The sequence below is a fragment of the Ambystoma mexicanum genome, chromosome 6q (assembly GCF_040938575.1).
Source record: "Ambystoma mexicanum isolate Mex_15411 chromosome 6q, UKY_AmexF1_1, whole genome shotgun sequence".
Taxonomy (NCBI): domain Eukaryota; kingdom Metazoa; phylum Chordata; class Amphibia; order Caudata; family Ambystomatidae; genus Ambystoma; species Ambystoma mexicanum.
The window spans coordinates 1,586,926,876-1,586,998,964 of NC_090937.1; positions in this window are offsets into that span (position 1 = coordinate 1,586,926,876).

Consider the following 72,089-nt stretch of genomic DNA (forward strand, 5'->3'; position numbering starts at 1 on the left):
GCAGGCCCGTTTCTTGGGCCGGGCGAGGTGGGCAGCTGCCCGGGGCGCAATTGCCCCGGTCCCTGGCTGGAGGGGTTCACATTTCTGGGTTTGTCAGGAGGCACGATTGCCACGGGCAGATAGCGCGGCAGCTCCGTAGCTGGTGCTGGCGCTGCCTCTTCTGACTGTAATGTCATGTAGTACGCAAGTACTACGTGACATTACGGAAGTCAGAGCAGGCTCCCTCTGAGCACATGACTTTCGCGCCACTTGGGGTGGGGGTGGGCTGGGCACCTTTCCTGATGGCTACCCACCTTTGCTGTATCCTGTGCTCGAGACGGCTGCTTTCCTTTCTGCGTTCCTGGCTTCCCGGTGTTGGACCCTGCGATTTGAAGAAGGAAGACTTCACTGCTTTCCTTTCAGCGTTCCTGGCAGAAAGAAGATTTCTTTGCATCTCGGACTCGTTTGTGTGCACAGTCACTGCTTCATCAGAAAGAAGGTCGGTGCCATGTCTGTTTTATTATGCTTTTTTCTAAGTGGCTCAGTCCTTACCAAGCCCTTGACGCCTTTGTTTGTGTTTTCCCTGTCGGAGCCGTACTATGCATGATTGCTCTCGTGTGCGTGTACTGAGTGTGTGTTCGTGTCAGCGCAAAAGTATGAGTGTGTGTTTTCACTGGTCCCCTTTTCCCACTGTTGTGCCCCGACTGGTCCCTGTGTCCCACTATTGTGTCCCCACGGGTCCCTTTGTGCCCCCACTGTGTCCCCGTGTCCCACTGTGTGCCCTCACTGGACCCTGTGTCCCACTGTGGTGCCCCCACTGGTCCCCGTGTCCCACTGTTGTGCCCCCATTGGTCCCCATGTCCCACGGTGTCCCTGTGGCCCACTGTGTGCCCCCACTGGTACCCGGTTCACACTGTGTGCCCCCACTGTGTCCCACTGTGTGCCCCCACTGGTCCCCATGTCCCAATGTGTGCTCCCACTGTGTCCCTGTGTCCCAATGTGGTGCCCCCACTGGTCCCCGTGTCCCACTGTGGTGCCCCCACTGGTCCCCGTGTCCCACTGTTGTGCCCCCATTGGTCACCATGTCCCACGGTGTCCTTGTGTACCACTGCGTGCCCCCACTGATACCCGGTTCCCACTGTGTGCCCCCACTGTGTCCCTGTGTCCCACTGTGTGCCCCCACCTGTAAGAAAGTAACTGTATTCTCCCATGAACCCTCCCTCCTTGATGCACTTTGAAACACATTGTGTATAGGCGCTATACAAATAAACAATCCAATCAATCAAAATTATTTATTCAAAGGAGCAGCATAGTGATGATTAGCCCGCTCCAAATGATGATCGTTTTCTTGTTGGGGGGGGGGGGGCAGCGCAGACACAGGTTCTTCTCGACATCTGTGCAACACCAGCGTAAGTGACTTCGCAGATGTGGCCGTTTGTGTAAACTGCATCCTGCTAGCATGCGAGCAACACATCCCGCACTCGCAGCTCAGTGCCCCGGAAGTGGCCTCTGTAAGCCAGGCTTGGGACTGCAATGCACTGCTGTAACATGACCTTGTGTGCAGGTGTCAGCACCTGTCGGCGCAGCCCCGTGCAACCTCTCCCACACGCACACTTTCAAATATCCGGCTCACATCGCCATGCGTGTCCGTAATTCTTTCAAAAGACACCATACAGTGAATGGTAAAACGTGTACACGAGCATCTCAGAACCAGGCACGAGCAGCTGCTGCACTGGAACACCTTTCTTGCCCAGGTGCAAAGCACTGCGACAATTCCCCAGATACACAACAGCACACGTTCACACTGCTCATCAAGCAAGTTGGCAAAAGTCAAGCCAACCACCTTGCTTGGAAATCGATGCATCATTTAAACTGAAAACCCTTTTTAAAAAACGTTTTTGCAGAGATTGGATTATTCCTTGCATGAATATTGCAACATGTTATAATTGGGCCATATTTTCTGGCTATTTCTTTTACTTCAGGCATTTGAACGTACTGGTAATGTCGAAGCCAATAAGACCTTCAGGAGCACAGAACCGACAGCGAAAAAAACAAGAATGCCAAAGTACTGTCTTCCTTTTTCAGGAGGGAAGAGAAGACTTCAAAAGAAGTAGATACGGGCCCTCCCCGGGGCCAGGCAACAGGCATTCCTGAGGAAACGGTACTGCCTGTGGTCATGCCACAAGCTTCAAGAGATGAGGCAAGAACCCAAGCACTAGCAGGCAACATTGACCAACAGGAACAAGGCACTAAAACATGTTGGTTTGAAGACATTTCCTTATAGCCTAAATCAATGCCTGGACATGTGCGTGGCAAAATCGTAATGGAAGGGCTACAGGCTTTGCCACCTCCTAGTTATGCGTACCCAAAGGATGACAAAAATAGGCACTTTTCTAATTCATATGTTCTCAGGGTGTTACCTAACAAAGAAACAGTCTCCAGGCTATGGTTTCAATATTCTATTTTGACTGATCGAGTCTACTGTTTTTGCAGTATGCTTTTTGACCCAATGCCGAAATCAAAACTTGGTGGTGATGGCATTAATAACTGGAAGCACATTGGTGACTATTTGAAAATGCACGGGTCTCCTGAACATGTCAAATCCAGTGGCAAGTGGGTGGATGCTGAAAGGTGCCTCACCGGACGTGTTGGTATCGATTCTCGCATGCAAGATCAAATACAGGCAGAGACAAAGCGTTGGCGGGCTGTGCTTGAAAGAATTATGTTCGTTATGGTCTTTCTGTCCAAAAATAATTTGGCATTTCGTGGCTCTTGAAACAAGTTACTTACTCCAAACAATGGACATTTCTTAGGCTTTGTTGAACTACTAGGGAAATTTGATCCGATCATGATGGATCATTTGCATCGAGTGACCTCCCAAGAGATTCACAGTCGGTATCACTACATATTATCCCCACCAAAAATATCGCTGTATATATGGTCGTCTGGAATGGCCATAGGTGATATTTTTGGGGGGGATAATTATATTGGGTTTTTGGGAGCAGGGGTTGCACCGGTGTCCCCCACTCCTTTAAAAACAATTCTGGAGTTGCGGGGGTGTCCCCCGCAGGTTCCATGCCTTAATATTGCCACAAAAATATGGCGATATTTTTGTATGGCAATATTTTTGCAGGCATATTAACACATGGAACCCCACAGTCACTATTGCGGAAATGTAATTCAGAATGAACGTATTAGTTTAATGGGGTCGCAAGTAAAGAACGCAATTTTACAAAGGGTGATGGCTGCAAAATATTTCTCTGTTATTTTGGATTGTATTCCAGATATCAGCCACACAGAGCAACTGTTGTACACTGTAAGAATTGTGGATATTACCGGCACAGACATTTCTGTGAAAGAATATTTTATAGGGTATCACCCCGCACAAGACGCATCTGGTGAAGGACTTGCAAACCTTCTGTATTCTGAAATGTCAGAATGCGGTCTAGAGCGGGACAACTGCCGTGGTCAGGGGTATGATAATGGTGCAAACATGATTGGGGTAAACAAAGGAGTCCAAGCATGAGTTCTTGAGCAGTACCCCTGTGCATTGTTTAACCCATGTGGCTACCACAGTTTAAATGTGGTGGTTGGCGATGCTTCCAAATCCTCTGGGAAATCTGTTTCTCTTTTTGGTGTTCTTCAGAGACTCTATAATTTGTTTGCAGCTTCAACCAAACGCTGGAGCATTCTCAGTGAGCATGTAAAAAATCTTTCCTTGAAAAAGGTCTGTGAAACACGATGGGAATGTAGAATCGATAGCTTGAGAGCTGTGCGGTATCAATTTGTTGAGATACACACAGCACTCATGAGCATTGAGGAAAAAGTCAGTGACCCAACATTGTCCTTGGAGACTAACAGGCCGATTCATGGAATAATTAGCGTGGCGCAAGTGGCCAAAAACGTGCGATTCGCAGTGGAATAGCGAAAATCGCAGTGGAATAGCGAAAATCGCACGAAAAGCAGCGCACATCGATTCATGGAAGGCCGTGCGCGAGAAAACTATCGGACGTGCGATAAGAAAGTGCGCGGCGCACGTTGGCGCACAGGCCATCTAACGGCATGCGCCAGGTCACAGCGAAAATCGCACAGTCCACAGCGAAAATCGCACATAGCGCGGTGCACGCAACAAAAGTAGGCGGAACACGGGGCGTAACACTCGGAATGGGGAACAACTTGCCAAAATGTGGGCGTCACGGGGGAAGCACAGGGTAAAAGTGCGCAGAACGCCCACACGCTCGCCTACAACACGTATTCATGGAATAGAATAGGTCAAAAAAGCGCACGCTCAAACCAGCGCACAGGCACAAACACGACCGCCACAAGAAAGCAGGCGGTAGCGTCTCAGCGGCTGTAAGAAATGTGCGCCAAAAGGTGCGCCAACAAATAGCACCCATATACTGCCATGATGAATGTCCTATACTGTGGCCCTCCAGGACAAATGACGTGCAAAGGGGTACCCACAAACACGGACACGCTGACAAAAAATACGTGTGCGCGGGAAGTCTCACACGCGATTTGGCCGGGTACGTGGATTTCAGGGGTGCGCGGGAAGGTCCACACGCGAATAGGCTGGGCGCGTGTATTTCAGGGGTGCGCGGGAAGTTCCACACGCGAATAGCCTGGGCGCGTGTATTTCAGGGGTGCGCGGGAATTTCCACACGCGAATAGGCTGGGCGCGTGTATTACAGGGGTGCGCGGGAAGTCCCACACGCGATTACAGCAGGGTACGTGTATTTCAGGGGTGCGCGGGAATTTCCACACGCGAATAGCCTGGGCGCGTGTATTTCAGGGGTGCGCGGGAAGTTCCACACGCGATTACAGCAGGGTACGTGTATTTCAGGGGTGCGCGGGAAGTTCCACACGCGAATAGCCTGGGCGCGTGTATTTCAGGGGTGCGCGGGAAGGTCCACACGCGAATAGGCTGGGCGCGTGTATTTCAGGGGTGCGCGGGAAGTTCCACACGCGAATAGCCTGGGCGCGTGTATTTCAGGGGTGCGCGGGAATTTCCACACGCGATTACAGCAGGGTACGTGTATTTCAGGGGTGCGCGGGAAGTTCCACACGCGAATAGCCTGGGCGCGTGTATTTCAGGGGTGCGCGGGAAGTTCCACACGCGAATAGGCTGGGCGCGTGTATTTCAGGGGTGCGCGGGAAGTTCCACACGCGAATAGCCTGGGCGCGTGTATTTCAGGGGTGCGCGGGAATTTCCACACGCGAATAGGCTGGGCGCGTGTATTACAGGGGTGCGCGGGTAGTCCCACACGCGATTACAGCAGGGTACGTGTATTTCAGGGGTGCACGGGAATTTCCACACGCGAATAGCCTGGGCGCGTGTATTTCAGGGGTGCGCGGGAATTATCAAAACAGGGGACTACCCTGCACACCTGCTCATGTCTCCCACCACCCCCACCCCCCCAGTCACCAGGGGCACCCTCCACCAGGCCCCCACTCATGTCACCCACCACCCCCACCCCCCAGCAGTGCAGGGGCAGGCTCCACCAGGCCCACACTCATGCCTCCCACCACCCCCACCCCCCCAGTCACCAGGGGCACCCTCCACCAGGCCCCCAACCATGTCTCCCACCACCCCCACCCCCCACCATCCAGGGGCACCCTCCACCAGGCCCACACTCATGCCTCCCACCACCCCCACCCCCCCAGTCACCAGGGGCACCCTCCACCAGGCCCCCAACCATGTCTCCCACCACCCCCACCCCCCACCATCCAGGGGCACCCTCCACCAGGCCCCCACTCATGTCACCCACCACCCCCACCCCCCAGCAGTGCAGGGGCAGCCTCCACCAGGCCCACACTCATGTCTCCCACCACCCCCACCCCCCAGTCACCAGGGGCACCCTCCACCAGGCCCCCAACCATGTCTCCCACCACCCCCACCCCCCACCATCCAGGGGCACCCTCCACCAGGCCCCCACTCATGTCACCCACCACCCCCACCCCCCAGCAGTGCAGGGGCAGGCTCCACCAGGCCCCCAACCATGTCTCCCACCACCCCCACCCCCCACCATCCAGGGGCACCCTCCACCAGGCCCCCACTCATGTCACCCACCACCCCCACCCCCCCAGTCACCAGGGGCACCCTCCACCAGGCCCCCACTCATGTCACCCACCACCCCCACCCCCCAGCAGTGCAGGGGCACCCTCCACCAGGCCCCCAACCATGTCTCCCACCACCCCCACCCCCCACCATCCAGGGGCACCCTCCACCAGGCCCACACTCATGCCTCCCACCACCTCCACCCCCCCAGTCACCAGGGGCACCCTCCACCAGGCCCCCACTCATGTCTCCCACCACCCCCACCCCCCAGCAGTGCAGGGGCAGCCTCCACCAGGCCCACACTCATGTCTCCCACCACCCCCCAGCACTGTGGGGAACCTGCCAGCAGGCCCCCACACATGTCCCCCTGGCCCCAGGTCCTGACGATACACAATCATGGCAGTAATGGCCAGCATACCCAGCACAAACACCCAGGCAAGGATTGCATCCACCCACATAGTGAATGCAATCACATGACACAACCCCAATGCCAAGTATGCAAAAGAACACATGTCCGTCACACACACATACACAATGGGTGCAAGTGAATGTCAAAACCCATATCATGACATGTAACAAACCAATGAGAAAATAACACAAGTGTAAGAAAATATAAAAAATGTATTAAATACCAAAAATAAGTGAACTTTTCAAACATACAACTATGTGGCTAAGTAAATAAATGGTCCATGTCCGAGAACAAAAGTGATAAACAAAAAAACAAAGGAAAAAAAAATTAAAATGAATTTGTCCAAAGCAATATCATGTAATAGGAAATTAATGAAAAACCATTACGTCATGGTGAAAACAATAAGAAATTAAAAAAATGTATCTCCCAAAAAAACAAACTATATACAGGAATGTTCCAGGGTCCATGAGCCCAACACCAAAAATGAAACCTACCACTAACTAATGAAAAATATATGTACAAAAAAGTGGCCATTGTCCGAGCGGTCCAAAATAATAAAAATAAATAAAGGAAACCTAGCACTAACTAACTAAATAACTATATACAAAGGCAGCGGGCAAGTCCTGCGGCTCACTTGGTGATGTTGCTGGCCAGGGCATCATCGAACTCCATGTCGATGTCCTGGAGGCGGGACTCTGTCCTGGCCCCGAGGTCTCGCAGGGACAACCCCATGTCCACCTCAAACTCCCTGCGAGCTTCCTCGAGGCACTCAGCCCGCCTCAATGCCCGACGCATGGAGAACTCCGCCCTGACCATGGCGAGCCGCTCCTCTTCCGCCCGCTGCCGCTCCGCACCTATCCGCTGGCCAAACTCCTCCCACACGGAACACACCACCATCCCAGGGTTGCCCTGCCCTCCGGCCGATGCCTGCCCCTCTGATCTTGATGGCCCCGAGCCATGATGCCTCCCACGTCGAGCCCGCTGCTGCCTCCGACGCCACTGCCTCTGCCAGCACGACGGCATCCAGGCTGATGGAAACCACCGACGCCGTCGTGCACGTGCCCTGCCCGATGATGCCGTCACATCTTCCATCTGCTGGGGTCCACTTGCTGTGTTGTCCACCCCTGCTGGACCTCCGACTCCCAACTGTGGCAGGGATGGGATCCCCACCGAGCTGGCTGCATTGGTCGGGGCAGGTCCACAGGGGGCCCTGGTGGCATCTGGGCCGGAAGACGGCAAGGAGAACGACCGGTGGATAGCCTGCACAGAGGAGGAGAGGGCCGTCAGATTGGCCAACACATGCAGGAAACCCCCGAACATGGCCGATCCCAATTGGGCCACGTCGGCACGGTGCACTTCGTGATGACGTGCGTGCTCCTCCCGGGAAGCACGCACGTCATCACGAATCACAGCCGTGCGCATCGCGACCCCAATCAGGACCTTCTCCACGCGGCCAGGGGTTACCACGTCCGCAGGTGGAGGGGAGTCAGGTGACATGGACATCCCCTCTACCTGCGGACGGGCCTGGGACGGGGCATCCCTGCTGGTGCATGGTGGTGCACTCACAGGGTCAGGGACAGTGACATGCACAGGCCCCTCCACGGTGACCTGTGCTGCCTCCTGCCCCTGGCCCTGGACTGCACCACTTGCACCAGCAGGGATGCTCCCACCAGGCCCCATGTGTGCACCAGTGTCGGCCTCCTCCTCCTCTGTGCAAACCACCAACCTGGATGGCTCCTCACCGTCTCCCGCCGTAGCAGGCCCCTGTGGGGGCTCACCCACCCCTTCCGCTGCAGCCGTGGGGGCATCCCCGCCGCCTTGCTCCACAGCGCCGTCTCCGCCCTCTTCTTCACTAGCCGCTGCGTAGAGGGAGACAAAGGACACAAGCATCAGGCTACTGTACAATGGTCCCCTAGACAGGAAGCAATAGCAGATGAGCACCACTGTCAAAGTACACTTCCATCATGTCCCTCCACAACACATGGGTCAGTCCAGGCAAAACACACACAGTAACAGGCATGGTGCATGCCATGGACATTTCCATGCATGTCCAATGGACTCTAGAAACATTCAATGATATGTAACTCACATGCATCATGGCTCATGCATATCACATGCACACACTTCACCTCAGTCACATCCATCTGGCCCCAAACACACCGAACACAGGCGAAACAAGGGTAAGTTGGGTGCGTCACTGAATCTGTGCATTGTCACACACATGTGTCATGCATCCATGGCATGCACAAGTCACAGACACGCAGGTCAGGCACACAGACATGGCTACCATATATGTACCTGGCATCAGCACCCATCCTTCACCCCCATCCATGTCCAGGTACAGAGACTGGCATGCTCTCATGTCCAAAATCTGCATAGGGCTCCCCATGCCGCATTTCAACACATGCAACAACCATGTGGGTCACACATCACTGGTCGCACATGCATTACCATGATGTCCCTGCACACATACATGCATACATGGCCCATGGCACACATACAGGCAAGTATCATAGAACCAGCACACCGCAACATGCCCTGTCTCACACAGTAATGCTTGGACACATACCGCTCAACTCCAGACGGGCCTCCCTCTCAAGGACCTGGGCGTGGAGCGCTGGGCGTACGCGTTCCAGGACCCTCTTCTGGATGGAACTCATGCGGCCCCGGCCCCCCTCCACGAGGCGCCGGGCCTTCACAAGGGTCCTGGACCTCAAGTCCTCCCAGCGCTTCTTGATCTTCTGGACGTTGCGGGTTGCCACCCCCTCCGCGTTGATGGCAACCACACAGTCGGCCCAGATCCTCTCCCGTCCTTCCTTGCTGGCGCGGGACGATCCAAAGAGGGCATCATACTGCCCCAGGACATGCTCCACCAGGACACCAACTTCGGTGGCAGTGAAGCTGGTGCCCCTCTGCCCCTCTGGCCTGGGGTTGCCACTGGTGCCAGATGTGGAAGTGCCCGACATGGCAACCCCAGAGGCAGGTGTGGGTGGGCAACTGGGTCCTGGGGCTGGGCTGTGGAGCGATGTAATCCCAGTTGGGAGTCTTCAGTTCCAGCAGGGGGGGACACAGCAACTGGACCCCTGCAGATGGCTGATGTGCAGGCACCAAATGGCAGGGCACGGTGGCAGCAGGCAGGCAGGCAGGCAGCAGCAGATAGCACGTGGGAGGCTGCTCGGGGCACTGGGGGGCAGTAACTCGGCCTTCTGGGCAGGAGCGTGGTGTTCCGTGTGTTTTCGGGTGGCCAGCTTGATACGGAGTGATTTGGCACGTGAAAATCCTGCACGTCAGCGTGAAATCCGAGGAAAGGCCCTTAGCGCGTAAGCGCGTCAGCACGCATACGCAATTCTATTGGACCAGAGTCCCTCAGCGCGTAAGCGCGTCTGACGTGACCCGCACGGGCGTTCCCCACTCAGCACGTGATGACGGAACACACGTGGAAATACTGCACGTCAGAGTGTCATCGCGTGATTGGCCTATGTACGTGTATTTCATTGCGTGTAATTGGACAAAAGTGCGCGTACACGCGATTGGCCTATGTACGTGTATTTAATGGGTGCGCGGCCACTTACACACGCAAGTACGTCAGCGAACCTGTATCCCGTGGTGCGTGTGAATTCCCACACGCTATTGGACTGGGAACTGGATTCCAGGGGTGCGCGGGTCACACGCTGTATCCCGTGGTGCGTGTGAATTTCCACACGCTATTGGACTGGGAACTGGATTCCAGGGGTGCGCGGGTCACACGCTGTATCCCGTGGTGCGTGTGAATTTCCACACGCTATTGGACTGGGAACTGGATTCCAGGGGTGCGCGGGTCACACGCTGTATCCCGTGGTGCGTGTGAATTTCCACACGCTATTGGACTGGGAACTGGATTCCAGGGGTGCGCGGGTCACACGCTCGCCTAGAACACGCGCAAAGCATAAAATTGCGGACTTTAACAATAACAAGCTCAGACGCCAGGATGAACATACCGTTCCTAGCAGCAGTGGCAGTGGGCTACCAAAGGAGGAGGAGGAGGATAGTCAGGGCCAGAATATTCACACCCAGAACCAGCCTTTTCGGGATGCCTGATGACCAGGTGTATGGGAGGTACAGGTTTCCACCACACATCATACTGGACCTGGTGACTGAGTGGGAGGATGACCTCACATCACCCACCCTGTGCTCCCAAGCACTCAGCCCCCTGGAGAAGGTCCTCAATGTACTGCACTTCTTAGCCACTGGATCATTTCAGCGGACAAGTGCCATAGTGGGTGGGGTGTCACAGGCCACCCAGTCACGCTGCCTACACCAGGTCTTGAACATCATGACTGCACGCCCATCAGTCCGCAGGCACATATACCTGCCCAGAACACCTGCAGAAAGGCATGCTGCCGCCCTGGATTTTTACGGAGTGGCACGATTCCCCAAAGTGCTAGGTGCCATCGACTGCACCCATGTGGCTCTACGTCCCCCCAGGGCATCAGAGCACATCTATAGGAACCGCAAGCACTGGCATTCCATCAACGTGCAGGTAGTATGTAATGCCAAGGGAATCATCACCTCAGTATATGCCAACTATCCCGGGTCCACCCACGACAGCTTCATTTACCGAATGTCCACCCTATGCCGGGACATAGATGCTGGGCGGCATGGCGATACATGGCTGCTTGGTGAGTATGTATGCCACTGCACATGCATGCATGTTGGATACTGAGCAAGGTCACAACCCCACCAATGATACCAATCACCACCTCCACAGGGGACAGTGCCTACCCTCTCAGCCCCCACATGATGACGCCAATTCGGAACCCCACCACGCCACCCCAGGTAAGATATAACACAGCCCACATTACAACCAGGGGCATAGTGGAGCGCACATTCGGAGTGCTAAAGTCACGCTTTCGCTCCCTTGACCGTTCTGGCGGGCAGCTGTTATACGCTCCCCCAGTAGTGTGCAGGATCATAGTGGCAGCATGTGTCCTGCACAACGTTGCAACACGCCGGGGCCTGGCCGTGGACATGGTGGTGGCCCCACATCCCCAACCACATGCACAGCCGCTGCGCATGGGAGGGGAAAGGGCACGGGGGGAGGCAGCCCGTACACAGCTAGTGGCTAATTACTTCACATAGAAATCACACCCCTGTGGAGTGCACACTGCCCTGGCACATTCCATCTGACAATCAATGATGACTCAACCTGACACTGATCCTGAATGTCTGGAGAATGAACCGGGAATACCATGTCAGCCTGAGATTGTTCACCTGGAAGTGTCACAATGTGTGCATCCCTACCCACACAGACACCACCAATGCAGTTTTGTGAAGTTACACATTGAAGCAGCTAAAATGAATACCCACTTGCAAAATGCAACAAGAGGACAGTGCCATGTCAGCCAACCCAACCCCAGCACCGCCACACGACACACCGTGCCATGTCATGCTAATTGCAGGGAAACAAAGTAATCCCCACAACATGACATCAGTCTCACTATGTACAGTGGCACTATTAGAAACCTGCAACACCTGAAATGCTCACAGCAATGCCGGACCAACAACATACTTGAGCACGTAGTACCATTAACATGACATCACAAATGTTACATATTAGTAGTCTCACCACCTGGAAATGCCTGCACTCCCACCACTACCAACTGTGCAGTGTTGTCGCCATGTAGAGTTGTAGGTGCACTGCTGCCAACATGGTCCCCATCTCCAGACTAGAGGTCCTTGTGTGGACATGAGGAAGGGACCTGCAAATTGGGAGGTAGACACAGAAGAAGAGTTACACATCAATGCAACATGCAGTGTACAACACAACAGCAATATGCACTATGAATGTATACACAGTATTGACTACAGACTGGCCACACAGCTCATGGGAGTCCAACGTCACTGTGTAATTCACTGTCACTTGGGCACACCCTTTGCAAGCCCATGGAAACGGGAAGCAGGAGGGGTGTGTGTGACTCAAACCCAAGAATCTGAACCAAATACATTACAAGCCTGCATGTGCCCAGCCACAATGCAGCGTATGCCCACAGGAACCACGGAAGCCAACAGATCGAAGCCAACAGATCGAAGCCAACAGATCGAAGCCAACAGATCGAAGCCAACAGATCGAAGCCAACAGATCGTCCCAAAAAAATTGGGAATAAAAGAAATCAAAATAAAAATAAAAATAAGAAACAATCAAAATGGCCATTGATGGGCCCGGGGGGGGTTGGGGAGGCCACCCAGGAGGTCCGAGGACAGGATGCACACCAGAACCCACCTGCGTGGATCCTGGGAAGATAAAACACCTCCATGGGCTCATGGCCCACACGGCTACCCTATTGTGGGAGTATCACTGCTGTCGCTATTATCACCCTGTGCAGCTGCATCCGGAGGTGGTTGCACTATGGGAGGCAGCCCACGCAAGGCCCTAGTCTGCTCCTCCATGGCTGCAAGCATGCGGGTGTGGTAGGTCTGGTTCTGGAGGATGAGTGTGCGGAGGTCCCCATGCAACAACTCACGGGATGCCCGGACCTCCGCCCTCGTTGCCTGCATCTCAGCTGAGAGCGTACGGGTGAGACGCTCCAGCTGCTGTTCTGTCCTTTGGTGTGTTGAAGCCTCAAGCTCAACAAGAGTCGTCCTGAGGTGTAGGAGCTCCTGCCTCAGGGCTTCCCTGTGGCCCTGGGACTCAATGGAGATGGCCTCCTGCAGAGTCGCCAGTGCCGCCCGCCTGTCCCTGTTGGACCCCAACATGTCCTCCCTGTGTGACTGGCAGATGGAGTCGGTTGCCTGCTCTAGTCGCTCCATCAGCCTTTCTGGGGGGACAATGGAAGTGGCCACCCTATCCATGGCCTGAGCCTTCATCTCGGATGATGCAGCCTGTTGGGTAGCCATACCGTAAATGGATTGCTCCCATGCGGTATTGCCGGGTGGCGTACGGCCACCACGTCGGCGGGCACCACACCTGTCTGGGGCAAGGCGAACTGCGCCTTGCTGTGCCGGCACTGCCTGAGGCTGCAGGACTGCATTCCCCCTCTGATCTGCTGGCCCAGGAACAGGATCAGATGTCGCGGAGTGTGACCCTGCATCCGTAACCACCGAAGGCGTAGCTGCCAACACTGACATCCCCATGGAGGGTACTGACCCTGGTGCAGGTGGGTGAGACAGAACAGAATCCCTCCCTGGAACACTCACCTGCGACGGCACGTAGGTCTCATCCGAATCAACACCTGAGTACAGCTCGGGGGAGGTGCAGCCAGAGACACCCCTTGAGAGCACGACCTGCAGCACTTGTGGGTTCTCCCCCACCACCACACCACGTCCCTCACTGGTGGTTGGTCGGCCCTGGGACACCTCCTGGGTCTGCACCATCTCCACAACCCCAGCAGTATCAGGTGCGTCTTCCCCTGCAAAGACATGAAAACAAAGAAATGGAAACAGGCATTAGCACCATGGCACACATTGAGGGCTGAGAAGCAAGAGAACCAGTACTTGATTGACACATGTCCCACATGACTAAAACCCTCCCATGCATGCACCCTCACTGCGTATGAAGTGCAGGCAAATGGCACACACTGATGACACCAAGATGGAAGATGAACAAATTTTCTGCATGCTGCCTGGCAGTGGCATCACACATTGGCCTGTGATTGGCAGGTGAAACACACATGCCATCACACAGATGGCATGTACCATTGCTATTGAGTGAAGATGGAGAGGAGGGCAGCACCTATTCATTCAGTCCAGTTCCCACATGTAATAGCTTTTCTAATTCTAACAGGTCAGATTTTTCACCTGGAGCTGCCAGTCTGAAATGGTCAAATTGCACAGGGACATGTGTGTACAAATGATATCCAGGTAACAAAGTCACTCCACTTTACCATACCCATGTCAGACATGTGACTAGTGGACAGTGACATGCCTAGTGAAAGTGGTGGAATGCAAACAAACTGACTGAATGAACAGTGAAAAAGAAGCAAATATGTTGTGTCAAGGTGACACTTCAAGGGCAACTGGCGTGCAGTTGTGCTAGATGTCTACTGTTGGCAGAAGGGATACTGCTATGGCCAAATGCAGCTGCGCAGGAAGGATTGCATGAAGCACATGGCTGACCCATACGACTCAGGCGCACACACTCTCACCTGGCACCCGAACAGAAGCCCTCACACACACACCATGCACATGGATGACACACACATGCATGTGCACTCACCCAACAATGCCTCGTAATCAGCCAGATCTCCCACGCCTTGGATCTGTTCCTCCGTGACGTAGGTCCCAGCGACTGACTCATGTGGAGTGAGTTCCATGTCTACTACTGGAGACCCACCTCCTGTCACTAGAGTTGCGGCATGACTTGAGGCCAGCTTACTCTTTGCCCTGCGCTTTAGGTCATTCCAGCGCTTATAGCAATCATTGGCTGTGCGCCTCACGATTCCAAGGGCACTTACGATGTCCGCAACGGTCTGCCAGTGTGCCTGGCGTGGTGCAGGTGTGGTCTTGGATCCTGCAACAATGACCATCTCGTTGTCATGTCCGGACACATACTCGACAAGTGCATTCAGTTCGTCATCCGTGAAGCTGGGCTTCCTGGACGGGCCGGACTGTGTAGCCGTGTCTGGGGCATCAGCCTGTGCCGGACGAGCACTCTTCCTCTTCCGCTTGGAAGGTGGTGGTGATCCTGAGTGTCCTGCGCCGCTCTGGACACTAGGGGCAGGAGCCCTGGTGGACTCTGTATCAGGAGTGTGGGATTGCACACTCAGCATGGGAGTTGGTGCAGGCATTGGCTCTAGTGTGATGGTGTCAGGGGGAATGTCAGCAGCATGGACTAGGACCGACACTGTCCTGGCTGGGTGTGTGAGGGCTGGGGTGGATAGAGCCGCAGCTGCCCCTGCAGCCTCTCCGCCCTGCCTCCTTGGTGCAGCAGATGACCTTGCTGCCCCAGATCCACGTGGCATGATGGCATCAACGTGCACCAGCGCACGTGTCGTAGCCCTGCTGACCTGGAAGTCAGCCATGGAGTCAGCCAGGTCTGGTGCCACAATGGGCTGGTCCAACAAGGGCTGAGCATGGATGGTGTCAGCCACTTCAGCCTCAACGGGAGGGGGGGAGGGGGGGAGGGGGGGATGATGGGTGCCCTTGACTGGTCCTCCACACATGGGGGGACAGGCTCACCCTGCAAGTTACGACCACGTCCCCTACCGGATCCACCACGGCCACCACTTGTGGCTCTTCCACCTTTGCCACCCTTACGGAATCCTCGCCTCCCAGCCATGGCACTGATATTAATGTGCGTATGGGAGTGGCTGTAGACAATTGTCCTGGGCAATTGGGGGTCAAAGGGGTTGGGTACCAGATGGTAATTGTACCCTAGTGCTCTACCACGGCTGATTGTAACCCCTGGGGAAAGATGACGGGTCACGCAACGCACAGGAGGCCCAAAAAAGGGAGATGACGTGCACGCAACCCCTCCTAGACCACGTGTGCAGAAAGAAAAACCTGCACTACGCTGTGGCACCCAGTAACACAAGAATGATGCCAAAAAGAAGATGTGTACGCTGTCTGAGAAGACAGGACAACAGTAGAAGGGGACACTATTTGAGGGAACAGGCCCAGGTAAACCAGTAAAAGAGAAAAAAGAGAAAAAGCTGTCAGAGGTAACAGGGAATACGAACTGGAAACGCCGTGAAGTAAATCGCGTGTGAAACGACAAGAAGTACAGAATTCACCCACTCGCTCTCCACGAAAAGCACGTACAAGGAAATGGTGTTCTACATGTACCTTATATACAGGCCCACACGTACAGCGTCACTTACGCGGCGTGTACGTTCACCAATCACACGCTTTGTCACTCCTGCGTGTAGATCCATTTTCACCAATCACACGCTTTGTCACTTCTGCGTGTAGATCCATTTTCACCAATCACACGCTTTGTCACTTCTGCGTGTAGATCCATTTTCACCAATCACACGCTTTGTCACTTCTACGTGTAGATCCATTTTCACCAATCACACGCTTTGACACTGGGACGTGTCACGCAACAATTTCCTGCACGTGCAGGTGACTATAGGCGCGCATATGCTGTTGACGGGTTTACGCGCTAAGGGCCTTTGCTGACGTGTGGGATTTCACTCCCTATCAGGCTGTCCACGCGTTCACACACGAGAGACCACGCTCCTGGCCAGGAGGCCAAATTACTGCCCCCCAGAGCCCTGAGCACGCTCCCACCTGCCATCTGCTGCTGCCTGACTGCCTGCTGGCCACGTGCCCCACAGTGCTGGTGGGTGGGGGTGTTGGGAGACATGGGTGGGGGCCTGGTAGAGGGTGCCCCTGCACTGGTGGGGGTGGTGGGAGACATGGGTGGGGGCCTGGTGGAGAGTGCCCCTGGTGGCGGGGGGGTGGGGGTGGTGGGAGACATGGGTGGGGGCCTGGTGGAGGCTGCCCCTGCACTGCTGGGGGTTGGGGGTGGTGGGAGGCATGGGTGGGGGCCTGGTGGAGGCTGCCCCTGCACTGCTGGGGGTTGGGGGTGGTGGGAGGCATGGGTGGGGGCCTGGTGGAGGCTGCCCCTGGTGGCGGGGGGGTGGGGGTGGTGGGAGACATGGGTGGGGGCCTGGTGGAGGCTGCCCCTGCACTGCTGGGGGTTGGGGGTGGTGGGAGGCATGGGTGGGGGCCTGGTGGAGGCTGCCCCTGCACTGCTGGGGGTTGGGGGTGGTGGGAGGCATGGGTGGGGGCCTGGTGGAGGCTGCCCCTGGTGGCGGGAGGGTGGGGGTGGTGGGAGACATGGGTGGGGGCCTGGTGGAGGCTGCCCCTGGTGGCGGGGGGGTGGGGGTGGTGGGAGACATGGGTGGGGGCCTGGTGGAGGCTGCCCCTGCACTGCTGGGGGTTGGGGGTGGTGGGAGGCATGGGTGGGGGCCTGGTGGAGGCTGCCCCTGGTGGCGGGGGGGTGGGGGTGGTGGGAGACATGGGTGGGGGCCTGGTGGAGGCTGCCCCTGCACTGCTGGGGGTTGGGGGTGGTGGGAGGCATGGGTGGGGGCCTGGTGGAGGCTGCCCCTGGTGGCGGGAGGGTGGGGGTGGTGGGAGACATGGGTGGGGGCCTGGTGGAGGCTGCCCCTGGTGGCGGGAGGGTGGGGGTGGTGGGAGACATGAGTGGGGGCCTGGTGGAGGCTGCCCCTGCACTGCTGGGGGGTGGGGGTGCAGGGGGACATGAGCAGGTGTGCAGGGTAGTCCCCTGTTTTGTAGGCTGCCTGCAGGGGCCGTGGAGGGTGTACAGGGAACACCTGTGAGGACCCACCCAGCCTAATCGCGTGTGACTTCCCACGCACCCCTGTAATACACGTACCCAGCCAAATCGCGTGTGATGATTCCCACGCACCCCTGTAATACACGTACCCAGCCAAATCGCGTGTGATAATTCCTGCGCACCCCTGTAATACACGTACCTGGCCAAATCGCATCCCTGTAATACACGTACCCAGCCGAATCGCGTGTAAAACTTCCCGTGTACCCCTGTAACACACGTACACAGCCAAATCGCATGTGATAATTCCCGCGTACCCCTGTGATACACGTGCCCTGGCTAATCGCGTGTGAAACTTCCCGCATACCCCTGTAATACACGTACCCTGGCCAATCGCGTGTTAAACTTCCCGCGTACCCCTGTAATACACGTACCCTGGCTAATCGCGTGTTAAACTTCCCGCGTACCCCTGTAATAGACGTACCCTGGCCAATCGCGTGTTAAACTTCCCGCGTACCCCTGTAATACACGTACCCTGGCTAATCGCGTGTATAACTTCACGCGTACCCCTGATATGCACGTTACCCGCTTTGCGTTCCTTGTTTGGCAGCCCTGTAAACTGGTCCAGGGTTAGCGCAGCCCTTTGCGATGATTTAGCGATTTTGATGGCTTTTCCTTGCGCGAGGGCGTTCTTGGGGGCGTTACTGGCGCTGCTGCAGGGTCGCTGCGATACTCTGCGCCACGGCTGGTTTGGGAGCCTAAAATCCATGAATACGCTGTGCGCGGAAATCGGTTTTAGCGCACGTGCCTGGCGCAGTCAATCGCACGCGGACACTCTGCGCCAGCCGCTTGCGACACTTTTCTGCGAAATTCTATGAATTACCCTGTCAGTCCCTTGCTTTACACTTGGGAGATTTCAGTTTTATTTGTACTTTAGTTGTGTGGTATGACCTTCAGGTGAACATTGCAAGCAAATCCATGCAATCCAAACAAATTGATTTGTCGGCATGCAATGGCCTGCTTAAGAACTGCATTGCCTTTGTCAAAGGTTATAGGAGTGATGGTTTTGAGCCTCCCGTAACAACAACAAAAGAGATACCCTTACTTTTAGATGTTGACCCTACTTCTAAGGCAACTAAACGGCATAGGGAAAAAAAGAAAATGTTTGCATATGAGACTCGGGACGAGACCCCTGAGAATGAAGAAGAACTTTTTTAAGTAACTGTATTTTATACCCTAATTGACGCATTAGTACTTTTCTTGAAAGGCACTTTTCCCAGTTGTCTGCGCACAATACAAGATGGGATTTCATGTACAACATAAAGCTCTTGCCTGGAAAAGAAGAAGTGATACAACTGTGCAAGCACCTGGAGCAATTGTTGGCAAAGGGTGGCGATAATGCAGCAGAATCTGATATAGATGGTTTCCAGTTGGCTGAGGAACGGAGACATATCCAGCCATCGCTTCAGAAGAGTTCTGTTACGCCCCTTGAAGTTTTTCAGCACATTCATTGTTCAAAAACACATTGGTTGTTTCCAAATGTGTGGGTTGTCATAAGGATCTTACTGACAATTCCAATTACAGTGGCAAGTGGTGAGAGGAGCTTTAGTACATTGAAACTGATAAAGACATACTTACGCTCCACAATGGCCGAGGAAAGGCTATCGGCTCTTGCAATGCTTTCAATTGAGAGTGAACTTGTTGAAAACATTGAATATGCAGCAGCAATAAATGCTTTCGCAGCAGCAAAGTCGAGGAGATTGCCCTTAACATAGAGTAAAAATGGACACAAAACTTTAAAAGTAGTATATACTGTTTGTGTACCCTGCTTTGTCCAAGGAGTTACTTCAAAGTTATTGAATCATGATGTAATAAAACAGATTTCATTTGTTTAGCAGTGTTATATGAGTTTGGGAGTGGCGCGCGGGGTGCAGTGGGAGTGGGGTGTGGTGGGAGTGGGAGTGGGGTGGGGGGTGGCAAGGGCGCATTACAAGTGTTTCGCCCTGGGCACTAAATGGGCTAGAAACTGCCCTGGGTGGGGGTTTATGGCGTCCTAGGGGCGTGGTGCTCCGTGCGGTCGCCCGGCTCGCCCCCCCTGAGGCCGGCTCTAACCCAGGCAGGCAAGGATCGTGTGAGGGCATAGACGATCTGGATCTTTGTTTAGGATGTCAAGAGTGCCAGCCATTGCAGTGCAGGTGATGCAGTGCTGGCAGTTCAGGCTGCTGAGCCAATCAAATAGAACCCCCATATTGAGAGCTATGAACTGGTTGAGGACAGGTAGGGCGATCAGGGGAAAAGGATATAAGAAATGGTGATAATAAGGGGCGTGGCATTGGAGAGCAGGAGAACTAGCACTTCAGATATGAAGGATTTTCTCACAGCGCCATCTAGTGGTGGACAGTAGAAAGGCAGTTAGTGATGGGAGAGCACAGCTCCATGTTGAAAGAGAAGGTGAGCATATCTACTGCAAAGAGACAATATGACAATACAAAGGAGGAGATGATTTTGCAGTGAGTGGATGTGTAGTATGTGGAGAGGAGAGGGGGATCGAGAACAGTGGAGGGACCACTCCCAGGAGAGCGGTAGCAAAGGAGGTCCCTTTGTCCCAGTAATCACCCATGCAAGAGTCCATCCAAGTGGAAAAGGCTCTTGAAAGCCGAGATGTGATAGAGTCTGAGAGAGGTAGGATGGGCAGCTAGGTCCTCTGCATCCGGGAGATTAAGAGGAATGAAGATAGAGGGCGCTGGTGAGCTGTAGTGAGAGTTGGCAATATAGACAAGTGCTGGTTCTGTGGAGTGTCTGCTGTGGAACTCAGAGTGGAGGAGGGCAGCAAGTCCAATGCTTCGAGCACATTGGATGGTGGAACAGTGCACATTTCAGAACCTTGGGAAAGTGAGCAAGGGAAGAGCTGTGCCTACAGTTGGCCGAGCTGTTGGGCTAATTTGCAAGATTGCTCAAAATGGGTAAGACATTTACCACCTTGACACAGATTGTCAAGATACCAGGCCAAAGTGCACAGTTCAAGAAAGATAGGAGGCAGGAGCAGGTCAAGGGTGCCTGCTGTTGACTGCTAGTGGGACCCGCAGGAGAACAAGTGGGGTTGGTATCCTAAAGGATATGTGTCGGCCGAGAGTGGTTGGTGGTAAGTCTGATAGTAAAGAGATGGTGAGGGTAGGGGGAAGAGAGACAGAAAGACGAGGAGCATGGAGAGATGGAAATGCTGAGAGTGAGGTGAAAGGGTGGGATAAATGAGGGTTATAACTAGCTGGCCAGAACGATAACCTGGATGATGGCAATGCGCTACTCACCGGCCTCCCCGCCTTAGCACCGATGACAAACCTCCTCCATTTTCTGATCCACCTTATGAAAGACCTGCACACATGTGAGCACAGGACTCCCATACCCATAAACCTATGTTGGTGCCCCTAAAATTACTCATCCCCTTATCGATAAGCTGCATCTTACCTAGCCGAGGAGGTCAACATCTCTGGCAACCAGCACTCCACAAGACGCTAGGACCTTGCCAGATTAGTGATACAAAATCATTATCAAAAAATAATTGTCTATTAACGCCCCGAGGCATGGAATCAACACTAGAGTTGCAGACACCCTCATATAATTCATAAAGCAGCTGAAGACCCTCCTCTCTTACTATAGCGTAAATCCACTATTGCAAGGGCTGAAACAGGGAGTAATGGCCTGGCAGCCCAATTATCAGCCCGCGCGAAGTGGGGGCCTATAACGAGGGCACTGTGCCATTACCCCTGCCCCCCGTTCCAGACCTTGGAGCGGGGGTTAACGCTATTAACACCCCGCTCCCAGGTTTCCAAAGCAGTAACCCGGGAATGAATGAAATTACTTAACCAAAATGCCCGCCATTGTTATAGAAGGCGGGCCCCTCTTCTATGACCATGGTGGCCAGAAAAGGGACGCTGCGGCAGTGGGCAGCACTGCCTCCACTGCAATCAGGTAAGTGGGTACGGGAAGGGGGATTGTGATATGGGAGGTGGGGTTGGGGGAGATATCGAGTCACGGCGGGCGAGGCAGCCTGAGGGTTTTGTGGAACACAGGCTGAGATTACAGGTATCAGTTCGCGATCCGTCAAAACTGTGCCCCCCCCCAGGTGCTAAATGAACTATAATACCTTCGATCAAACCTGCGGGCTGTACCAACCGCATCCTTAATGACTGCTCCTGTTGCATATTTGTCTGTATTACAAACCTACTGTAACCACTTCCCCTTTACCTATATTCCTATTAACACATTGTTGTACAGAACTCTGCTGCTTCTTGAAGCTACCTCAGCTCTCAATAAATACTTAAAAAATGTTTTTAAAAGAGTCCATCTAGTCTAGTCCAGAAGAGTTATGAGAGCAGGGATCCCTTGTTTGTCGAAACCAAGGAGAGATGGAGAGTGGGTTTTGCAGCAGCGGCACAAGTTGAGGTGTCTGCTTGGCCTCAGCTTTTGGGGGGCAGGGGATATCCATGGTTAAGGCCGTGAGTGAGAGGAAGTGAAGAAGTGAGGTGGGTACACATACGTGTGCAGAACTGATTTTGGTTGAATGTGAACAGGGATTGGGGTTGTTTCTTCATCTGGCAATTCTTCAAACGCCAGCAGGTTTATTTAGAACAGATCCCCGCGAACAATTACCAAACCAACAAACAACCCCAAACCATGGTGATGGGTCAGCAGAACAGAAGAATTGATTGAGCAGGAATGGAAGGGGAGACTGAGTGAGCTGCCACAATTGTGAGGTGGTAGGTTATGAAAAGTGACTAGATAACAGCCAGAGAGAGTAGAGTCTAGCCGAAAAGGCGGTTCTTGGTCATCTTGGGGAGGATGAAGTCCCCCATGAGTACAACGGGTACGCAAGTGAGGAGGCATTCAAAGTCACGGAAGAGGTTGAGGGTGTGGAGGGAGTGGCAGATCAGCACGATAGTAAGAGGGGTCAGTGCTTGAAACTGAAATGTGATGTATTTTAAAGCAGAGGGTTTTGGTAATGGAATGTAATATGGTATTTTTAGCTGAACGCCCTCACTCAGTGGACCGAGGTCCGTGGAATGGGAGATCGTCAGAGGAGTGCAGAGGACGTGTGCGCATTTTAGCCAATGCAAAGGCAGGTGGGGGTGGCCAAGTCCCTGCTAGCCATCCATATCCAGCTGGCTTGTGGATGGGTGTTGTGATGTTATAGGGAGAGTATGCAAGTCCAGGAGCCATGAAGCCAATCCCATGATATGATATGATAGGTTATTTATAACGCGCTTAATGCCCAGAGGTTTCTTAGTGCGGACCCGGGGATCGAACCAGGGTCTGCGTCGTATGTCCAGGTTGGTGTCATCTTGCTTCCAAGGGGTCGGGGAGCACTTTTCTTAGGTGGGGACAGGCCTGAGAACATGCAGCCTACCTCCAGGTCACACCACCAACATAGCCTCATATATTATATCATGGAGAGATGATGCAACACAACCCGGCCATGTCACATGACCAGTGTACCCAGGTCAGGGCTGGCCTTAACCTTTCAAGTGCCAAGGGATTACCTCCCCAGTAACAAGGACGAGATAGCTCGTCCTTGGCACTTAAGGGGTTAAGGGCAGCAGCGCCCTGGGCGAATTGGCGCCCCCCCCCCCTTTCTGTATCTAGGCGTTCTGTATCTGTAACATCAGTCTTTACCAAACATTGCGGTAGCGCGCATGGGGAAATCATGTCACTGTTGTCACTGCAGCTCAAGGGCCTAATACAGACCAGGCGTGGCCCATCTTTGGGTCAGGACCCAGCAGATGAGAGCAGTGAATTACATGTGCAAAGGATCGCTAGTTTTTACTAGAAGTTGCCATGGTGACGCATATGATACATTTGTCACCTGTGCGACTATGGAAAGAACTCCAAAGACAGTGACAATTCCAAAGCTAAGGAAAGACACATCCCACTGCAACAAGAGCAGTGACTAAAAGGCACTCATAACATCGGAAATGCCACTAAGCAGACAACAAGAAGTGGTGTTACTTTGCTAATTCAATTTAAAGCATTTTATTCGACGTTCATAATGATGAAAGTTGCGGTTCACTCTGCTGGCCTTCAATCCTGTTAGACTGAGCCGGTGCACAACCCACTAAGCTAACTCCCAAGCTGCAGCAAAAAGCAGAATAGTAACAAATCTTGACCCCTCTGTCGGAAAACATTTTTAAATAGCTTCACTCCTTCATTATGGCATCGGTAGGATATTTTCTTGGAAAAATACCCCCAATGTTACATTTACAATAATATTATTATCTAAAGACCCCAACACTCTAAACATTGATTATTTAAGTTGCTGGTGGGCCATTTAAGGGGTAAATACTATCAAAGAGTTTCAACATTCAAAGACAAATCCCTTTCTCTGTGAGACTCTTTGATGTATAAATAATGGCAGTGTTTTGTTTTGTTTCATTTGTATGTTCACAATGGAGAAAACATATACTATAATGACAACTAAAAAGTAACTTTCTTGAGCATCTGACCATGCAGCCCCCAAGAGTGGGTTTTCATCAAGACGCTGGGTCGGTATGCACATTTGCACTGCTGTAAACCTACTTTTAACTTCAATAATTCAAGGCAAACGCTCAGATTAATTGAATAATCTAAATTTGGTTAGAGAGTAACGTATCTGATTACAAAGATTGAGTGAAAGAAGAAGTCACAAATGTTGAAAACAAGTGTTGCCGTATTACACAATTTGTCCACAAGAGGGCAGGCACTAGCCATGCTTTGACATCTTACCATTCACACTGAAGAAAATAAACATCCGGACAGGCTCCTTCAAATATATGCCAAAGCTAAATGAGGTGCCGATGCATCACGAAATGGTCGAACTTCGCCATTAACGATCTAGCAATCTTCTTAGAGACCTCTCCAGACACTGGATTACTGAACATGACACTAGGGTTAGCTGCTGGCTCTGTAGTACACAGCAGAGCCGTTGGTATTATTAGGGTGACCATACCGGACAGATAGCACAGGGAGTAGAGCGCTCGCTTTGACATCAGTGCAGAGCCTACCAATGCAGGCTCGAATCCCGGCAGTCCAAACTCAGCGTTTCATCCTACCAATGTCGATAAATGACTACCACACACCGGGTAATAATAAGCAGCGCTCAGATGCCTAAGGGTTCGTAGTGCTATATTAAATGCAAAATTATAATTACTGAGCACAGACCTAGCTACGACAAGAAACAGGGCACTTTACAGGTCAAAGAGGGCCTGTGTGTCTAGGCAATGTCTAGGCAATGTGATCACAAGGGGGAGGACTGACAATTTGGCAGCAAAGGATCTACAAACAACCAGAGGAGGACGCGGGCTAGCAGATCACTCAGACCTTATGTGTCTGTCCGACGCACATGACGAACTACAACAGAACAATGTCAAGAATAATGTACCCTGTGTCTCCTGCAACCACTATGAAGACCAACTGCTTCATCTAACTAAAAAAAAAACAGAATAAATGGCAGTTTAAAATAAGCGGTAAACAATTTGGATGCTTAGGAATGCTATTAAATGCGTAGATGCTTCTCAAACACGCCATATTCATTCAAGCCTTCTAACCTATGGACGGAACCTCAGGTCACGAGCTCAGCTGTGAAGCTATGGGTGGGAATAGTCCTCTTTTGGGAAATGCATGGGGTTCTGCCCCGAGGGTGCCCAAAACCTACTGAGCCACCCATCGAGGGGCCTGTCCGACGTGTTTTGGTGGCCCTCTCCCCCCACACCCCAAATGGATGGGGGGGCACCTCATGCAGGCCTCCCTGGGGCTCCTACGAACGGCTGCATGAGGTGCAGCCCCTCCATTAGGGGTGGGGGAGGAGAGGGCCACCAGAAAACGTGTCAATGGCCCCCCAGTGGGTGGGGCAGTAGGGTTTGGACACCCTGGGGGCAGATTGGCACACTAATGAGCCCATCTGCACCAAGGGAAGTTGGGTAAACAAAGAAAAAAAATTGAAAATGGTTGACAGCATTTTAGGGGGGGGCTGTGGGGCACACTAAACCGCTGGGGAATTTTGTAGTAAAGGGGGGGTGGCCCTCTCCTCCCACCACAAATGGAGGGGGGGCATCTTATGCAGCCCTCCCTGGGTGCAGATAAGGGGGGCTTCTCATGCAGTCCTCCCTAGGGTCAGGTCCCGGTCGTCGGCGGCACAGCGTCAAGTGGTCCCAGCGTCTGGGCAACACAACTCCGACGGGCCTCCAGCGGTTACACAAACCTGCGAACCCTGGTCAACGGCAATGGACTTTGACGGCGGCGATGTCCGTGTGCTTCACTTCGGTCTCCTCGGCGGTCCCCTTTTCCGGTCGGCAGCCTTTCGAAGGTCTGGCGCCCAGGGAGCTTCGGCGAAGGTTAGCAGTGCTCAATGGTCCTTCGGAGTATGGCAAGAGGGCGCCTCACCAGGTCCTCTCTCGGATCAGCCCTCGGCAGCTTTCGGATTGGGTTGAAGCAAATGCAGCAGTTCTTCTTCCAGCTGGGCGTCGAGGATAAGCAGTTCCAGTTACTCTTCAAGGGTAGACTCAGCTTCTGAACAATTTCCAGTGGTGAGAGGTCCCAAGATATTCTATTCTGTCTCTCATCCAAACTGCTGGGTCACACTCAGCAGCCAATCATACAGAAGGGCATTCATGCAGTCAGTCAGCCAATCAGGCATACAGTGAATTCAGGCCACACTCCTGCCTCTCATACACTCACAACAAGGAATGTGGATTGGGAGAAGTACCCGGCCATTCAACACTACACACTGCATTCAGGCTAGTTTCGGGTAGGGCTGTCTCAGTCTTTGTCTCTCATACCAGAAACCAGACAGCCACAACAAGAAGTGCATATTGGTCGCACACTCCATTCACCCAGGTCCCAGCCACAGGATGTACCCACAACATACAGTCACTGGGAAGGCTCCAGCCAGTCCGGCCTGGGCTTCACAACAACACCATATATTGAACTTCCACCAAACAGCCAGTCAGGGGGAAGGGATAGAGTCAGGGCTTCCCAGGACTTTGGGAAAACAAGGTAACAGGCAATAGAAAGCAAGAGGCCACAGGGGCCATCTTGTTTCCTATCAGGAATCCACTGATTCCTATGGCAGGGCCTGGGCATCCCAAAATGGAGGCTACTCAGAGCACCTGTCAAATTCAGCATGGATCTGCCACCAGCCTATACCCTGCTCTGTGGGCCACACACAGGTGCCCAAAAACATACACTGGGGGCACAGGGTCGCACCCCCATCCATGGGTGCCATAAGGGTATCCCATGGGTCTGTACACCAAACCAAAACCAGGAAGAGCTGCACTGCCAGGAGTCCCACATGGACTCCTAGGCAGAAAACAATACAGAACACAAATGAAAAAGAACTACAGGACAAGGACAGGGAGGCCCTGTCCCTCCAATGCATTTCCAGCATCACAGTACGTGACTGAGATCTGCTGTGTGCGTCACACTCACTGTGCATTTATACTGCTAACTTGCCGATCCACGGCTTTCTGGTTTCACCTTTCCTGCTTTATACCACCATTAGCAAGGGGCAGTGCTTTGTGCATCTTTAAGTATATATATAGCATTCAAGACTTCAAAGGCTTCCCAGCGTACACCCGCAGAGGTCTCGTCCACCCCGTTGCACGTGAAATATGTTTCAAAATCTGATTGGATCCCTGCCTTGAATACTATGTCTCTGAGTGCTTCGGACTTAAAACGCCAAGCATTGCTCAATCTGGGTGGTCTATCTGTGTTCAAAGTCAGTACTACTGGGAAGTGATCAGAGATAGTACGATCTAGTATTACAACATCCCCGATGCTACCCATCAGGAATCCAGATGTCAGAAATGTGTCAATGTGTGATGAACTCTCATGCACACAGGAATAGAACATGTATTGTCACTCTTGTGGGGTGAAGTAAGCGCCATGAATCGCCAGTTCCAGGTGTTCCCTGTGTACCAAGAGCTGCAGAGCTGCCTGTGACTTAGCTCTGGGTGTCACACCAGTCCTATTCAAGGTCTGATCCAGGAACAAATCATGTCCCTCCCAAATGATTGGCACCCCAATGTAACCAGCAAGGATTGACGCTATTTCATCACAGAATTCCGGGGAGTCGATATTGGGTTTGTAGGTGTTAGCAAGCAGTAGTTTTATGCCGTCAATGAGGCAGTGGAGGGTGACATAGTGCCCCTCAGGATCTAGATAGTTCTTTTTCATGACAAATTTCAAAGTCTTGTGAATTAGCATAATGACCCCCCTTAGATTGGGTTGAGTATGAGGTGAAGAATCTGTTTGACCCGCACGTTGGTGCTATGCCCCTAGATGTCACCTCTTTCACATGTGTCTCTTGTAGGAGAAGGATATTTATCCTATGTCTATTAACATAGGCCATTATTTTACGTGATTTTGTAAGGTTCCCCACATTCCAGCTCATCACCTCAAGCATCCTTGCAAAGGGTAATGGTGATAATTGGATGCTTCATAAACTTTGCAGTGTCCCTCCCACTTTTATGCATGTAGACATGTTCAACCTTGTGCTCTGCTGCCAATTTGTTTCCCTGTTTTCGTCCTCTGTACACCCAAGAAGCACAACAGGTGCTTGAGCATTCAAGGAGATCTACTGTTAGTGCAGGACTCAACTCCCACCCATCCACCCTCACTGCCCTACCCCAACTAGCAGTGTAACACCCATCCCCGGCCATGCCCCCCACCCTCAAACCAGCACAACAAGGCCCAAGGTTACAACCGTAACTCAACATAGTTCAAGCAGCTGCTAAGGAGCTAACTGCTGCCACTTCGGCACCGTGAAGAAGTACAATTTACCCTGGAACAGAAATTTCAGGTGAGCCGGGAATAGCATTGCATACTGTATGTTCCAGGCCTGCAGCATTTTCTTGACACCGACAAATAGGTTCCATCTCATTCTGGACTGAAAGTGAGAAGTCCGGGAAGATGTGTATTGTCTGGGAGCCCAGGCGTCGTTCCTTTTTTTCACCTGGCCAGGCGCAAAAGATGGCCTCTGTCTCGGAAGCTCAGGATTTTTGCGATGATATGACTAGGAAAGTTTCCTGGTTTGGGTTTCAGGGCGAGAGCTCGGTGTGCTCGCTCGACTGCAAAAAAGGGGGATGGTACTGGCGTCCCAAGCAGATTCCTGCGGAGGTTCTCCACTGCTTACTCCATGCCACCAGACAGCGCATCCTCCGGCACCCCTACTATGCAAATATTATTCCTCCTGGAGTGCAAGTCTAGGTCGTCGCATTTGTTTCGCACGTTTTTCATTTCCTAAGCTAGGGATGTTACAGTGCTCTGCAGACACTGAATGGTCTCCTCCGTTTGCCAATTCTCGTCTCTGCTTCGTTTATGCGCCCGGAATCCTTGGTCAGTTGTGATCGCATGGATGACACATTTGCTGTAATTTATCAATTTTTTCGTGGACAGCCGCAACGCCTTTTGGGTTAGCATGTGTGTGTGATCCGGGGGTGATGGCATAATGGGCTGGATATGAAGATGGTGGGAGCTGGTCGAGGGTTCAGGGCCCTCACGAGTGCCCACTTCAGCAAACTTGTCCATGGCTCCTGTTTTTTTCCGCTTCCAGTGCCTCTAGTGATGGCAACTGGGTGGAGGGAGCTTATGTTGCGGAGGGTTCCGGGGGATCACTGGAGGGAGTCAGTCCCAGCCGTCCACGTTATTCCAGCTTGGTCAATTGTCTCAGAAGCACTGAGGATGTTATGTAGGGTCGACCAAGGGAGTACGTGATCACAAGACAGCTGAGCTACTTTTCAAAGGTCCAGCAATTAGGTGTGGGGCGCCTGGCCTGCTCCAGCAACCGGTTTCATGTATCCGGCCTTGTTTTGGGTCTTCCATGTGCTGCGTGTCCCAATGTTAAATGGTAGGGCCTGAGGGTTGGTCAGTAGTTCAATGTGATGCTGGAGAGGAACCAGCGGTTTCCCCCCTCAGAGACTTATGCAGGAGGTTTTAGTAGGTCAGTAACAGTTCAAGCTGGAGGGACGCTGTTGTAGAGGGTGCGCCAGATCACTGGGGCAGGGGGTATGATGATGCAGCAACACCGATCTGCTAGTGCTCCATCTCTCTCTTCAGAGCCAATGTGCGGGAATGGGGGCATGATCAATACTGCTGATCCGGGCACTGTTTCGGGATGATTCTCTCCCCGCCCTTTGTGTCGTGAGCATGGGGGGGTCTCACCACTGTCCTCAGATGTGCCGGGCCTGGGAAGTATGCATGTCCCCAGAGCAGGCTTTAGTGCAGGCAGAGCTGCGCGGAAAGTTGCTCTGGCAGCAAGGCGGCGGTGGCTCCTCCCCGTCCTCCCGGCAGCTATGGCTCATCTTCTGCCGTTCCGATTCTGGTCACCACTAGAGTTTGTAGTTCCCCTGAGTTAGGGGTACAAGCACACTTATTTGTGGGCTGGTGCTGCCACCAACCTGCTAGCTGAACATCGGCCGGAGAGCAGAGCTCTATTTTAAGCAGCCTTCTTGATGGCTGCTCAGCAGTACCCCCTTGAATCAAAACATTTTAATTGTCAATATAAAGCAGGGACAGTAGTGGAGAGAAATCTTAAACATGTCATGTTATTTCCATTTGAAAACGCGCACGTTCACACCAAAGGGCATCTTGGCGCGAGGATTCCGGGATCCCAACTCAGAATAGCAGGCTAAAACAGAAACGTTTTCAGAGTCCGCCCAAAGAAGAGATGATTACCACAATTTAGCGTCCGCAAATGAAAAGGCACAGCCTCCCACACAGGAGGGACAAATTCTTGGAATGACCAGAAGGTTGGACTTGCTGGAGCGAAGTGACCTAACCGGGGTATAGCAGTGGAATTCTTCCCTAAGGTATTTCACCCCCTGATAATGCAGGGCCCGGTGAACCAGGCAAAGGGATTTAAATTGTATTCTTTGATCTATCGGGTGCCAGTGCAAGGCCCGAAGCACAGGGCTAATGTGGGCTCTGTACGGAGATTCAGTAGCGACTCTAGCTGCTAAATTCTGCAGTAGCTGTAAGCTATGAATAGTGCCCAAGGGTTGAGCCAGGTACAGGGCATAACAGTAGTCTATACAACTAGTTACTAATGAAACCACTACCATCGGCCACAGACGGGGAGGAAGGAAGGGGAGCACCTTCCGCAGAACTCTCAACAGAAAGTGACCCACCGTACATACTGCACCCACCTGCGGAGACATGGAAAGTGAAGATGACAGCTGCACCGAACGTGGGAGGCCAGAGTGAAGGAATTCAAAGAAGAGATCCAGAAGGAGAACCCACCACCAGGACTTCCGCCCCGTCCCCGTTCAGTTTAAGCCAGTTCGCATTCATCCACTCTCCCACTGCAGAAAGGCACTCACACAGCCCCACCGACCGTTCAGCCCGATCCTGTCGGACCAATACCTGAGTGTCGTCAGCGCGTAAGAGTAACACCTGAACCCGTGGGAGAGGATGACGCGAACTAGCGACTGAACATAGATGTTGAAAAGCATAGGGGACAAGGCAGAACCCAGCCAAACAACACAAGTGAGGACACGTGCCGGCGATAGAAAAGGTGAGAGCACCAGAGACTGGCTCCTCTCAGACAGAAAAGAAGTGAACCACGCCAGGACAGACCCGGAGAAGCCAACCGCGACCAGCCGGGAGACCGGGATGGAGTGGTCGACGGTGTCGAAGGCCGCTGACAGATCTAACGGAATCAGGGCCCCCACTCTACCCTGATCCACCAGCATAGTCAGATTGTCAACTACGGACACCATGACAATCTCAGTGCCCCGCCCAGGGCGAAATCCAGACTGAAGGGTGTCAAAGAATTGAGAGGTTTTCAGAAAAGAGGAAAGTAAAGGTGGGACAAGTGATTCGGTAGTTTCATAGAAAAAGGAATAAGTGAGATTGTGTAGAAATTAGCTACCACCGATGAGCCATAGGACGGTTTCTTAAGAAGGGAGATGACTGTTGCTTGTTTTAGTTCAGCTGGCATTGAACCTGAGTGACAGGCATGGTTCACCGCTTTGGTGACAAAAGGCAGTGTACCTGGGATAATTTCTTTAGTCATATCCGGCGGAATAGGGTCCGAGGGAGTAGCTGATTTATGCTTACAAACAAACTGCCAAACACCCTCTGCCGAAAAAATAGGGAAATCAGACCACACCTGTGCAGTATACTAAGCAGGCACCAGAGGGAAAGAGGTCTCGCTACAGAACCTCCTCATAGAAATGGTTTCCTGAATTTTCTCTACTTTATAAATAAAGAAATCAGAGAGGGAATCAGATAGTTCCTGAGAGGGCCAGACCCCTGAGGAACGGTGAGAAATAGTCGAGAACAATTTCACCACCGAAAAACGTTCTGTCGACTGGTTCAATATGCACTCCACTTTCTGGGTAAAGAATGCTTTTTTTGACAGAGAGGATATCCTTATGATAGTGTTTAACAGTTAATCGCAGGTTGGCTTTCTTGAGCAAGCCATAAGATCGTTACCACTTATGCTCCGCTTGCCTCACAAGCAGACGAGAAGCTTTTAGTTGGTCGCTAAATCAGGGCTCCGAAGGGGTCTTCCGTGCTTGCACCAGTTTCAACAGGGCTACCGGGTCAGGTACCTCATTAAAAATGAGCGAGAGAGAGCAGAATGTAATATTGGTAGACCCCTTTTTTACATTATCCAGAATTAGCGACAGTAGCACTTGGGGGCCCACTGCACGCCAATTGCATCTCAGCGATGGTGTCGAAATTATTTTGCTGTGCACTGCCAGCCTCTTAACCTTGAAGGAGATAAGGCTATGGTCAGACCAAATCACTTGCTTAACTGAAGTGACCGTAGTAGTGCCTAGCCCTGAGAAAATCAGATCCAAGATTCCCCCCCTTGATGTGCGTGGACCAGACTATAGATTGATGGAAGCCCAGCAGTGCCTCACGAAACTCTGCTAGAGTAGATGGAAGAGGACAATTGCGTCGCATATTAAAATCTCCAAGCACCACCAAATTAACATATTTGACCTGGATGGCAGCCACCAGGTCTAGGAATGGATTAAGAAACGTCAACCCCCCCACAAGGGTTGGGAGATACAGTCCAGAGGAATAATATTGTAGTCAGCTGGCGGTGCCTGGACGAGGGATGGCCCAGATGCTTCGGAGAGCCATGTCTCTGTGACAAATCCTACATCCCAAGATTTTTTGGACAAAAGGTCATGAATAGACTTAGCATGAGCTGGTAAAGACCGTAAATTGAAAAGGAACGAGTGTAACATGCTATCCTCTGTGCACCTCACCATACCATGCCTTAGAGATATTAAAGAGAACTTGTTAGGTGAGGCAGACTGCCCCACTAGCGCGTGGCGGATTGAAAGCAAAGAAAGACCTGCACACCCGAGCCGAGCCTCCGTGTGGGCTAGAGGCCAGGAACCCTCTGCCACTGCCTGACATACAAGGAAAACAATTTTAAAAAGTAAGTTAATTAAAATAACATTGTGGTTAAAATACAGGCGCTACGGGGCAGCGTGCGTGCATGTAAGTGGCGTCCAGTCAGACGCTGCCGCCCGGGAATCCGGTGCTTAAAAGTAAACTCCTGAGCGAGTAGTACATAAAATGGAAAGTAAGAGAGCATGAGAGTAGGGAACACAATGAAGTTATTATTTCAACTTATCAGGGTGTAAGAAAGACCATGGGCCTGATTCTTGGAAGTGTTTTATAATGGCGCAATCCCATAGGAAAATGTGCCATGAATCAGGACCTTTGTTTACATGAAATATTAGACTTGAGCAAATGGAATATCAAGAAACTGAAGGTCATTGTAAGCCGGATAATGGTTTTCATGCGAAATATTATAGCGTTAGATGACTTGACAGAAAGAGTCAAACACAGTATAAAATAATGTTCCCTGATTGCTTAGGATGAACTCGTCCAGCTCCCTTTCCTGCCCTATTTCCACCGCGACATAAAATGGGGGTATATTTACAATTTAGGTGCAATCATTTGACAACAAATAAGGTACTTTGTGCAGGAAATGGCCTAGGATGGGAGCCTGGGTCTTGCAGATTCTGCCAGACCAATAAATAAGAAACTTTGTAATTTCTGTACAGTAACTGCCCAGCATTGGATGCGTGAAGGATATATATATTGTTTATGACAGTGGCTAATTCTGTAAATTTACATTATTGGAATATGATTATTGATAGATTATGAATAAGAAAACTGGAATGCATCATGAGAGGTGTATGATTTTAAACTTGTTTTATAGTGTTAAACGTGTTTTATATTTTAATCTATGCAACACTTCAATAAAAAAATGCATAACTTAACTTCAACCAATGAGCTGCACCAGTAGAGCCTGCACGGCCCAAACACGGGTTTATGAAGGTTCCACTTCCGCGACTGTCCAATTCAACTAGGATCGGCATTACGGCGAGACACAAGAAGATGAGCGAAAAGACAGCATGAGTGGTCGAATTGTACGAAAAGAAGTAGTGGAACTATGCTCCCTGCTGGCCTGCCCCGCCCCACAAACCCCATCGCCACACCCCCTTCCAGCAACCCCCAAACAAGCACACCTGCAGTTTAAGGGAATGTTCAGTGCAGTCGTTTCAACTTCTTCCTACACTTTTATTTTAAAATTAAACCAATCCAGATCAGTTTCTTCTTAAAAGAAAAGTATAGGAAGCAGGCTCGGACAGGCCTATAGGGCATTAGGCCCATGGCCGAAACCAAAAACACAAAATGCTGGTGTGGGCCCGTTTTTTTGGTCCAAGTGGGCAACTTTTCTGGCCAATTTGATGAGTTAATTCAGTCTGGGGCTAAGAGTTTTGACCACTGTTAATGAATAAATATTCTTTAAAATGAACAATTTGCCTCTCACTTAATCAGAAAACTCCCCCTTTTCAAACATGGTCACAAAAGGAAGGAAAAGCCATTTTTATCTGTGGGCCACTTTTTCATTGGTGCCCCAGACAGTTTTATGGCCCAGACACACCCTCATAGGAACAGTAAAACTTAATTTAAAAAAGTAGAGGAGCTCTGCTCCCGCCCACTTCGGCCACTGGGCGGTATGAGGTAACATGAGGGCTTTACATTTTAGCATGGCCTTGCAATTCAATTCACGATCAACTTGCTAAAATTCACCCAATAATACTGGGTGTTCTTTTGTGGGTTCTCACATGACTTAAGTTTCTTAACAGCCCGTTGCATTGAGTGAAAAATAAACTTTGAGCTTCACCAATCACAAAACAAGTGTTGCCATCAACATTAAGTAACTACCTCATTGTACAACGGCTAAAGTGAGCCATACGCTGATCTAGTGCACGCTGTCTCTCTCGCTCGCTCTGTCTTCTTCAAATTTACCTTTGCATAGCCAGATTATTCTCCTGGTTTACCAAAGATGGAGCCAGGAGGGGGCTGAGGGAGCGACCACCACTCTGGGCTCCTCCATGTTGCCCAATGCGTCCCCAGACGCCCGCACGGCTGGCGCTCGGTATGAGCACCAGCGCTGATATTACAAGAACTGAGTGGCACGACAACGCGTGCAACGCACCACTCACAGGTTATTTTATTATATATCAGCAGGGCTACAGCTCAGCTTAGCTGCCATCTAGCCCTGCTAATATTTAAAAATCAAAACCCAGGAGTGGAGCGCCGAGATGAGCGTGTTGGCGCTGATGCCCACACAGAAAGCACCTGGGCTCCAAGTCCTTCTGGGATACACCGGCACTGCATGCCAAAATGTATCAAACATCCTAACCTGAGAAGTTCAAACCCTCAGATGAATGGGCTCTTGTGCCCAAAAGTCATAAAGTTCAACAGGGTTTCTCTCCTGTATGAGTTCTCTTTAGAAAGGATGCAATGGGCTTGTGGAGGTGATTAGTTTCAAGCTCTTGCAACGTTATTCAACAATTTGCCAGAGAAAATGACATTCTTCTCCTCTCTTCCAGGCCCAGGGCTAACTAAGGGGCAGGATATCTGACCCAGATTGGCCAAACAGAGGTGCGTAAAGGGGAGACAGGAGGATCAAACTCCTTTCAAAGGATCTACCTCTTGTGAATCTGCCAAGTGTAGCTTCAGCTCATGGGAACCAGAGGCAAAATAGTGCTCCAGCATGACCAGGTGGATCATGGCCGCAAACACAATTACATTATGACTTTCAACCCAACCATACATGCTTTTTCAAGAGTCAATTACAAATGAAACTCAAGTACTACTTTCTTTTGATAATATCTAAATCTCTGCAGGTATTGGGCAAGAGTCTTCTCAAACTCCAAGAGTAGAGCCTGTTTCAATGTATCACAGTCTTTCCTGTCAGCTTTAGACATATCCATAATGGCACTGCAGTCAGAATGGGGGAGGCAGCTGGGCAGCCATGCAGTCTTACAAGGCCCCCCTACTTCTTGCACTTCACAGGCATATTTCAAAGCATCAATGATATCATTTTTCTCATCGTAAATACTTAACAGATCCTCAAGGACATCTTGGATGAGAAAAATGATATCATTGATGCTTTGAAATATGCCTGTGAAGTGCAAGAAGTAGGAGGGCAGAGATACACTGCCACGCCCTCTGAAGGAGCCTTGAGACCCTTGCAGTCTGGCCAATGTCTCTGTCCTTTTGCTTTTCCGTTCAGTCAAGCTCCAGCTTAGCCTTGTTAAACTCAAGTTCTTTCTCTCTGAGCCCGAGTTTTTCTTTTTTCAATTCAAATAAAGCTACAGCTTCTGAAGTAGACATACAAACATGAGAAGACACCTCCTCTTCCTCATCTGCGTGTTCAATAATAGCAGTTACTACAAGACCATTGCCACTGCGAGGCCCTACCCCAGCATCAACTGCATGACTAGTCACAGGCAAAGGAGTAAAGATGGATTCCTGGTGATCCATTCATCTCTATCAGATCAGTGTTAATCCAGAAGAGGGTAATCCTCGGTCTAAACACAACTTTTTCAAATTATCTAACTTGCGGGAAGCAAGAGTGGCCATGCTGAAAGTCTCCATTCAACATTAAAAGTGGGTAACTGTTTTACAACCTATTATCTTTAAATCTCAGTGGTCAGTGTAAACAGAATTATAGGAACCACACCTGTGAACCACACTGGGTATCCAAGACCTACCTGAGCTGAACATCAATATGTTAAGATGGACTTCTAGAACCTGGCCTGGAGGACAGATTTTAGGAGGCCACACTGGTTATAGTGAACAGGGAACTCGGAGGTTAGCCAAACCCCAATCAAGGAAGCAATGGAGAGCAGTTAAAGCTAAGTCTCAGGAGATTGTGAGGGGGGCATGGCCCTTGTTGAGTCCTCACAGTATGGCACACAATAATTCAATTTAGACTGTCAAGTATAAACATACAGCTATTTATTATAGGTCTTACGAACAAACTGGAAAATGAATCTAACAAGCAGTATTATCACACAACACTCTAAGGTACAAATATATACAATCACCATGGATTCAAATGTACATCAGATAATATAATCAAGCAAAGCAGGTAAGTATGTTAAATGCTGTAAATGATTGGAACAAATCACAAGACTATATCCTAACATGAGACATCCAAACCCTAAGATGAATGGTGTCTTGTGCCGGAAAGTCACAAAATCCAAAATAAGGTTTCTCACTAGTATGAATTATCTTTAGAAAGGACGCAATGGGCTTGCTGTGGTGATTGTTTCAAAGGTTTTCAATGTTCAATGTCAACAATTTACCAGGGAAAAGGTAAGTGTTGGTTTCTCTTCCAGACCCAAGGATAACGCAGGGGCAGGACACCTGCCCAGGTCCAACAACCAGATGTTGGAGGCAGGAGACAAAGGGACGTGTTCCCAATGTTATCCAATGGAGGACGGCCGGGACAGGCACATGGATGCTTACTTACCTTCCCTGATTTGGGGAGGGAATTGACTGGTGGTTACTGGGGGCTTGATTTTCTGCCCTTTGTTCTGGTGAGAGGTGTCCAGAAGTTGCAGGTTTGAGTATCCTTTTGGTCAGGTGTAGCTGCAAGACGCAACCTGTGTTGGCAAAGAAATGCAAGAAACAGCAATGCATACCTCTTCTGGATACTTCACAGGATAGAAGAGTGTGAGTTATAGCCACAATCTTAGTTTGCAGGTGATGACAGGCATTATTCCAGTTGCTGTTTCTGAAGCTGCTCATGACAGGTTCCATGGAAGTCAGGAAGCTGGGATTCAAGTAGAAAGCAACTTGTTGCACAAGCTGTCAACCACCAAAGTTCTGGACAATAATGGCGATGATTCTTCTGACGTAGCCCATGAGGGAGCTGGTCAGTCCCCTGGGCAGTCCTGGGACACTTCTGAAGGCTGTGGATGGCTTGATCCTTCAGAAGGAATCGAGACTAGTTGGTCCCACTAGTCCAAGGGCTGACGCACCACTCATGGTCTTGGGATATAAGTCGGAGGAGCAGCGCTTCACCCGGCTAGACGCAGGAAGGGATTCTTGGCCTCTTCGGGGGTCTCCTTCGGATCTTCGGCAGGCTGTTCTTCTGTGAGGGATTCTTGGCTCCAATGTAGATCTGAATCAATGGCTGCAGAGGTCCTCTTCTTATCGAGAATTCAATCTGGAAGCAAGTCCAAGCTCACTAATGGTAAGGATCTGCCCCATTCAAACAGCTAGTACTTGTCCAATAAGGGACAACTACTGGTTTCACATCTGTTCCTGAATCAAACATTCTGGCACCAAGGATTGGACTGGATCTAGACAGTTCCAGACCCCTTCCTTGGCTACACACACACAAAGGCTCATAAGCCCACGAAAACTGCAGCATTCCTGTGCAAGTTCATGACCTTATGAGGGATTTTCTGACCAGCTGTTAGGCGGAATTATAGGCAGTACCCTTTGGGAACACTACACACAATTAAGACTACAAGTGACAGTACAATTTCACCTTTGGTACAAGCCTGTTATACACAGTTATAGTGGTAGCAGTAGCGGAGCAGTCAGACTTATCTCAAGAGTAAGTGAGCAGTACAAATACTTACACAAAGGATAGCAATTACTATGATTCAGGCAAACACTGACTCGTGGTTTCTAAGTAAACGAATATATATTTATTTACTCAACAGTTGTATAACATTTCACTATTCTAAGCAAGTTAAAAATCACAATCATCAATACACCACACCACTTCCCTTAAATTCCAGACAAGTTAAGCTAACAAAATGAAGTGGGAGCAAAATGGCACTCCAGCAATTTAAAACGGAGGGAAAGACAAAGTTATTCGAAAATTAGGCAAAACCAACAGGTAAGTACTCAGGGCACTTGAACAAGAGAGACTACAGTGAGGAGATCAGCTAGAAAAGGCTTAGGGCCAAAGCCAATGGGTCAAAGGTCTTTTGCTCAAGATCACACAGTTCAAGGTAGTTCGCAGTAATGTTCGTGGCACAGATTCCGTAAAAGGTTGGTTGGTAGAAAAGTTAGTTCAAAGACAAGAGAAGGACAAGCCCTCGGATTGGAGAAAGATTTCAAACACTTTCCCCAAGGCTGAACGAAACGGACAACCGATTTGGCACAGTACCTTAAAACGGAGAGGGAGCTGTAGCTGAGGTGGACGTTACTGGTGGTTCCTGCAGGCTCACGGTTCCTGAAGTGACTGTCGGACTGACATGAAGTAGGAAGACTGGAGGGTCCTGCGCCACCCAGGGAAGAAACCAGCAGCAGAGCAAAGCAACGGATAAAAGGTGCGCTCCTTAAAACCCAAGCAGGGTCCGACCTTCCTGGCTATCCGGCCCACTGTAGCTCTGTACAGCGAATTCGACCAGAGGAGGGGTCCTGGCTTGTAGTTTGGGCAAACTGGTTGGTCCCACCAGCTCAAGGGAAGAAGTTTCCTGGAGGATCTTCTCTGTTGTCGGATTCTGGCGATTCGGACCTGCAGCAGGGCTTCACCGGGCAGTTCAGTCATGGTAGGGGTCCTCTTCTTCCAGTTCCACGTTGGTTCTTTCGTTCCACTGGCGACTCTGCTCTTCCAGTCCCAGAGACCTGCTTTTTATGCAGTTTTCCCCTATTCATACAGCCTGGCTGTCAATCACACAGCATGGTGGCTGGCTTGGCAAGGCCAGTCCCCTTAGCCAATCAGACCAGAGTGTGACTTGGGTTACCAAGGGAACCCATGGCAGGGGTCCGAAGATCCCTACCTAGACTATCAGGCGCCTTAAGGAAGGCTTCTGTGCAGAAGCCGCAAAAAGACAGCGAACAAAGGAGTCAGTTTGGCCCGCAGAGAAAGAGAAAGACTTTAACAAAAAGCGAAAAAATGCCCCAAGAGGTACAGACAAAAAGGGATAAGAGTTAACCCTTTCCAATACTCCATGTAAGATGGGGTGTACTGCGTCTGTGGTTTAAAGTGACTATATAAGTTAATGGCAACTTTACCTGTTTCTGGGGGACAGTAGTCAGCCCCAGAAAAATTGAGTCAGTGGGACGTCTCAAAGACAACCCCGTGTCACTGCACTGAAGGTGCTGTGTAACACACATGAAAAATATGGTGCCTTGGAGTAGGTGAGGCTCCAGTGCCCAAGATCGCACAGAAAGTAGAAATACACATAGCAAAACAGCTGTAAGAGTGGGGAAAAGGCTCACACTACTCTTACCAGGTGAAAAAAATAAATCATAGAAATCCAGCAAAGCTGCTGAGGTACTCAGTAGGTAAGGGAAATTAACCATTTATGAGAATTCTCCCTAACACCAGGCAAAGCCAGAAGGCGGCTACAAAACAAAATGGACAAAGAACAAGAAAATATCTTGCGGCACTGTAATTTTAGGGACCTAGCCACCTTTAGTAGCCATACGCTGTAATCGCGAATGTGCACACTAGAAATAATGTACAAATTGTACAAATGTAATGGCTGCCACCCTTTTGTCTTCAGGCACATATAAAAGGAGTCAGAATCCCATGTGTAAAGAGCAAGGGTGACACCAATGTATCCCTATTGCACTGCACAGTTCAAAAGTACAAGAATTCAAAAGGGAAACAAAGTTTCCCAGTACTAATAGTCAGAAGGACCGATACGTTTCCCATAACAATGAGCAAAAGGCAAGGGAAGTGAAGCAGAAGGCTTTACTTCACTTCAAAAAGTCAGGGCAGGGCCAATGGAGCTCCATAGAAATCTAGGGAAAGTTGCAGAATGAAAATCTTTCCTAACCTCATTTATAAAAGCTTTATTGTAAGGTGACTTGTTTAAAAACAAAAAGAAGAAGAAGAAATATGTACAATCCCAGTGTGCATTAGGTATTTAGTTCTTCATTCATACAACTCTCACAGACATATATGAGAGATATAAAGCTCTTTGGCCATTCTTCTCTTCCCAAAAAAATTCTCTTCAATATGCAAAACTGCGAGAACCTCCTCAGTTTTCTTGGTTTCACTCCTCACCATTGGAGTTCTTTCTAATTAACAACCAGATACATTGTGTTAAGAAGTCATTTTTATTTTCAAATGCACATGATATGCATTTTTTAAACCGTTGCAAAAATCAAGGTTTTCACTCCAGTAGAGTAAAGGTTAAAAATGATGCTCACCTCCCTGTCCCCAGAGGTGCAAGAATGAAATAGGTTGTGCGCTAGTTAAAATGGCGAAGAGTAAATCTAAATGCACAAGTGCATAAATAAACTTGTGAAAGGATATCCAAAGCCATAGAAGGGTGAGAGAAAAAGAAAACTGTCAATGGTACCGACTGTTTCACAGCTGTAAAGAAGGAAGGTCTGTGGTGTCCCACCAAGATATCAATTCAGCCATCTTTACACTAGCTGCCCAGTGCTAAGCAGGCAAGTGGCACCGGGGTGGGTTTATTATTGTAGTGATACACAAAATTGCAAATTTGCCAATCAGGGCATTAGATGACAGCATTAGCCACTGAAAGCCAATAGTTTATTCAAAGTATGTGCCAAAAATGCTGACAGTAGTCTGTTGTAGCACTTCCATTACGCAGTAGTGAGCTACAAGGAATATGCAGGCCTAGTAGGGGTGGTAGGTCATATTATGCATTGTAGATAGACAGGCAGGGCGAAGGCCCCAGCTCTGTAGCTAATAGACATTATTGGACTGTTTGGAACATTATGGCACCTATATAGCGCTTAGATAGCCAATCTTAAGCGCTATGAACACTAAGCTATGAGCGCATGCCTTTTAGAGCTTGCTCACATGGGGTTAATTCATCTCGGCTTCTCTTAGAATATTCTGCCTTTCTAACAGTAGCCCTGCATGGCTTTGTAAACAAATCCTCTTTCTCTGAGAAGGCACTGATAAGACATTCCTGAGCTTTCGCGCAGATGGGCTCCAAGTAGGGAGGGGCACAGAAAAGGAGCACAGTGGAAATTCACAGAGTTGGGTTTTTCCATGAGCAAGCCTATATTTTGCACAGGGAAAGTTCTGGAACTGTGTGTCATGGACTGACAGCACGAGATTATAAAAATGCATGCCCACATGACTCAGGTGGGAGATCGATCTGTGGACTTGGTTCGAGCAAGATCACGTGTCCGGAATTTGTGGCTCTGTTGGCACCCTGCAGCGCTGCCCTCTGAGCGGGGCTTGTTACAGCTAGTTTATGAGGGCCAGGGTCTCCCAGTGCTGATTGAAGGGGCGTAAGACTGTGTTTCTCTAGGTTTCTCTAAGTTCTATGTTTCTCTATATTTTGCATTTCTCTAAGTTTTGTGCTTTGAAATCTTCTCTAACTTGAATCCCAAAATGTTGCTGAAATTCACTGTTTAGAATAAATACTAAATCTTATTGAAGGTGTCATTTGTCACTAGCATGAGTTCACTGCTCGGCACAATAGAACCTGTATTTTGGGCTGAATTGGGTAATTTTTGCTCCCAAGGGCTGGTCCCGAGGACGATTTGCCCAATATCAAGACAATTATGTACCTTTAATGACATTCAGCTGCATGTTCAGTACAACCATGAGAACAACTGCAAAGTAAGCCACACAAGGCACGACAGTTACAATTATAAGTTACCTTTACATCAATTAGATTTTAAATGCAAGGTAGGATTGTTACTGTAAAACAGTACCTCAAACGACAGCAGGAAATCTATATCTATAACCCACAAATCTAAACATGTTCATATGCATTGTACAGTCCAACCAACTCTAAAGAGTTAACACACATTTTAAATTACCATGAAGGCAAGATGGTAAGATCCATAACCTAAACACCCAAAAAGTCAAGGTTGTGAGGGACGCCAGATCTATTATTCAGTTTGACTTGTTGACAGGCAGGTGTATACGTTATTCATAGATACATCCCCTAACCCAACTAAGGGCCTGATTCATGGAACGCTTTCCTATGGGATTGCGCCATTATAAAACACTTCCATGAATCAGGCCCTCAATATCTCCTGGGTGAGTCACGCTATGCATTAAGGCGACAATATCAGCCCTATCCCAGACAGATACGGGAAGAAATTGACCGTATCTAGCCAAAGATGGGGATAACAAGCAAACTCACTGTTAACCTGACACACACACACATGCAATAGCCATGAAGCAAACATGCACTCACCATGATGAAACGCGAACATTAAGTCAAGTGTGCAGTTATTCATGAATATCGCTTGCAACCATAAAGGCACGGAGAACATAATATAAGCAATGTATACTTTGAAAAGCAACATGAACAGTATACATATATAGCTTGCTAACATAAAACACCATAGTAAAAGGCAGCCATCTTTATTAAAATGGAAGTCACAGCATGCATTATAATGACGAGAAGGCCCAGAAGTTTCATGAGACCCAGAATGGCTGAATTCACTGAAACACAGATTTGTCCAGGCAGTGGCAGATTTAAGGCAAAGGGCCCCGCGTGCAGCACCCGAGACAGGGCCCTAGGTGGGGTCAGGTCATGGAGACGGAGCTTAGAGTGGACAGAGTTAATTGTGGTCACGAGTGCACAATGGCAAACCTTAGGGACAAAAGTTATTTTTTTATAAAGTTGTCTTTATTACAGTTACCTGTGTTTAGGGGTCTGACTAACTGGAATCAGCTGGGCCTCCTGAGCAGGCATTACTATCAATGGTAATAACGGAGGGTGAAGCCTGAAGCTGATGTTGGAAATGAACATGTTTCAGGGCTAAGGACGAAGGAGAATTACTTAAAGCTTTTCAAGAACACACAATTTCCTCGAAAAATGCTTGTAAGAACGATTGTGGATCCAATGTTTGTAATTACAATTGTGAACATGTTTCACAAAAGTACAAAACCTTGTGGAAATATGTCTTTAATAAGTAAACATTTTGCAGTACAATACATTCAGTTCCTTGATAGACATTCTTGTGCAATAAAGGAAGTAAAAGCACAATTTCCAGCTAAGCGTCATAAAATAATGCCCAATGCAGAAATACAAAAAGAAAGTGCCATGTTAGAAATAGATACATTGGCAGCACCCACCAAAGGTCCTCAGATTTTATAGGAAAACGCTGCCTCTTCATGCCTTTGTCTTTGCAAATTGCTTCTGTCAGTTTTGATAGGTCTAAATGATACATAATATTACAATTGCCAGAAGCACCAAGTCACTTAGATGCTTCTGTGTCACGGTAAAGCGCGTGCAAGTTTCACACACCTTAATGTACACATGCTCCTCTTTGCTCTGGCAATGTCTATTGGCAGGGTCAGAAATATCCTGCACAGCAGGGACATCCCTGGTAAGACATCTTCTAGAGAAGAGGAGACTATAAACTGCAGGTAGTATGGCACTCGCATGTTTTTCAACTACAGAGTAGTAGGTCTGGAATAAGACCAGGTTGCACAGTAGCTCCTTACTGAAGACAGAATATTTCTTTAGGAGGACTTCAACTGGTTTCCCTAACTCAACTGTGCTCAAGCCTGATAACCTTTGGGGCTGTAGGAAGCCAAACAGTTCGCTCACTTCTTGGAAGCCATTGCATCGCTCTCTCATTTCACCAAGCATGTTATCCAACACTTCAACATGTCCTAGTTTATGCTTTTCCAAAGGTGAAAGTGCCACATCCCTTAAGGTTTCTCCATCACTCCTTGGTACACGCCTTTCACGTTGGACAGGGAAGTCATTCTGTTCAAGGTCCATTGCTTCCCTTTCTTCTCTGGCGCATTTAATAAAATCGAAGTAGGCATCATCTGACCTTAAAGTGTGTAGCTTCTGTATGGTCACTTTGAATGTTTCAGCAACTAATAATAGGTCAATTGACTTCAACTGTAAGATGCGCGACACAGCATCCATAACAGCCAGGACTTTCTGCACCACAACAAGTTCAGATAAAACACCCAAACCATTGATGAGAGGAGTATTCTTGCCTTCATTACAACCTCTCCATTACTTTGTTGAGCATGGGCTTCATCCTCAAGGCACTCAATTATATTCCAAAATTCTCTTTCATAGTCTCAACTGCCTTCAAACGAACAAACCAACATGTTTCACACAGGGCTTTTAAGCGCAATGGCACATGGCGTGGTTTTCAAATTCTTGGCATGATGAACTAGGTGTGACATCATACAGTCCTTTTTCATTTTCTACTGCAATGGAGGATTCCGCTATTGGAATTCTGTTGCAGTCGGCTAGAACATCAAAGTTACAAATTTCATTTAGTTGGGCTATTGCAGTTGTAACCATGGAGTCACTTTTTCCCAGGCAAGAGAAGTAAGGCGTGCATTGTTTTCTACTTTTTTCAATAGAAGAGTCCAGCGATGATTGGAAAATGCAAAGTACGTGTACACTGATTGAATGACGGCAAAGAAACATATGGTGGTTGGGCTGGCCCTATTCTCTGCTGCGTTTACAAGAACCAAGTTAATTTGATGAGCAGGGCAGTGTATGAAAGGGGCCTAGATATGGTCTCCCAAATATTCTTACGTTTGCCTGCAATCCTCCCCGTGCACCTCACTCACACTTGCTCCATCATATCCCTGCCCACATAGATAATTGTGATTCAGCCCATAGTCCTCAAAAATAACATTCACAATGCAGGAACACAATGCAGCTGCATCTGCTTGTTGTATGCAACATGAAGGGGAAAGAAGGCTCCTAATAATAGCCACATTGTTTTTTTTTGTATCAATATGAACATATCGTACCATTATGGCCCTTTGATGGGTATCAGGTAATATTGTCCCCATAAATAATGTTGCCATACTTATGGTTGACGGGAAACGGCATAGGCAATATTATTTAGGGGGATCATTTATGGGATAAATGGGTGCCGGGTGTTGTGGGGGTGGCCCCCGCTCCCTTTAAAAACATATGGGAGTGTTAGGGTTGTCCCCTCACAGGTTCCATGGGTTAATATCGCAGCAATAAAATGGCGGCATTCTTGTATGGCGATATTTTGTGGGGATATTAACGCATGGAACCCTTTGATCTACATGTGATATATCAGTCGTTGAATCCGCAATCAGTGTAAAGAATTTCACCTCTTTGCACAAATCTAGGATTGACTTCCAAGTCTCCAAAGCAATCATGCCAATGAGCTCAGGGGGGGCGTGGCCTGGAGCCAATGGCGTTCGGAGGCTAATCCGCCGAGCTCCGGCCGAGACGCCGTTTCCAGATCCTCTACCCCAGCTCGAGCGAAGCTGCATCAACAATAAAAGACCTCGGAGGTGGGGGAAGCTGATCCCGACAAGCCCAGCTCGCTTAATCGGGGAATCGGACCCCCGAGACGACACCAGCGGCCCCGAACTGCACTCCCCCCGCCTCGCAAGAAATCAAGATGGCGCCGCGCTCCATGTACCGAAGCCGCGGAGCAGCGCCAGCGTCGGCGGTCACTGCCCGAGTAGGGGGCAGAGATCCAAGGACTAAGGAACCCGAGAGCGGAGGCAACCAGAGGCTCACACCAGTTTCCGGAGCCCACGTCGGGCAGCCCTTCCGCTCTGCGACTGCAGTTCCATCGGAGCCGCTCAACCACATCTAGCCCGTGATACGCGGACGCCGCGCACAGCCTGAAGAGGGATCGCACGGTCCCCGGGCCCACGCCAGACTCCTACGAGGCGGCTGACTCGGCGGCGAGACCACGGGGGAGCAGCACCTGCGGCGCATCTCCCCCCTGAAACCCCTTGGTGTCCCGGGTGCCAGGAGGCAGAAACACCAGAGCTGCGGAGGCACCAGCACAGCAGGACAGCCCCCGCAGCACCTACGTGAGGTAATCACCCACAGCCCCCTTGGCACTTGGGGTCACACACAGGGGTGCCAGGGGCCACAGACACCTGACGAGTTGCCTCTACAACCCCCCAATACCACCACCATCATCACCCAGTGCCTTATAGACATCAGTAGCCCTCAAGATAGGGGGGAAGGCAACGGCCCCTGAGTAACAGAAGCCACTCATTTGGATCCACACAACGGGGATTGGGAGCCCACGCAGACCCAAGGACAGGCACACCATCTCCACTGAACGCACAGCCCGCAACAACCCTCTGAACACCAGCCAAGCCCTGGCAGTAGGGACTCGAATTTTCATCCCAACACAGAGCCCTAGTCACAACACTAGAGCCGCTCTAAAATGGCCACCAGGAATAAATCCAAAGCAGCCACCATGGACTCCTATGTTGCTGCCAAGCCGAAAACCCACCCAGGCTAGACCCAGTGCCGAAAATACCCAAACCAAAGAGGGCGAGCCCATAGACAATCACTCTCAAATACTGGAAGCCATTGCCTCATTGAGGACCCATATAGATTCCAAAATAGATGAGTTCAAAATTGACATTCAACTCATCCGCCAGGATGCACGCAACCTGACGGAGAGAGTGACGATTATTGAGAACTCAGCAGAAGAAACGGCCGGGGCAACTGCATCACTACGCTCTGAAGTTGCCGATCTGAAACGGAAAGTTCAGGCTCTCGAGGAAAGGGCAGAGGAGGCTGAAGGTCGAGCCAGACGGGGCAACATCAGGATCCTGGGGGTTCCCGAGGGAAGTGAAGGCCCAAACACCACAAGCTACGTAGAATCCCTACTATTGCAAGAGATTGGAGCCGGTAAGATGACACAGGGATTCGCGGTCGAGAGGGCCCACAGATCACTTCAAAAACGCCCCCCCCCTGGCTCGCATCCCCGACCAATAATTGCCAAGATACTAAACTTCCAAGATAGGGAAACCATCTTAAGACACTCCAGGGAAGAAGGTCCCATCGAAAGGGGAGACTCTAAGATAACCATATACCCGGACTACACCCAGAAAGTCCAAAGAGAGAGAAATTCTTTTGTTCCGATCAAAGCAAGACTCCGCCAGCTAGATCTGAAATACAGGCTGCTCTACCCCTCACGCCTGAAAGTTATACATAAAGGACGAGCAATATTTCTCGAAAACCCTGAGGCCGCCAACTTGTGGCTCGAGGACAACAACCTTGCCGACGGCAAGGACACTTCACATAACAAAGACTGAGCTCCTCAGATTGCCTGAACAGGACACACACGGCGCAGCGATAGCCCAGCAACAATCGAACCCGGATATCAGAAGGTAATCCAGTTACAGCATGCCACGCGGAAACGACCCTCGTTCGGCCTCCTCGCCGGGCCCCAGCCTAACCCCCAGCGAACAACCCTCCCGGGTCAGGCCAACACCAGACCCAACTCGCGCCCGAAGCCCGGATGGGCCCAGACGGCTCGAGAGCGCCCGAGCACCACGACACGAAAGTAGTCGCTGGGCGCACCAGTTTGAGTTACGTTGTTTGTTCCAACAGTTACACAGTCTTCAAACCTACACTGCCGAAGAAACATAAGCCGGGTGCAAAAAGTACAATGAGAAGTACAAATTTAGACCGCCTCTGTCTCCGACCCCCTGAATACGGACCGTTGTCACTCCAGGCCCCAAGGATGGAACCCCCTCCCGACCCCGAAACACTGATCCAATGGCGTCACAACTCAACGTGATGACGTGGAATGTGAGGGGGATGGGCTCGTATCTCAGACGGAACCGCATACAATCCTTCCTCCGAAGGAAGAAAGTTTCAATTGCGCTCCTACAAGAGACACACCTCACGGAAGATACCATGGCCAAACTAGCGGACCGGTGGGATGGGACGCTGAAGGGATCCCCCTACTCCAAATACGCAAGGGGTGTGCTCACATGGGTAAACCCGAATGTCCACTTTCAGCTACAAGGATACGAGACTGATGAAGAAGGCCGCTTTGTGATTATGTGGGGCACCATCGAACAAATCCCGATATGCCTAGCTAACTCATACTTTCCACCCCACGGGATACCATCGCACCTCGGAATGATGAGTGCAAAGCTGGCTCAACACCGAGACAGAACCTTCATATGGGGTGGTGACTTCAACTGTGTTGTGGATATTACCATGGACAGATCAACACCCCCTCCCCAAACAAAAAACCCTGCATCGTGCGCCATGCAAGAGGCACTATCGCAGCTCCACCTATTGGACATATGGAGGGAACAACACCCCTCGGATAAGGTCTACTCCTATTACTCAGCTCCACACAGAGTCTACACAAGAATTGATTACCTCTTCATTGATAGGGAACAAATGCAATTGGTGGAGTCTTCCAAATATTTGGGCAGATCGGTCTCTGACCATTCACCTCTGATCATGCAATGGCAGCTCAAAGGACCTAGACCCCCCATCCCTATGTGGAGGATGCCTGTTGCGGCCCTCGAAGACTCAGAGTTCAGAGAGGTCCTCGCCGAAATACTTGAAGAATACGTTGACACCAATAAGGGCTCAGTATCCACCTGGAACACACTGTGGGAGGCCTTGAAGGTGGTGTCAAGGGGTGAAATAATATCGAAAGCTGGCGGTACTCGCAGGCAACTAAAGGCGTCCCTGGATGCACACGAACTGGAGATAGCACGCCTGGAATCTTCCTCCAACACCACTCCAGCAATTGAGATGCAACTGAGGGAGCTCCGCGAAAGCTGCCAATCCTCCTGGGACAGATTAGAGAAATTCGACTACGCAACGTACACCACCAGATCCCACAAAGAATCGGATAAACCTGGTAGGTTATTGGCTTGGCTATGCGGGAAAGAACATCCTAAGCAACTCCCCACCGAGATACTAGATGAAGAAAGGACATCTCACAAGACGCAGACGGGAATTAACAAGACATTCGCCAAATTCTACTCCAGGTTGTACACTCACGACAAACAAATTCCCAGAAACAAAATCATTGATACACTGGAAGAGATAGACCTCCCCAAGATCACCAACGAACAGAGAGATGAACTAGAGAAGGAGATCATGGCCGAGGACGTGAAGGCAGCAATTAGATCGCTCGCCACCGGCAAGGCCCCCGGAAGTGACGGCCTCCCACCTGAGTTCTATAAGACATACGAATCCACTCTCACTCCAATCCTGCACGAAGTATATCAAGAGGGCTACACAGACGGGATCCTACCCAACACCATGAGGGAGACAATAATCATTCCCATGCTCAAGCCACATAAAACACCCACTGATTGCGACTCCTATCGCCCTCTGGCCATGCTAAATTATGACATCAAGATCCTCACCACCATATTAGCTGGTAGACTCGCCAGAGTGCTGGGTTCCATAATCCACGAAGACCAAAACGGGTTTGTTCCCGGTCGCAACACCACAGCTAACCTGAGAAGGCTTCAACACATCATGGCAGAGACTCACGAAAGGGTCGAAGACCTAGCGGTACTCTCACTTGACGCCATCAAAGCCTTCGACTCCATCTACTGGGAGTGGCTTATCGAGGTACTGAGAGGATTTGGGTTTGGCGAGGGCTTCATCAGATGGATCACGGTTCTATATAACTCTCCAACCGCAAGAGTGAAGACAGGTAGAACGGTGTCAGAACCCTGGCAGATACAGAGGGGCACTAGACAGGGATGCCCTCTCTCGCCTATGCTATATATACTTGGCCTGGAACCGATTGCCATATATTTCAGGCAACAATTTTTCGATGCTGGTATCAAGGTCGGCAATACCTACAACGTAATTTCCCTCTACGCTGATGACGTCCTACTGTACCTAAATGACCCCAAGGTCAATGCACCGACCACACTGGAGGTACTGGACAATTACTCGAAATATTCTGGAATACAATTTAGCAGACACAAATCCTCAGCATTCCCACTGGCTGGCTTGAGAGGCCTACCAGAGAACGATCTCCCGGCTATAGGAATAAAATGGCAACTCGACAAGTTCAGGCACCTAGGAATTAAAGTGGGCCACACTCCGATGCTCACACATGAACACAACACGGAAGCTGCCATACCAAGCCTTCGCAGATCCATGAAATTCTGGTCTAAGCTCCCGCTCGCAATGGTTGGTAGAGCGGCGATTGTCAAGATGATAATTCTCCCCCGGTTCCTGTATTTCTTCATGAATATATGCTTCTACGTAAGACCACCCTTCTTCAAGAAACTAGAAGCGCTCATAAGAGACTTCCTGTGGGGCCCCAACAGGCACAAACTGTCCATGGCCACACTATCTCTCCCACACAAGGAGGGAGGAATAAAACTACCGGACCTTCAGCTATATTACCTTGCGGCGCAGCTTAGCCACATCACGAAGTGGCTCTCAGATGAACCATCCGCTGAACTGGGACTCCTGAGTCAATTCTCCACCAAATTAACACCCAAGGAAACCCTATGGAGCCCCCTACTACATACCCCCGACCCTCCCTTGGTCATCGGTCTTGGCAGGCAGATATGGGCCAGAACCTGTTACATCAGGCAAGTGAAACACCCGTACTCCCCAGACAACCCCATCCTGGGGGATGTATGCAAATCAGAATCTGACCTATCCACAGCAAGAAGATGGGAAATGGCGGGCATTTACACATGGGGAGACATGTTTGAGGAGGGCGAATTCAGAGAACTCGAGTCACTACAGACCAAAGAAGGGCTTTCAAGTGGCCAGTTTCTCTGGTACCAACGCATCAAACAAACCAGCAAAAAAAACTGGAAAGGCTGGCCGGAGGAGCCCGCTCCAGACCCGCTACTACAGGAAATGCACGATCTTGGGGATGGATGGAGACCGATCTCCAGGCTCTACAACAGACTCACTGACAAACCCAACCCCAAGTGAGAGGCACTGAAGGCGAAATGGGAAGCAGACATCGGAACCACGCTCACAGACAAGGAATGGGAAAGAGCATTAATATAACCCAAAAAAGTGTCCAGGAACTCCAGATTCGGTCAGATCCAGCTGAACGTCCTTTATCGAACGTACATGACTCCACACAGGGTGGCTTCCTTCAACAGACAAGCTTCCCCGGCATGCCCAAGGTGCGGGAACGATAGAGCGGACCTGATCCACATGTTCTGGACATGCACCAAAGCGATGGAACTGTGGTCCAAAATCAAACAGACCTGCAAAGATGCAGGTATGGAAAGATATAAGTGGACACCGGGAGAATGCTTACTGGGCACCTACCCCAGACCAGCTAAATACAAACACCTTGTAAAAATGATGGACATTTCATGCATCTTAGCAAAGAGAACCATAGCCATGGCATGGAAGAAACCAGCCGGCCCCAGACACGAACACTGGTTGAAGGAGATGCAGAGATGGACAGCAGCTGAAACCAGAGCCTGGCAAGATGGAACCAACTCCACCGGAGACATGGCGAGTGGCACCCTAGACTCCTGGAAGGCCCTACTGAGAGACACATCCTTCAGCGCAGACCATAAACCCCCTTGACAATCCCCAACAACATATCACAACTGAAAGCTTGATACCACAGAAGACTCCACCGGTTCCCCGAGACATGCGATTCCTCTTTACTCACATTCACCCGAGAGACATGTACCGCACCTCATGAAGACTGTCGTTTTTATGTTCTTGTTTTTATTTTTTATTTATTTTTTTTATTTTTTTTCTTCCTTTTTTTTTCTATTTTGTTATTGTATACAGTTTATATGTTTGCACTTGTATGCGCTTAATACAAAACACCAATAAATTACGTTTAAAAAAAAAAAAATGCCAATGAGCTCATCAGTTATGGTTTTGCTGACATACTTTATGACTTGAAATGAGCATTAAAAGTAGGGTTGTACCTGGCAATCAACTTAACAGCCGTCAAAAAAAGTCCACAGTTGAGACCATCTAGGTTTCCCCGATGACCCCAAAAAGGCATTCCTAAAGTAGACAAACTTCGAACTATGTCTGAAAGAAGAGTTAGCAATTCATGCCACTTCTTCGGAAATGTGTCAGTCAATAAATGTTTCAATGCTTTGGTCATTGTTGTAAGATAAAAAAAGCTAAAGTAGATATCATGTGTGATTTGCTTTTTTGCATGTAGCATCATGAATTGTCCAAGACACCACCAATCACTGAAGCCTTGAACCCACTTTACATGTATTGCCTTCATGATCACCCAAAAACCACCAATAATGGCAATAGGCATAGTTTTCTTTGTATGAGTAAGCCAGCCATTTCACTCTTACGCTTTCATTTAATAAATTCTTTATGAAATTTGATGAAAGTGAGGCAAACTGGCATTTCTTGGATATTGGTCACCTGGAAAGTCTTTTTTAAGTTGTTGGCATGCACCATGAGAAACAAGATCACACAGTTCAGCTCGAGTAACATTTGTGTACAACGCTTTATCTGTTACAAAACAAATAGATCTTAATTCATCACCTGGTGATACCATCTCAGCGATGCATTCATTCTCTGCATTATTTTCGGCAGCACTTCCTATTTTGAAATCGGTTACAGAAGGATTCTGGAGTTTTGTGGGCTCACGTTTGTGATCACATCAATATGGTCAACATTTTGGTTTAGGTTAGTTGCTGCAGTGGCCGTAGCTACCGGTGCACATTCATAAAGCTGTTCAGTGCACATAAACAATGGAAATGCCACAGCAGGTTCACCAATTTGCAGAGCAACTGAGGCACCAATAGAGTGTTGCCCCCCTCTCTCTGTACTCAAGCTCTACTGACAACCTGTAGTGAAAAAAGTAATCTCCTCTGATTAGGAATGCTTGCTGCAGAATTCAAAAGTAGTCGATCCTTTTTTCTTTTTAAAGCACCAGACTTGTGCTTGTAGGTGGTGTCCACACCATTTGAACACATTCTAGTTCTTGAAGAAGGTTTATCCTGACTGTCTCAGTAGCTGATGACTAATGCATGTGTGTAAATGGCATGGCAAGTCTAAAAAATAAATAAGAAGAGAAGGAAAATGGGTTCTTAATAACATGGGCAAGGGGAAGACATCACATGAGGTGACTTCACAGGATAAATCCTACAGCATTTAGATCCATTGTATGCATGGCCCCGCTGTCCTGCAACTTTTGTTATGAAATAAAATCTACTCTCAAGAGACACTAAACTCTCGCTAATGATAATTATTGGCTATTTAAATAGCGCTTGGCCAAACCATTATATATAGAACATATTCACATACAATAATCACCCAAGCAAAGTTGGCACTGATTTATCAACCTCAGAAAGATGAAAGGCTGAGTTGGCCTTGCCAGTATGAGAGTCTTTGACCTGCAGATCACACACACACATCACATCACAGGAGCAAGCGCTCAACCCACTGAGCTACCTTGTTACATAATATACTGTCCATTCATAAAGTGCACAACATAAAGTTCTCTTGGCATATACATGAAAACCTTGCATCCAGGATGGGCAAATAAACATCTTGCATTCTTTTTGATGGACCCATTTCCATAATATATATACACACTGGGAGCCCATAAAAGCAATTCAGATTGCAACTTTTGCTATGAACTTAAATCTACTCTCAGAGGTCGCTAAACTCTAGTTAATGATAATTATTGGTGGCCCCCTCTATGTGGTGAAGGGACAGGGAGATGATGGTTTACAGTGTGGGGCACGAAGGCTGGGAAAAGAAGCCCCCAAGGCCCGTGAACGGATGGTGAAGGGGTTGAGATTGGGCAGAAAGATCCAGCAAAGTCTGGGCAGAGCCCAAGGAAAAGGAGTTGTGGGCCCTGCCAAAGCAGCGGGGTTGCGCAAGGGTGCAGACCTATTGAAAAGAGATAATTTCCTGAATAAGGGATCTGGACCGCATTGACAGAACTTTAGGTCCATCGCTGGTCCTTTTTGAGCTGGAGAAAGAGGGGTCCTACTAGCCATTAGACCACATGGAGCACAATCTAATGTAATCATCAAGGGTTAATCTAGTGCGGAAATGGAAAAGCGAGACACTGCCATCGAAGCGAGAACGGTTGCTGGTGTCCAGAGATATATTTAACTTGGCCAATGTGGGACACGTTATTCACTGATTGTATGGTAGAGCTGATAGCGTCAACAAATGTCAGTCTTTAATGCACCAATTCACACACAATTTGCCCAAAGAATTGTCCCCTTTGTACTACTCAAACAATTTTGCTTTAAAAAGTAACAATTTGCAAAACGAGTTGTTGGCCTGTTTTTTGCTGTTTTTATCCCCAAAGTAACTCCGACCTTGCCAGTAACTGATAAATGAGGCGTCTTGTGAACGCTGGCTACCTGCTCTTCCTGGTGAGTAGGGTTGCGAGGCTGACAGTCTGTCGACGTATCCTTCAGGTGTAGAGCAAGCAACGCAAATACCAATCCAACACCCTCCTGGTAATCTCCAACAGGACGGGGCTGGACTGGCTCTCAATGGGAAAGCACTTCTCTGATTTGCGTGACATCAGGACAGTGCAAGCACCGACAGAAAAGGCCAAGACGTTGTAAAAATAACAAGGGTGGTTTCCAGACATCCACCTGAAGTTCGGATGAAGATGTGGGGGTTCCGGAATGCAAGGTACTAAGCAAGGCACAAGGCAGGGCAATAACAAGACACTGAAGGAAGAGACAGCCAGAAGACTGCCAAGTAGCAAGGAAAAATATTCTGGAAACAGGAGGGAGGAAGGGGGGAAACCCCAAGAGAAACTGGGAACCAGGGGATGGGACCACCCCAGACCCAGAGAACCAAGGAACCGAGACCCAACCTAGACAAGGGAAGGCAGGCAGAGCCAAATTCAGGATGGCCAACAAGGAACAGGGAAACACCAGTAAAGAGAAAAGGCAGGGCAAGACTAGGCACAGAACAGGGCTAGACTGACCAGGGGCGAAGGACACAATCAGGAAAACTGACCGCATTGAGACGCTGTGATTATCTGCAATCGGGACCCGGATATGGGCCGGGAACCAAAGCAAGGCTTGAAGGGCAAGCTTCGGTTTCCAAGCAGACTGCGCATACACGGTGGCCCAGGCGCGGACGTCTGTGCATGCGCAGACCTGCAATCATGGCGGCGCCCAAGCAGCCGGGGACCCGGACTGGAGGAGTCCGACTGAAGCACCAGCTGGGATAAAGCCTCCACAATGGGACCCACCCAGAGGACCCCGCCTCCCGGACCCGGTTAGTGGCATGACAGTAGCCTAGGTAAATGATTAGAATGGAACCAAAAGCCATGGCCTACAAAGCGCTGTTGGAAAATAAAAAAACAGGATTGTAGGAAGGTGACCCTCCATGGATTTGCATCTTAAGTGGTGCTGGAGCCATTTTATTATAATTGTGAGAATCCAGAATGTGTCTCACCCTCTAGTCCCTGGGGATCTATCATCCAGGTGTCCAGAGCATGGCCATCACTATTGAATCCAGTTCCTGGGGGTGGACCAGTGCGGGAGGATCACCTGGGTGAGGGGTCTTCAGGGAGTGGGAGTGGGACACTGCATGGTGAGAAGCGGCAACCCCTTCACTGCAACACCTTTACCCTGTCCTACCAGGTAGGTTATTTGGAACTCTAACCCCATCCCCCTTTCACAACATGTACATCTTCTCTCAGACAGCCCGCTATGAAGGAAAACAAACTAACTCCTGCGTGGTGTACCTGACATGTCCCAATACTATGGTCTGACGAGGCTAGGCAATTATCAACAATCACTCACACCTGACTGCCATTACATTTCCCCACACAGATAAAAGGCGGAGCACGAGAGCACACTCTAAGTGAGGCAAAGCACATGAGGAAACAGCAGTTTTGAGACAGCGGCTGACCTAGAGGGGAAAGACGACAAAAACGAAGGGGATCGCAAGGCGGGAAATTCCCTTGTCCCTTTTGACTAGGAAAACATTACTTTAAAAAAACCTTGAGAATAGAAAGTGTAAGACCAGGAAGCCAGGCTGAAGAATCCAGCATTCAGTGTTGGAGCTACCCAGAGTCCTCCCGCATCAGTAATGAAGGCGGGGAGAATCAACAGCCGCTGTGGTACCATTCTTGGCTCCAAGAACAAAGCAGCATCAGTGAAGTCAACACAGCCAGTGAGTTGGGCAGACCGAAACAAGACCGGTCTGTGTTGAAGTCAAGGTTACAAGCAGCAACATTATATGGCGAGCGCTGGAACGAACATTGTTAAAACACATGTGATAAGAGACGCAAGTTAAACTTCTGATGAGTGATTGAACTTTAAAGCAAGCTAAAATACCTTTGATGGGTGGTCCGGCAACATGTGGGTGCCCAATCAAAGGTCTCTGGAAGGTATCAGATGAGAAGTAAAAGTAGTAGATACATTTGGTCCGAGCCCGGCGGAAAGAGAGCCATTGAAAGAGAACAAATAAATGTGTATCGAACTGGTCCTGCGACGGGTCAAGCAAAATGACGCGCACAGCGAAAGTCTTCGATTTTGATGAAACAGAGAAAGTTAGGAAAAGTACGTGAATTTGGTCCGAGCCCAGCATAGGGAGACCAATTGAAGGTTTTGTGTTAAAGTGGATCTGAGCCCAGTGGAGGGGGACCCGGGGTGAACCGAAAATCACCTGAGAATGTGTACATTTGAAGGAACTTTTATGTGTATCATGTTGCATCAGGCCCTCTGAAATAAGAGACTTTGAATGGCAAAGAGACATTGGCACAGAAGGCCCTGATGTGGAAGTCTTGAACTGCATCCCGTGCTAGAGAAGCCAGGGAATGTGGAATGTGCTAAGCTCGAGTGTGCCGCTTTGTCCCGTGCTGAAAACGTGGGGAAGGGAAGCCAACGGCTTGAATATCATTTCTTGAACACTTTTCTTTTGCATAAACGTTCTTTTCCACACTATTTGTATTTAGAGTTATGCAATAGGTTTATTAGAATAAGCACTTTTATTTTAACAGACTCAACTAGGACTGCGTTATTAATATTTGATGGCCGTAGTTTGCTCCCATCTTTAGATGAAGGATTAGATAGGCGTTTTTCAAACCCAATTGAAGTTCAATAAACACCCTTGAACTGAGATCACTTGTGTCTGTCTTACTGTTTGATACCATGCATTCCGTACATAATGCACATTTATTAAAATAAAGAAACCCAAACACACGACACGCATATTTTGAAAAATATTTTGTCTTATTTTCCCACATCATGAGGCATTTTGTGAGGCAGTGAACCGTGGCATAACAGGTTTCCAGCCTACCTCAAAGGAAACATTTTGTGATGGTCGCGTTTGTAAACAGCACCTTTTGTCAACACAATTCATTCTAGTTAGTGGGTGCGGGGGTTAACAGCGCTCTTTGATAGGTGATGTTGGACTATATAAAAAGTGTTTTTTCTGTTATACGGCAACACCCGAGAGAGTGCATTCATTAGAACCGTGCATGAGTCGCACTGAAACAGGATGGCAAGAGTGGAAAACCTCTGAAGATGGGGACAAGTTTCATCAAAAAACATGCTTCCACTTTTCTAAGTAACGGCTGACAGGAAGGTCTTTGAGTACACTGCTGGGAATCTTGGCAAGGAGCCAGACAAATATTCCTATTGGTATTCCCATCGCACGTAGCTATTACAAGAATGTACGCCATTCCGCGTGCTACTCTGGCAGCATTAAAATAGCTTACGCTTCTATACAGACAGAACAAAAACACGGTTTACAGTGTGCCAATCCCCCACCTGCCCAATCCCATCGGCACAAATATTTATGGCCTTAAATCTACCGGACTTAGAATGTTTTATGTACTTGTTGCTGCTTCTTTAAGACGACATTTGATCACCCTGCCCTGTTAGGCCTCAAAGACTGCATATAATAACCAGAGACACACCGAGTGAAATGTTAACATCCTCTTTATTAAACATAAAGGAAGGAAATGAACTTTCCTTCTTCCTTCTCCCTCCCCCTTATGTCACGAGTCACGTGGTCAGGCCTACGTGACTCTGTCTCTCTCTTAAAGAGACACTGGCCCTGCAACAACACCCCTGGACGAATGTCCTTGCGTCGATATCAGCATTCTTCAACTAAACGTGCTGGTTTCTTCACAATCCTCCTGGGGTAGGCTGTTTGTGCCTTCATCTGAGTTTTCTTCTGGTCGAACCACTCTTCATGTCCAGTCGGGGTGAGTACCTTGGGGGAGTCCATAGTCTGTCTCTGACATCATGTGGTACTGGATCCAGATCTAGAGGCGGGGGTTTCCCGCTTTCACATGTCACTACGTGTTTGAATAACGAGCTGTTTCGAGTTATTTCCTTCTCTTCATTTGCAGCTGTCACCACGGCTCCTTTTAATGCGGTAACTTGGAGAGGGTGTGGGGCACACCGAGAGTCGGTTTTCCTGACCATTGTTTGTTGTACTAGCACTTCATCCCCGATTTGAAATTCTTTTGGTCGTGCCCCTCTTCTTTCATCTGTCTCTATGCGAGCTCGCACCTTTCGCTCTGCATCTCTTCTTAAGGTCTCGGGATCTACTTCTGGCTGGTTTGCTGGATGTCGTATGATTCTTGTGCAAACTTGGTATTTCACCATGAGTTCCGCTTGGGTCTTGTTTGAGGCCTTGTGCGGTGTGTTGGGGTAGTCGCGAAGCATGCAGCATAGTGCTTGATGGGGATCAACATTCTCAATTTGGGCTCTCTATAGGGTCTTCTTGATGGAGGCCATGAACCTTTCGCCCATCCCAATGGCCTGGGGCCAGTGAGGTGTCACTTTCTGGTGTCTGAACCCTAGGTGTTTGGCGAATGTGGTAAATTCATGCCCGCTGAACGGCGGACCGTTGTCTGATTTAATGACTTCTGGTATTCCCCATTCACTCACTACTTCATTAAAGACGGCTGCTACTGGAGCAAATGCCGTAGACGTGGACCACTTTACAATCAGGAACCTAGAGTGTTCATCGATAAATAACAGTAGGTATTCACCTGATTCGAGTGGTCCGTAAAAGTCTACTGCAACCTTTTCCCACGGATGTTCCGGAATTTGTGTTGGCTGCATTGGTATGGGGGCTTCTGCTCTGGCTGTGCATTGACATGCTACACAGTTTTTTACCCACTGGTACACCATGACACCCAGGAAGGGGAACCATACATGGCACTGTACCTGCCGTTTGGTGTTGTCTGCGTCGCGGTGCCCTTCGTGTGCCCTCTTGATGACTTCTGAACGTAGGGTGGCTGGGATCACCAGTCTGCATCCCCGTAGGAGTATGGATTTATCTATTACGGCCAATTTTACATGCACTTTTGCTAATCTCTCTAGTTCGTCTCTGCATGCTCCTGGATGTGTTAGTAGCGCCCGCCGATAGTCTTTCCAAGTGTTGTTTTCAGTGAAACGGATCGCCAAGGCCATGGAAGGGTCTGCAGTTGAGGCAGAGGCGTAGACAGGGTAGGGCCTGAGAGGAAAAGACCCACCCACAATCTGTAAATGCCCAATCAGCAGCACTGTGTGGGCATTTACAGGTGTTCATGTCCCTGTGGTGGGCCCGACTACATTAGCTTCAGGCCTAACTTGCTAGACAGTCCTGGCTACGCCTCTGGGCTGAGGCAATGGATTCCAGTGAGATCGCTGGGGGAAGCGCATTCGTGGTGATGTAGCTTATGTACTCAACATCTCCAGGTAGTGGCACTGGTTTGCCTGTGGGGTGTCTGGATAAATAGTCCGCTGGGTTGTTTTTACCACCTGGATTATGGATGATCTGGTAGTCATATTCTTGTAGTCGAATGCCCCATCGTTCTATTCTGGGGGGCATCTTTGTTCTGGGGTTCCCAAATAATGATAGTAGGGCCTGGGGTGATCGGTGATGAGGGTGCACTATTTGCCTATTACGCATCGCTCAATAACTCGTAGGCGGATGGCCTCATCTAGCGAGAAGACATGGAATTGACAGTGTGCACCTTTTATTCGTAGGCAAGTGATGAATTCATCGACTGTTTCATTAATTCTTTGGGTACATTGATTAAACATGTACCTTTCGTAATCCCTGTTGGGCTCAATCACCAGCCTCTTGTTCAGAGCTGTTATTAGCACTGGAAAGTCAGTTTGTTCAGCAATTGGGATGGTCTTAATAAGTATTTTGACTTCATTCCCTGCTAGATTGAGGAACATGCTGCATAATCGCGGTGAGTTCTCTTCGCCTGCAGCTGCAATAAAGGTATTGAAGTCTTCTAGCCATTCCACCCACCTCGGACATTTGTCGGCCTGTGGCGTCATGGAGAAGGGGGGTGGCTTGCGCCAGGCAGTGGCAGCCATGTTCCCAGTGGGGGCCGGACGAGTTGGAGCTTGTTGCACTGGTGGAGAGCTCATGGTGGTGGTCGCCCTGGTGGTGAGGATGGCTGTTGTCACTTCTGTAGGCTGTGGTATGATGGTACTGCAAGTGCGTGCATGTCCTGCGACACCAGACAGGTTGCTTTGTGGCTTTCTCTAGCTTGTGTCACGTGAGGTGGTCAGGATAGGGTAGTATACTATAGGGCTGTTGCACACTCTTGTGGGGTCTTCATTAGTCTTATCCCTTTGGTTGCTGTTGTTGAGTAGCAGTGGGGGAAAAGGGGCACCACTTACCCGAGTTCCTTTTGTTTCCTCTTTTTTTTCTTTTTTTATGCTGACTGGAGCGTAGTTGCAGGCCTCCGAAGCGACCGCGGGTTGGTTGCCGCGCAGTCTTAGTGTGGTGTGCACCCCGTGTGCGCACTCTCAGCCAGGGTGTGGTTGCGTGTCAAAACCGCCGGCGGGTTGCCGCGCGGTATACTTTAGATGAGGAGAAGGCAAGCAGCGTGTAGCTGCAGTTCCTGTTGGCACGCGGGAGAAGGAGAAGGCGGGACCCGGGATGGGTGCTTCTTCTGATAGGGAGGAGGCGGGCAGCGTGTAGCCGCAGACCCCGCCGGCACGCGTGGACTCTACGCGGGAGTAGGAGGGGGAGGAGGAAGGCAAGGCCCAGGATCCAGCGCTCTTCGCAGCCGGCCAGGATCGGCTGGCAGGATGCACTGGAGCGGGATCGCTTGTGCGAAAGGAGGAAGAGGAACTCAGCGGTCCAGGAGTATCCTCGTCGCCAGTTGTTAGGCCTCAAAGACTGCATATAATAACCAGAGACACGCCGAGTGAAATGTTAACATCCCCTTTATTAAACATACAGGAAGGAACTGAACTTTCCTTCTTCCTTCTCCCTCCCCCTTACGTCACGAGTCACATGGTCAGGTCCACATGACTCTGTCTCTCTCTTAAAGAGACACTGGCCCTGCAACATGCCCCTTCCCCTTGCAACCTTGGGCAGGCATATCTGGAAAAGATTGGCCACTGTTGCCTTTCAATAGCAGGGCATCATTTCCGGTTCAGGTGTGAAGGGTCAGGGCTCTGCTAGGCAGGAGCCTCTGCAGGCAGACACAGACGTTATCTGCCCTCAACCCATCCATCAGCCCCTGCAAAGTGTGCGAGCATCACGGCCAAGTGTGCAGTGCCCGATCTGCAGCTCCAAACAATGCATGTTTCCCTACCCTACCCCATTGATCCGCATCAGTAACCGGTGCAAGAGGGGGGATTTCCAACCTTGAATGCCCCTTCTCTCCAGAGCCCATCGTCGGAGCTGCCACCCCAGCACTCTTCCAGAAGACAGTGGAGGCATGCCATGTGCTACAGTGTGTACATTAAGAAGAACCCAAGGGCAAGTAAAAGAAGGAAGCTGAAGAAGCTGTGAAGCCTACTGCGGGGGGTGCAGGAAAAGGAAGGACAAGAAGAAGGACAACACTGCCCCCCAAGACAAGTAAGAACCATCGCCCAGGGTGCCATGGGGGAGGAAGTGAGCCCCATAACCACATGAATCAGTTGCCCATAAGCTGGAAAGTGTGGTGGGTCCCTAGGGGCAGAAGAGAGAAGCTGAGCTCCATAAGCAGAAGAAAGGAAGCTGTACCGTAAATTGGACAAAGGGGAGCTCTGCCCTTCAGCTGCCCGTGGGCTGGGGGGACTTCAGGATTGTGCCATGACGAGTGTTGCCAGTTTGACCCAAGTGCCATTCGTTATCCTGAAGGTGGTTGACCTGCAGAATCGGACTTCAGTGCACTTGACAGTGGTAATGAGAGGTAGTATTAATGTGTAAAGACTTTCACGAGAGGAGCTCTGTATGGCATTACAAAAGGGGATATAAGCCCAATATGGATCCTCATGTGAGAGAAGAAGCCTGATGGAAGGACATGTGGGTGGCTATCAGGTGGCCCAGAGTTAGTAAATGAGCTCCACAATTGTTAAGCCCAAGCGAGGTGTAAATGAAAGTGTTGCCTCTCGTTTTTAATGTAAAATGATGTTGGGGGCCGGCGGAGGAAACCGAGAGGAGGACGAGTGCTGCCGATGGCTGGCGGAGTCCTTGTTTTGACGTTTGGCCAGCTGGAGCTCAGAAGTGCTCAGCTGTGGCTGCACTAATGGTGACGTCATGTTCAAGGGAAAGGGAGATGGTGAAAGACTGGAATATTAGCTGTTCCATGAGCGTAGCTTTGCCTGGGATTCGAGATGACTAACTGCCATAGTTCCGTGACTGAGCCCTAAGGCATCGCACCAGGGAATCACGAGAAAGGTGTTCCAACGTGATCTCTGTGTTAAGAGAGAGGCGCTAAGGGATCCGAGGCGCAGGGTTCTGTAATGATAGCAAGCTGTAGAAGGAAAATGTGAACGGGCACCTAAGCAGTATAGTGTTAAGGCATGGACATAGACACAACGAACGTCACAGCGGGATGTTTATAAGGCGGTTGAGATGTGAAGAAGATGCTCGCATCTGATGGTGAAATGCGAGCGTGAGAGGAGTATCCTTTGAAGTAGTCATGTAAAGTAGCGATGTAATAATATATGGAATGTGGTTTATAATGACTTTTTCGACAGTCACTATTTTGAAATACAAATATGTTGAATCAAAATTGGCGATTTGTTTTCTCAACTTTTTTTTTTTTTGGTGGGGGGATCCCCCTTTGCCCCCCGTTATTTTTTTTTTTTTAAACATCATTTTTTTGGCCAACTAAACAAAACTAAAACCTTAAAAATAAAAAACAAGAAATTCAAAAAAAAAACATTCAGCACTTTTGATTCGACATATTTGTACGTCGAAAAAATGTTTGACATAATGACGGGATACCATGGAATGCATGTATATTCGTGCTTACGGAAAATGCATTTATGGACACTAAAGGAATGTTGATATGTCAAGTGTAACTTCTTCAGCATTACAGGCATAAGTGACGTGCGTGTAGTGCTTGTAGTGAGCGTGGACGGGTGTGAAGCGAGAGCCTGTACGTGAATGGGCTAGAATAACCTTTTGAGGATTTCCAGAAGTTAGGTTGCCCCAGAGCAACATGGACTTGGAGGGTTAGTGTAATGCTTACGGCTATAAAACGGCCATGGACTCTAGGAAAATAGTACAGAATTTAAAGAAGGAAGAGTTTGGAAACATTGAGTTCTCATAATACTGAGAATAATGTTCATTAAGTTTCAGACGTATGTAGAATAATTTAAAGTTTCATAAAGTAGGACAAGTATGGGAAACGTGTAAATGTGTCATACCGAGATGTGTGAAGGTGATCACAGTGATGGTCAGGTGACTGCCACAATGGTGATTGGAAGGTAGCGCCCCCAAATTATGCTAGAGGAGTGTGGCGAGTGTGCCACAGCGGTTTGGATGGTAGCGCCTCCTGTTGTGCAATGTGAAGGTGGAGAGTATGCCACACAGGTCTGGATGGTAGCGCCTCCAGCTGTGCAAGGTGAGATTGGTGAAGTGCAAGGTGAGAGAAGTTTAAGGTACCGCATGGTTTCGGGATGGTAGCGCATCCTGTGGGACCATTCGAGTATGTCAGAGTTGTGTGATTAGGAACACCACAGTGGTTTCTGGAGGTAGCCCCTCCAAGTATAGGATAGGGGTTTTATGTGAGTTTACATATCTCCATAAAAATATGCACCCTTGTGTCCTCGTCATTCCAATGTCCCTATATGTGTGTAAAATGAAAGATCCACCTTGAATGTGATTTCTTGTGAGGTCTGGATCAATCAGCATCATGCAATGTTTGTTGAAGAGGAGTGTTAGGTGGAAGGCGCTTTCTCGCTTTGTGTGAGGATGAGGGCATATGGCTTCCACTTGCCCTTGTTCCCTGCAAGGACGTTTGCACTGCCCCATCTCTATCAATGAATCTTTGGTGTCGTCTGCGTGCGGCGATCAGTTTTCGTGAGAATGAGCAGTGTGTGAGACGGGTTTCCTCATGTGTGGGGACATTTGTAAAGAAGGAACATGTGTTCTGCTCCATGGTGCCTGTGTGTCTGTGTGTTGTGCATTAGTAAGGGAAGGAGATGTGTTATATTGTGCCTTCCTTTGTATGTTATGAGCTGGTGATGTCATGTGGAGTGTTGCCCTGTGAATGTTAGAATGTTTACCCAAGGGTTCCAGGCTCAGGCAGTTAGAGCTCTCCAGCCTGGGTGATTGGGCCATTGTTATGTCCTGTCCTTACCTTCTGTAACTGTAACTTAAGTACTTGTTAATAAACCCTTGTTGTAACCTAAGTAAGCCTGGAAGTCACTTTACTACACACAGTAACCACGCCCTCCCTCTGTCAATATTTCTGCTGTTATTTTTCTTCTCTGTTGTCTAAACTGTCTGTAACTTGTGCATAAGCTTTAAGCGCCCAGTTACCTGAGGGTTTGGTGTGTGGTACAAATAAAGGAACTAAACTAAACAGTACTTGCCACATGCGTTTCTCCCGGGTTGGCCTGAAACGGTGCTGCTGGTTTGGTTTGCAGGCTGCAGCTCCAGGCAGGGCCCAAGGGTGCAGAAATTGAGGCAGGGAACGAAAGAGATGGAAAGGCGGGGTCCAGCTGGGCGCATCGCTGCCTCCCGGGTGCAGTTTCAGACCTAGGTTCCAGTAGTCAAGCTTCACTTCTCGTTAGGGTGCTGGGCGGCACGCCAGTTTCTAAAACGGTTTATGGTGATTGCATCGAATGTCAAAGCATCGAATGCCTTAGCATCTAAGAAAAAGCAATGAAAAAAAGCATCAAAAGCATTTTTAAAAAATATTTATGGGGGGTCCCCCAACCCCTGTTTTTTTACCCCTTAATACCCATTATACTTAAAATAAAACCTCTACCTTTGAAAAAAATGCATTCAATGCTTTTTTTTAATGCAGTCTTTTCAATGCATTTGTCATTCAATGGTTTGTATTCTATGCAATCACTGGATACCTCTAAAACGTGGAGACTGGAGAGCAAATGAATCATTGCTTGACCATAATGATAGGAGCTGAAGTCACAGCAGAAAGGGCCCTGTCAACCTGCTCTGTGCGTCTCAGAGAGAGACTGGGAAGGGGTGGGGCCAGGCACAGGGGCCCGGCCGGCATTTGTCTGCCTGGCGACCATTAAATCCGCCCCACGCCAAGGTTACAGAGACATTGGGGAGTACACTAACGGGTCAGGAAGTAACAACATTATATTTCCCAAAGGCAATACATATTTCTCTTAGATTAATTACAAACAACCAGCATTTGAGTTCCAGGTGCTGACTAATTATAAGCTAAATCTATACAAGGAATGGACAGACCAAGTCCCTAGTGGTTGGAAAAGTAATAACATGTGCGTTCATATTAGCTAAAAATTCAATAAATGCAGGGTGAAATAATTCAGAACGTGGTCCTCTCACATGTGACCCATAATTCAAGAACAGTGTCTATTCATTAGAGCCAGACACGGCCCTGCACCTGCCTCGACTCCCCACATATTCCCAGAATCAAGGCACCTAACAAGGTCAAATACAAAAGAAGACTCTGGCTCGTGGCCTAGGGATGTAGGGATAGCGTCTCATTTCATTGCAAGAACACAGGTCTTGGGTTCTCTCCCACTACTCCCATTTCTGACTCATGTATTGATGGCCTGTCATTGCCAAGGTTGGTAACTAAGTTGCAAACCAATGAAAACTCTTAATGCTGTACATATTGCGTTGACCAATGTACTACCTTATAGATGGCATGTATTTTCTATGATCAATTTATAGCTTCCATATGTATACAATTCCGTTAACCAAACCCCTACCTACTCGTTTTTTGTAACCAAGATTGTGGTGTGATGTCAATGATCACATATTTTCCATTTTTAAACCCTTGCTATGCTCGAGAAAAGCTGAGAGCTAACCTATTTTCTTTGTATGCTGTCCCTGCTTTATATGGATTTTATTTTTTATTTATTTTTATTTTATTTATTTGTTACACGGCCAGACCATTGGCTATCACAGCGAGGTTACAGACAGTTTTTGGAAATAGTCATACAAGGTTACAGTACATAGACATTATTAACAAAAGGATATTATACATTACACAACATATGCATAGGTTATGTACAGGTTTCATAGTGGGCTAGATTTGGCAGGTAAACGATCGGCTAATTATATTAGTATTGGTTGAATAACCATGTTTTAAGTTGTTTCTTGAATCCAGGGAGAGAGGACTCTTTTTTAATATAGAGGGGGAGGGAGTTCCAGTGATTAGGCTCTAGGACAGGGAAACTGCTACCTCAAGCTCTTGTGGATTTGAATCGAGGGATGCTAGTATGTGATTGTCGTTAGATCTAAGTAATCTCGTGGATTTTTTTATATGTAGGGTGTTATTGGGGTAGGTTGGGGCTTTATTAGTGAGACATTTATGGGCGATGCAAAGTGTTTTAAAGATGATTCTGGCTTTGATAGGAAGCCAATTGGCATCCTTCCTGATCTTAGAGATGTGGTCAGACTTTTTTATCCCTAGCGCTGTCCTAAGGACTTTATTTTGCAGGAGTTGCATTTTGGCGATGTTGGAGTTGGAGGTGCTTAGTAGTAATACGTTGAAATAGTCCAACTTGGACAATACCAAAGCTCTAGTCAGGGTCAGGCAATTGGAGGGGGTTAGGAATTGTCGACTAAGGGCGATCAGTTTGGAAGTATATGCCGTGGATGAGGATAGCGTATTAATATGTTTGGTCATGGTGAGTTTGGCGTCGAGTTGAACACCTAGTGTCTTCACTTGCTTAAGTAGTGGTATAGGTGTGCTGTCAATAATGATGGTTGAATAGTCGGGGTGAAGGTTGGCTATTTTGGGTGGGGACCCCACGATGAGGATTTCAGTCTTCTCATCTTTGAGGCAGAGACTGTTTAGTGCCATCCAGTTTTGGATGATGACGTATATTTTGTTAATGGTGAACGTGTCCTGGTCGGATTGTTAATAAAGCAGTGTTTTGCCCATTACTTTAACCATTTCCGTTATTTAGTCTGGGATTTCCTGGCCTACCATTCCTGCTTAAACTGGGGTTTCCCAGACCAGTATTACAAACTCTTGGAGTGTTGGGTATTTTGGACAATGGCATGAACATCAATGATGTAGACAGTACGCACCACTTCATTTGTTATAAAAACCGCCTGCACTGTGCAGTTACGAGGAATGCCATTGCTTCCCACCCATGAACATTCAGGGTCACCCTTATCCACTACTCCACAGTGAGAATGAACAGACAAAGGTTCTAAGATCGTCTCCAGCTGTCCTTACTCTACTGAGGTATTTATGCCCAGGCAGAGGTTACAAACTTCATTTGTGATTTTGCCATCTTTTAATGGCGTTCCAGCCCAAGGTATTGGAGGTACATGGGCTGCAGCAGGTGGTAACTTACCGTATTTAAATGCTGCCGCTTGATAACACCAGAGCTGTGTAAGGGACTCATGCTGGCAACAGTAAAGACAGACACAAGTGATCACAGTTCAAGGGTGTTTATTAAACTGTATAACTGGGATGGAAAAACGCCTAATCGAAACCTAAACCTAAGATGGGAGCAAGCTACGACCATCATATAATAAAAAGGCAGTCCTAGTGGCGTCTTGTCAAATAAAAGGGACTATACTAAAAAAAAACTATTGCCAATCCTTACAGCTAAGTTCCAAAAGAGTATGGGATAATGTACACAAGAAAAGAAAGAAGTGTGCACAAATGATAAAACAGGATGTTATAGCCGGGGGTCTCCCTTCCCCACGTTTTAGCACGGGACAAGGCGGGCCCTTTGCGCACAGCACATTCCTGGGCCTCGCCAGCACGAGATTACAATTTCTTTCCACTATGCCAGGTCCTTCTGGGGCCAAGTCTCTTTCCTGCAAAGTCTCTTGCCTTAGAAGGCCTGCTGAACCATAAACAATGAACAAAACAAGTGTTCCTTTGTTAATGTTTCACGTTGGGCGATTGCTCTTCGCCCCTTGCATCCCCCCCAGCTGGACTCTGATCCTTCTTGTGACGTTAGCCTCCCTCAATCGGGTTCACTACGGCCTTTCGCTCAAAAACGTACCACTCCATAGTTTCAATGTCCGTTTAACCAACTATCCATTGTGGACATCCCTCAACGGGTTCACATTAGTCGTCACAATATTCACAGGTATATCACCGTTTTACCCTCTAGGCTTTCTCTAAAGCCCTCAGTCAGGCTTTCTCTAAAGCCCCAGTCAGGCTTTATCTAAGCTCATGTAACACAATGTTCTCAAGACGTTCCCCTCGTCCGGGTGCAAACGCCAGTCTCACAATTTCCTGTTCGTCAAAGGCTTTCGACTGTACAAAGATTTTACTTCTACTTTTTACCTTCGTATGACCACTTTGAATTTGAATGCCAGTTACACCGGCCTTTCCCAAGACCTCCTGGTAATTATAGTTTCAACAAAACAACACAACACAAAGGGTTTCAGTCATAATCCTTCGAATGAGCGTCCCCGCAACGCCTGACCACTCTGCTTCTGAACCTTTTAATAGGGTTTCTTTAAAGTTCCATTACACAATTTCTTTGTTCAACAAAGTTCCTGCCTCTAACCTTGGGCCCAGAACAGTTCGGTTTTACTATTTGTCTTCTTCACCTCACCTGCTGTGCTGAACTCTTGGAGTTTCTTGTCTCGGGAGTCAAGCACGGCACCATAGCGGCAAGCGCTTCTCCCCGCTTTGACTATCAGCATGAGAGATCCCTGTGTGACGCTGACACCTGTCACACCACACACCAGCTGGACATCCCATTCTTATGCTTTCCCTTTTGGAGGCTTTGTGGACGGTGCTCTAAAGGGCAAGGGCAATTCCCTCTTCGTCGTCCGTCCAGGTCTCTCCTCCTTTCTCCTCCGCTTGAACTGCTGGTCCGAAATAGCTGCTCCCGCATGCGCTCAGCCTTTCTTGAAGTGTGCTTTTGCGCTCCGCCTTTTATCCCTGTGTGGAAGGGAAAGGGTGGTTGGGTGTGCATAGTTATTGTTAATTGCCTGACTTTGCCTGACCCTTGTGTTGGGACATGTCAAGTAAACGGCCCTGATGTTTGTCCGTTGTCTGTCATGGTGTAGGAAAGTGTTCGTGTTGGAAAAGAGGGGGTAGAACTTCTGAGTATCCTACGAGGTAGGATAGGGAAAAGGTGTTATAAGAACGGGGAGCCGCGTACACCCGTTGGTTTCCCACTTCTACTCCCCGAGGACCCATCATCCAGGTGATCCTCCAACACTGGTCCACCCCCAGGAACTGGATCCAATAGCAATGGCAATGTCCTCGACACCTGGATTACAGATCCCTGGGGACGAGCCAGGGAGACATCTTCAGGTTGCTCACAGCTGTAAACATTTCAGTGTGAGTTCTTTTTATACAACATTTTTATGAGAGGCACATGTACCACTTGCATATATTTTATATGTAAACTTTACCATTTGAAAAGAATCAATGCAGAAATAGATTTATATTGGGTATAGGTCAAAGGATCGACGCAAAAGGATCGAAAAAAAGAAAAAAACATTTGTTACATTTGTTTGTTTTTTTTGGGCCCTCCCCCCAACTCCTGTTTTTGTGGTAAAAACCACTTTTTTTCCCTAAACGAAAACCCCCAAAAAATATATATAATTTAAAAAAAAATGTGATTCTTTTGTTTTTGGCCCTATTGCGTCAATCCTCTGACCATTCGATCCTTTGTAGTCGACCCTTTGACTGGACACCATTTATATTGACTGAGACATTTATGTTACAGACAAGTCTATGTACTTCTCATGCGGTGGCAGCAAGCAGCTCGTGATAAACCAGATGTTAACATTGAAACCAAAATTCCTCGATCCAACCTTCCCTCACTTGTGACCAGTGGGCAGACAGCTTATGTTCTGATCTCTTCCTCTAAAAGATTGTTTTCGGACCTAACCGAAAGTAGACAATTGGCATCAACAAGTATGTCTAGTGCACTCAACTGTAAAACACCAGCAGCAGATATACGAAAACCCTCTTTCAACTAACATAGCATAGAAGATAACAGCCTTGAATTAATAGAGTGGAGCAATACATTGCTAATCCCACGAAGTCCCTTCTCCCTTTCCATGATGGCCAGTCATGTGTTGGGGAAGCGCTGGGAACAATACTGTTCCTGACGCAGGCGAGGTAGAAGGAAGCGAAAGGTTAGTGCTGGCAGGGGTGCGCTAGGGTCCAAAATAAGTAGAATAGGGGGTTGGGCGGTGAGGGTATGAGGACACAGGGATGCGGGGATCCCTCAATTTACACCCGGTGGGGGAAGATGGAGGCCTCCTGCTCCGAGGAGTCTCGGAGTGGGGACTTTGCCATGTGGTAAAGCTCCCGTTCTGAGCCTCCTCATTGGCTGGGAGGACTAAACCACGCCCCTGCCCGGTACTTAAAAATATATACAAGCTTTCCTTGATATGTTTCCTTCATGTAAAAAATGAAATAAAATATATATTTTAAAAAAAATGGTAGAGGAGAGCTCCTAAGAGCACACTTTATTGAGTCTTAGGATCAAAGAAAAACTGTTTTTAAGTGATAAAACTCACTGATGGAGACTGGGCCAGTTTACAGGAGGTGTGCAGTATGAGAATGTTATGTTACATGGCTTCCATAATGCGCCGGATGATTCTAGTGGGACACCCAGCCGTGTATCCGGTACCATGAGTCTGCACACAGAGGATCAGGGATAGGACATGAAACAGGGTACATGTTTTGCTATTCGCACACTGCAATGAGCCAACATAAAATAACTGTTATTTTGTGTATAGGCTCCATGGCCCGTGGGGACAGCGTGCTCATTGCCGGGCTTACGTTTCTCCATCAAGTACATTTTGGGAGTTGTAGTCACAAGTTACTTCAATGGGAAAAAAATGGACTAAAATAAAACCTAAGTTCAATAAAGCCCCCAGAACCAGAGTGGAGTGTCCTTGGTGGCATGGTGCCATCTTTTCACCTTACTTGTAGAGTGGAGCAGTATTAACTGATATGATAGGTTTTTTATAACATGCTTAAGCGTGGACCTGGGGATCGAACCTGTGGTGCTCCGTGCCGTCTTGCTTCCAAGTCGAGCACGTTGCCCCTGAGCTACCCTCCCGAGACAAGGGAGGGTAACATTATTGAATCGTTCTTGTCTACTC